Raw genomic sequence first — 72,089 nt, 5'->3', positions numbered from 1 at the left:
TGTGGCAGTCGACGTCGCGCACTCTACTTTATGTAGTGCACTCCCCTGGCTACTGTGGTTGGTGATACATGGTCCTAGCCATGGCAGCAGGCTAATTAATTCTCGGCGATAGTATTTTAATTTATTAGGATAGTCATACGCACCTTGCCTGGGCATCCTTGGTTTATCGACAAGATGTGCTCGCTTGACCGCGTTTCCCAGCCTCTTGACCTTCATGTCCATCAAACTGCTTTTGTCCCTTAGGCATATTTGGTCCTTTTCAAGTTCGCGAAGTCTAAGATTCCCTTGCCAAGTGGCTTCTTGAAGCCTTATACATTCTCCTTCGTGTAGATGTTTAAGTTCATCGTCCTGGGCTTCGCGTATGGTCACACCTATGGGTTCTATTACGTGTGGATTCAGCTTGTCATGCTCTTCAGAGATTATTGTCCCTACTTCATTGTTCCACCTTGGAATTATTTTCGTGGTAAGGGTTTTACACATGGTCCTATAGGCCCATCGAATCGCTGGTACGTGTAGGTCCCAGTCATTGCATTTCACTTGGTGAACCCTATTCAGTACTTCACACACCCTATTGAATGCTTCTCCGTGGATAACGTTTGGCGTGCTTTGCCTTTCCTGCCGTTGCATTGTGTTCCGATTTTATAGCCTGGGGGTGGTGTGCGCTCGGGCGATCTTCATATCATATGTCCATACCCCTTCATGTGCCTTTGGCCACGGTGTCCTATCCTATTTCAAACTCTGCATTTCTAGATATAGATTTTGTAGTTGCGCGTGGATTTGTTGGACTCCCAGACCAGGATCTTCTATAGGGGTCTCATGCAATCTCATTGCCATTAACAAGGCTTCGGCCTGGGTGGAAAGCTTTTGTTGTGACAACATTGTCCTTAGATGTGGTGTTAATGATGATACAAACCATTCACGGTGTTGTCCATCCATTAAAGTCATGTTGGCTTCACGAATCATACTCTTCAGTCTCTGTTCCAAATCCCAAGGGGTCTCACCCGGGAACATCACGATCTCCTTAAACCTGATAATTGATTGTGTCTCTGACTTTGGCCTGCTAAATTCCCTGTTCAGCGCAGCCTGGATTTTTGCAATTCCCACATTTGAATGGTCATTAGAATGCTTAATGTACCATGTTAATGCACGATCCTACAATGCACTTACCAGTGTAGCCTTCTTTATATTTTCATCCATGACTCCTTGGGCTTCCCATATCGCCCTTACCACAAACCAGATTTGGTCTAGATCTTCATTCCCTACTCCTCTGAATACCGGTAGTTTGATCGCACTCGCCATACTGAACTGTGGTGGTGGTGGAGGTGGGGTGGGTGGAGATGGAGGTGAAGAGGCTGAGATGGGTGATGGTGTAGGTGGGGTTGGTAAGCGTGGAATTCGCTGCCTTATCAGACTAACTGTGCTTCTCTGAGAAAATTTCATGAGCTCTTCCTCACTTTCCCGCAAGGGTGAAATTAAGGGACTAGTTTCTAATTCCTCACTACCTCTATTTTGGTATATCTTCCCACTTCGCGTAGTCCCAAACATTAATTTATTCGCAAAACCCACTTCTCACACAATAGCATCTTAATCCAAGTGTTCAAAGGTTTAATATACTTACTTTAGGGTCGTTTGATGAAGCGTCGTTTTGCTTCACTGTAGCTAACAGTCGTATCCACCATGAACTTAGTGATAAATCCTCCTATAATTTGATCGATCCAATGATCCACAGCCCGCGCGGTCTTATCTTCTGATGCTTTTAATCTGCACACTAGCTCTAGAGTCTGCACAATTGGGTTATCGAGCGTGCACCTTCCTTGACTGTCTGCTAGCTTTGCAATCCACTCATACAGCTCAGAAGGAAAGGATGCAAAGAAAATTTCATGGATTTCCGTATATAGGTAGCGATCCAACCACTGTTCCTTATATACTCGCGAATTCTTGTTTTCCTCTGCCGTGAACTCGTGAATATTCTTGTCCAACCACCCTTCAATCTGTTTCTTTGTTGGATTCCAATGGCACGACATCAGACATCCCTTATGCAGATCTCGGTCCCAGCAATAGAACCATTTTTTGGCTTGTAGGGGTCTGACTCAAGTTCAAAGGTGATTTAACCATACAAATCCCGGTACTACTAGCCCTTTCGGCAATAGTCTGTGGAGCATAGACTGAGGTCTCACCCCAAGTAGTATGGGAGGGTGCTAGAACTAGGTTTCTGCACCCTAGAGATGTTTGATGATTTTCGGTGGTCTGCGGTTTGACCTTATGGGCACATCGCTACGGGCACCTATCAGTACCTCGCAACTGGTGATGATGCCTTTATGCAGCGTTACTCAGGGCTCGATCTGCGTTAGTACCCAATCCTTTATTATTAACCCGATATTAGTTGATTACTTCGCTTTTCTACATGTGTTTAGTTATACTTAACAGTGTTCACCATTCATATCAGTGCGCGATAAATAAAACAATATAATTGCAAAAGATATCAACCATATACTAACTCAAAAATAGATACATAAGATGTGGAATCAAACTTCTTTTTATTATTCTTCTCCTTGGTTACAAACTCAACTCTGCCCTACGCACTCAGTTGCAGGGGTCCGCGCACTTAGCTTCGGACTCTACTAGGCCTCTGCACACTCAGCTGCAAAGCCTCTTCCTACTACTACGACCCAAAGCACTTAGACTCTTACTCTATGCTTGAACCCTTTTTTTTATCCATATATTTCTTGTTCTTTTTTACAACTTAGAGCCTCGCTCTATTTATACACTCCCATGGTCCACAGACCATGGGTAGGCCGACACTATCTTACAAAACTTAGGGCGGACAACCCTATGACTGAACATACATTTCGCTCTCCGCACTGGCAATTCGCAGAGTCTTACAACATTATTTGACCAAAACTTAGGCTTTGAGCCTCAAAGCATGCTATGGGGAGATTCCATGCCCAACAGGGGGGACGGTCATATTCAAATTCAAAATCACCTATAAATTGTGAATTTTGGTCCAACAAAGAACACTTTGTGCCCTTACAATTGTTGTTGAGATTTGTTGTTTGTCACCTATGAATCGATCGTATTAGGAGGATTTAGTTACGAGCCCTACATTTGATAAGTTGTCTGATTTAAATCATAAATTCATTCTCGAAAAGATGCTTGGACCAAGCTCTACAGAAACCGTGAGTATCGGTGGTGATGTTGCCTCTCAGGGAGATTCCCCAAAAGTTGTGAGTATGGAAGCTTTGACTCCTGTGCCTATAGTGCCGAGGTCACCTAGGTTGAAGCCTACCCCTACAAGAGAAACCCAGACAGCTAAACCAAAGAAGGATAAGCAGAAAAATTCGTACTAGTGTGCGAATCTCCGAGTAAGCATTTTGTAATGCAGAAACAAAAGAAGGACAAGAATCCTCAGAAGGTAGTTGACCTAGAGGCGGAAGAAGACCAAGGTACAGAGGATATAGATGTTGAGGGAGTGGAGCACATCATAAAGCTACCCGACTATATACCTTCGCGCAAGGGGAAGGTGAAGGTCACAAAGGACACAAATTCAAAGAATTTTTCCATTTCTATCCCCCTGGTACTTGAGTAGGTTCCCTTTGAAGGTCTGCGGCTTACGCATATCTCACTGTTGAATATGGAAGATTGGGACCTCACAGATCATGCTAGGTTCCCTCACTTAGAAACAGATAAATATATGAAGCGTGTATACTATGCGGAGTTGAAGGTTATTGCATTAGAGACGGTGGAATGGATCTACGGTGTGGAGAATTGGAGATTACTAAATGTTGTGGGTTCCCCATTATCACCGCACCCCTATCAATATGATTTGTGTGCGACAGCTGCTCACTTTGGTGCATAATGGGTGATTATGGCTAGGAAGGTGTATCCCCATCATTGACATGCTTATCCACCAAATCACACATATGACATATGAAGGTTTGAGTCTAGCCAAGGAGTTTGGCAGAAAGATGGGAGAAAAGGACTTGGAAGAAAGAATGAAGAATGAATTTTACCTTGTGAAGAAGGCACAAGGATATTCCATCCTATCAATAAACAACCCCACAGTGAAAATTTCCACGCAAATCTTAGCAGGGAACACTAGAAAAAAATGAGAGATTAGTGACTACGTGACTAAAAACGTTCGTCACGACAATTATTTCAAGTGAATTACTACTAGATTTGAGCAATTTTGAGTGATCGAACTAAAAGTGACTTACTTAAATGACTAATTTAGTTTAGGGATCAAATATATGACTATAATTAAGTGACTAACTTAAATGACTAATTTAGTCTAGGACTAAAATATATGACTAGAGAATAAGTAACAAAATTAAAAATGATTAGCATAAATTAAAAATGATTAATGCTTTACCTGCAAGGACACATTATCATATTTATACTTGTTCATGTTGGATTTGACATATCTAATTAACATATCTATTACATAGTAAACATTCTTAAGCTTCACATGAGTACATGAATGTATGAAACACCTTGATATTTAGGCTCTTTAATAATTGTGAAAAGGGTTTACAAATTTGCATCATGGTCAAATTTTGTTCTTGATACATTTATTTCTTACATTTTTTTAACACATTTAACATTTTAACCATGCCCTTACACAAATCAATGCATGGGAACATGAAATGACTTGGTTCATAAGGACAACAATTCACTATTTTTAAGATTTTCTTGACTGTTTACTTGCTTGCCTTTTTATAGATGTATGATCAGTTTCTAATTTGAAATGTCACATTTTAACACACATTAACAAGATAGTGATTGAAGTACGATAGTGCCACTATTGGTGCACTCTACACACAATTTACACAAAGCACGCAATTCTTAAATATTTGATGTTGACATGATAAGGAATTTCTTATTGGTCGGGGGAGATTTAAAACTTGCATTGATCTCTAGCCTTAATGGTAATTTTATAATAAATACATAGTGGTTAATGTGTTCACACTCTAATCATATTGCTCATGCTTCATTAGTTGTAATTACACAGTTTGAGTTACAAATACATCATTTGGGTAACAATTCTACACTTACAAACTACCCAACTATAAATGGTGATAAATTGATGATAAATGGATGACATTTGAATGTTACAAATGTGTAAGTGGTCCACATTCAACTTTGTTGTCTTCATTGTCTTTAGTATCAACGAAAAGTTTGAATATTTCCTTTATTTATCATTGCAAAAACATAACTCTTTGACGTCTCAAACATAATTAATACTATTGGTGTATGATCTCTTAATTATGGAATGGTCTCTTGATGATGATAACAAATTCTCAATCTCCAATGCTAATGAATATGATGAATGAATGATCTAATGCCTTACTTGTATAGACACAATTTATGATTCATTTTCTATTTTTATTGTGCCATTATATATATGCTTCACTAGCATCTCATGTTATATGGTTAATTGAGAAAGTTTTATTTTTCATTTTTCAAGTATAATTTCGTTGCATGAATAAGCATAGTTTTCTAATTAAAATCATTCAAAATTTGTTCATAATTCATGCTTCGTTTGATTATTCGCACACTTATCCCTAACCTTTTACTTTGAGAGTGAGTAGTGTCAAATCACTAGCCTTTGTTAAGGAACTTTCCTTCATTACTCAATGACCTAGCTTAGCTCGACAAGGATATCCTTCATTGTAGGCTAAAGAGTGAGAGAAAGCCACTGATGTGACATTGGGTGGCTTGCTTGAGAGTTGTCTTTTAGGCATTCTAGGTGGGGTTAATACTTTTTTTTATCTATGAGAGTGTTTGAGTGACGACACAATTTTAAAAATGCTTACAAGAAAATTAGTTTACCTTATTGCCATCACCTAAACTACCTCCGATAAAATCATGAGATTTTATTAACATCTGATTTTGATAAATAATTAATTCAATAAAATTAAAAAAATAAGATTATTATTATTATTGTTATTTTTTGAATATGGAAAAATAGAGTGAGCTTGTACTTACATGACAGTGATCGATTCTATCCACTACCACAATCACCTCCAAGTATACCCACATCACCTCACACGTGGGACACTAAGATAGTCTAAGTTTAAACCAATAACATTGTAAAAAATGCCTTAACAACCCATTCCATCATCAACTAATCCACACCATGGAGCAAATTAAAACTAACTTTTAATATTAAAAAATATAGCCATTTTATTTTATTTGAAAATCAATTTTAACACAATCACCTCCAAGTATACCCACATTACCTCACACGTGGTACACTAAGCTAATATAAGTTTAAACAATTAACGTTATAAAAAATGCCTTAACAACTCATTCCATCATCAACTAATCCACACCATGGAGCAAATTAAAACTAACTTTTAATATTAAAAAATATAGACATTTTATTTTATTTGAAAATCAATTTTAATATCTGATTTTAGGAAACTTGGTAAAATAAAATTTAATGTGAAAAGCGTAAGAAAATAAAATTTAGTGTGTGAAATGATATTAAAATAATTTACTATAATCCACTAGCCCATTATAAACTATTTAGGCTCATGTGCCCAAATCAGCTCAAATAAAATTATTTTGCAAGTGAAAGGAGTATAAATAAATATTTCACTAAATTGTTATAACAAGTCTGATGCTATGTATAAAAATTGGCATTTCAATTATGGAAAGCAATGAACAGGGGCTCATATGAAACAAATAAAGGCTTGCATGTTAGATCAATAACTGTCTCTAATTTACATAATTTTGCCAATCATCTTCTCAAGCTTGCCCAGATCTAGATCTAAATTGTTGAGATTCCAAGGTATTTTTCACTTTTTCTTTTTCCTTTTTAGCAATTCAATTTTATTGCTTTATTTTTGAGTTCTTCCTCTACTCTTATTTTCTCATCGAATTTTTTGTTCTTATTGAGAAGGTTTTTCCGCAATGGTATAACTGTGTGGACTGGCATTTAATTGATCACGAAGGGAAAAGAATGATTCAAATGTAGAGGCAATAAATTTGGGGTTTAGGGTGCTTTGGTGGTAAACCCTAGGTGTTATAGATTAGACCCTTCCATGATAATTGGCATTGTTTTACAATTTGGCACCGTTTCTGGGATGGTAGCATTGATCTAGGTCTGCTTGGTGAAGCTAGATTTTCGGTGAATCTACTCGGCATTGTCTTGTGCTATTTTCATTTAAGTTGTGTAACAATAATGGCACCCACTCCTCCCAACAGAGCATAGAGAAGCAGCCTCTTTTCTACTGGTTGGGTGCAGTTAGTGTCCTATCTTATTGGGATGGGGTTGGTGCCAGGTGGGGGAAAGACAAAGACAATGAATAGCAACTAAGGAAGATTGATGAAAATGTGAGGCACGAGATTATTAATCACAGATCTATATAGCATCCCAACATAGTTTTCTTCAAGGAGGTATTTCTAACTCCCACCTATCTAGCTATACTCATGGAATACGCAGCAGGTGGGGAGACCCAGTAGGTGGGGAGTTATTTGAGCGCATCTTCTAGGCTAGAGGATGAGGTTTGTTCCTCTTTCTGTGTGTATATGTCCAATCCCTAGGCAATAAGGAGTACGTTGAACATTAATGTGGAGAATGAGGAAGGTGGAGAAACTACAGTTGTAGCTTAGCTTGGATCTACAAAGCATAAGCTAAGGTTTAATATTTTGTAAGTCTAGATTCCAGGCATTTTTCTAAAACACCATTCTGTTTCAATCCACTTTATATGGATTTCTTTAATAAATTTCATTTTTTCTCCTTACATGATCTGAAGGTCGGGCATTTTTACAAATTACTAGAATTTTGGGCATTTTTACAAATTACAAGAAGTTCGGGCATTTTTACAAATTTTGAGTTTGTTTACACCTCAGATCTCGGATATATATGGATCTAAGCATTTCTTCGGTATAATTTATTTCTGAATATTATTTCTCATTTGATAAATCTTTTATATAGTGCTTTTGCAAATAAAATTTCCAACATCAAAAATGTTTTAGCCATCTAGAGCCAGATATCCAAATATCCATAAGATTAAACTTGTTCCATAACCTACCCGCACTAGCCTCTAGAACTTCCGAATCTCCCCAAATTATGGTTTTCAAATACAATAGTTTTTATTATTTTTAACAGCCTTCCCCATTATCAATTCTTATCGCCCTAGCCTCTGGAACTTCTGAATTTCCCCAGATCATGCTTTTCAAAGAAACTAGTTTTTATTATTTTTAACAGCCTTCCCCATTATCAGTTCTTATTCAGAATCTCTCGAACTTCCGAATCTGGTCTGTTATTTTCAAAGAAATTAGTTTTTATTATTTTTAAAAGCCTTCCGCATTATGAGTTCTTATTGAGAATCTCGGTATTCTTTGAGTGGTCATTTAATTTTTATCATGAACTCCTACATTTGGATTTATGTAGTTGGTCATTTTAATTTTATCCCAAATTCTCAGACATTTGGATATTCTTTGAGTGATAATTTTATTTTTATGTCGAACTCCTACACATTTGAACTTATGTAGATTGGTCATTTTATTTTTATCCCAAACTCCCAGACATTTGGACTTATGTAGATTATGCATTTTTAATAAACTTGTTTTTTTCGTTTCCAATTTTTTCTCATATTTTATTAAAATTCCACTTAGACTCCAAAACACCTATAACACCTCGAATTCAATAAATATTAAGAACATTTATGGGTAATGTATAAAGTTTTGGCCTAAAAAATAATGTATTTATGTAAACCTTTTAAATTTAAATATGTATTATTTATAATTGTTACTATTTATCTACTTATTATTATTTAGTTACTATTTATTATTTATTATTACTCTTTACTTTTTAAGTATTATGAGGTAGATCTCACATAAAAATGTAAATGTAAACGTAAACATTTAACATTTTTAATCTAATGTCGGTCCAATTTAGAAATCAATCTAATTATTATTATATATAAACACAATATAAATTTAAAATATAAAGAGGTTTATGAACACTCAAAAAATAGGTATGGTAAATAAATAAAAACCTCTTTTTATACTTACTCCAAAGGTATGGTAAATAAATATAAATAAATTAGAGTTATGGTAAAGAAATAAAACCTCTTTTTATATTTAGTCCATAAACCTCTTTATATTAGGAAGACTCAAAAAAGAGGTTTTATTTAGGTGAATCTTATGGGCCAAATAATATTTTAATACCATGGGCCAAATACCATATTTATAAAAGAGGTATGGTAAATAAATAAAACATATTTTTATATTTACTCCATAATTCACTTTATATTTACTGGATCTACTAAGCGTATAGAGTGAAAAATTATTTGTTCCCTTTACTTGGTAGATCCAAAGTAAAGATGGATCTATGTTGGTTTACTTATTACTATTTATGTTTACTTATTTTCTATCTTTAAATTTTAAAACATGTGGTATAAATTACATATTTATTTATTTATTATTTTTAAATTTTGAAATATGTTGTATAAATTACATACCTCACATTGATTACATCTTCAAATATTTATGCATGCTTTCATAAATTGTATCTTTCAATTAGATTATAGTTTTCATTTAAAGCCATAATATACATGCCCTCATTTGAGGCTAATGATGGATGATTGTAATGACAACTTTGAAGGTTATGATTTCAATTTAAAATTTGGTCATTATATAAGGATAATTATTTTTGTGATGAAAGATGTGAGGCTAATCATATTGATTATAGTCCATGGTATTAGGATCTTAAATTAGAAATTTACTGGGATATGATGAGAAATTCCTTAAAATTCATTATGCAATATGGAGCTTAATATTTGACTATAGGAGTTATGGTTAAAGTTTGATATCTATTTGACTTTATGACATCCAGTTGTCTATGATGATCAATGCAGGAAACATATACCAAGAATGAGAATGAGAAATTCTAGTTACCAAGAACATTGTTCTAGGCAAACAATGTTAGCCAAGAATGTGAAATCTCAATGTCATTGCCACATTCATTGGTTTGACCATGAATATCAAGTCGCATGCATACTTGCATAAGCTTTATTCTCACTGCGCTTAAGCTCTGGGATCAAGGGTCATGTCTAGTAAGAGGGCAGTAGATGTGCAATATTTCATTGAATAAGGAAATGCATGTACCAATGAGGAGCATATGTTGATACATGACATCCTTTCGATTGTTGTGGCCAAAGAAAATTCTATGGCAGGAAAAACTGCTCCATTATTCTTTTTTATCATCTCTTGTTTCTGAGTTAGCATGCTTCTATTGTACCATTTCATTGTGCCTATGCCATGTAAAGATCAAGTTGAGTTAATTTTACATTTGATAATTTCCAATATATTCAACAACTCAATATATTTGTTTTCCATGTGTAGGTTGGATGATGTGATGACACACTCAGAAATAGGGGCAATGTAAAAGAAACGCTCTCAAGAGCAAGAGGTGGAAAATAGCATTTGCTTATTTTAATTCAATGGTTGGAACTAGAGGCTACTTTGTTACCCGATCTTTCGAATGCATGTTGAAAGGGTCCGCGAGAAAGAAGTATGGAAATCTTCAAAAGGCTCTTAAATGATGCTTGGGTTGGTATTTGGTCCTCCTTTAAGTTCTTAAAAACAATCTTCTTATTGGTAACATACTTTATGTTCAATGGTATTAGTGTCCATATGCATTTCACTCTTAATTTATCAGTTTGTTTATTGAAACTGTATCTGATTTTCCATTTAAAGAGTGTAATATGTTTTTGAGCTTTACTAAAGACAAGGGGCATATTGCAGATAATCCTAAAAAAGTATACAAAATTCTTCTAAGCTCTGATACAAATATTGGGAGAGTTTGTGCCACTAAGGATTTTTTTCTACGTTGTTTAAGATCAATGCCATATATTGTTTCAATTATTTGTTAAGTGGCAAAATTAAAATTGATTTGAGCATAGGTTTTCCATCGATGTTTTTAATGTCGCGATTCTTTCACCTCATGGTTATTTTGGGCAAGCAAATGTTTTAGGAATACCTAACAATACATCGATTGATAGGTAAACAATGTTTTTATAATTGCAGTGTCCATTCCATGATATCCTCTCTTTATTGTTTTATTATATTTTAAGCATAACTTTTGATTTTTCTTTGTATTTTAACTATGAAATTGAAAATAATTGGTATCATGTCCATTTAAACAACAACCAAAGCTTGAAGATGAAACTAGTATTACACAATATTGATTGAAATTCTGTTAATTATTTTGTGTTGAAATATTTTCATGACTATTAAAAAAGTTTACTTTCATGTTGTTATTCGAGCAAATATTTTTTATATACTTGACCAAGTTCATGCGTTAGAGAATGAGGTGTTGTTGCAAATAAAACAACAAGGATTAGACATCACACCTTAGATTATTTGTTTTCAAAGGTTATATATAGCTTGAGATTATTAGAATGTAACTTAGTTAGCGTGATTATGCTTAAGCTTTCACTGAATGTTGAATACTAAGAATACTAAGTTACTAAGGTTCTATTTTCTATGGTGAAATTTTATTTTCTTTGTTTATACAGGTCATCTAACCACATAGTGGCCACTATCGCTCAAAAAAAGTGTTCGAGCTTCTTGCTTTTATGGGGGAAAATGACTTTAACATTGTTGATGTTGAGGTATATGTCATATAAATCCTTTATACTCTACTTTAGTTTATATTCTAGTGTTCATCGTATATCATGTATTACACTCTGCACTATATCTTCTTTTGTTTCCAGAAAAGGAACTCAATATTGATGGTCAGCAGCAAGATTTGAAGAAAGAGGAAAACAATAACACTAGGGTGAAAAATGAAAAAAGAGAGAGAAGAGAACCAATATAGTGATACGCTTAAAACCAATATCCCACATAAGACACACACATAGAGATTGATGGTAAAGTCTTCAAAGTTGGTGAATTCAGTTGCAATTCTTTGGCAACATAATGAAAATGTTTTGTAGTGGTGAAACAACATTTCATGTGTAAATTGTCATCTAGCGAATATTAAGTTGTAAACTAATTTTGTAATACTTGACATTTCATATAATATAATATATGCGTTGAAATTATTTATAGCTACACTTGATGTTGTTTAGTATTGTAATTAACATATGTAACTTTGCACTTTTATATTAGATGAATCAGTGCACATTGTATAACATATTTCTAATTTAGTCAAAAAATCATACTAAGTAATTTATGTTGATTAAGAATGAACAAATAAAATCAATCGAAAACTACTAAATTAGTAGTTTATATTGATTAATTATGAACACAAAAAAATTAATATACAACTAAATTAGTTGTTTACAATAATTATTAATGAAAATAAATGAAATGAATATAAACTATTAAATTAGCTATTTATATAATGAATATGAAATTACTAAAAAAAGATAAATGAATACTGCAAATGATAAATTTTTTATTACAAATGACAACTAAATTTTGCATATATACGACTATTAGTAGTTAATTTATAGTATCTTATAACACGATCAAAATTTAGTCATATTTATTTTGTCATTAATTGGTTTCAAACGATGACTAAAATATGCATACATATGACTATTAGTAGCTAATTTACAGTATCTTATAACACGACTAAGATTTTGGTCATATTTCTTTAGTCATTCATTGGTTTTTTGACCATATAGTAATATATTTTGTTGTATATTTGATCACTAATTGTGGAAATTAATGACTCAATCAATGACTAAATTAATGACCAAATTTATGACTAAATATAAAACTAGACGATGAAATTGAGACAACCAGTTAATGACTAAGCTAAAAATGACTAAAAGTTGGTTGCATTATAAGATACTTTAAATTAGCTACTACTAGTCACCAACTGAAAAATGGTCGTTTATATGCAAATTTTAGTCATTTTTTTAGTAACTAATTACCCATTTTGTACTAGTGGAAGGTAATGAGAAAGTGCCGCATGGATAAAGTTCCAACGCCCATAGTGTCCCCAGCTTCACAGTGAACGAAGGGCATGCAATTCAACTAGTCTAGGTATATATGTCAAGAGTTCTTAGAAAACTGTCGTGAGACCCAGGATGAAACCAAGTCATTTCATTATGCTTCGTTGTTGCAATCTATTGTGTTGGTTGCATGGGAACTGCCAGAGGATAGTAATTTTCCTCCGTTAGAAGAAGGATTACCAAAGGCAATGTAGTTTGCCTCCTTGTGGGCTACAAAGGACCCCGAGAGGATCATAGAGATAAAGATCTTTTGGGTCCTGATGGAAATGAGTCTCCGCATGTGTTATAGACATATTTGGGCACTGCAATCCCAATCACATATGTCCATAAACCAAGGGCTTCTAAGTCCCTAAAAGTGTTGTTTCATACCCTAACGGAGCAAGGTCAGCTGATTACATCATCTCCCAGAAGTTTTCCATGACAAACCACTCAGAACTAGTCAAAGCAGGACCATACAGACTGCCCAGTGCAAAGGGTGCAATGCATCTCACCTGCCGCATGAAAAAAGTGTGATGCATACTGAAAATCCATTCTGTAGGGTGCGATGAGCGAGAGCAGACAAATGGCACAAGCCGTTTTCTAAGTGAAGACCCTGAGAATCTTCTAGAAGTTGCTCATTTCACACTTGCCTCCCTGAATTCGCCCAAGGATGGGTAAGAGATCATGAAATCTCCAAGTGGAACCAAGAACTATTAGAGAAATGACACTAATCAAAATCCCAGAAGCTGACTAACCCCCCTGCAAATATCTATAAATGGATCCCTCATCCCAGAGATCCAAAGGTGGGAATTGGGTAATTTGCAAAGAGGTGCTACTGGTTTCTCTTTGAAGACATTGTTGGGTGATCTTGCTTTGTGTGAGGTGAAGAGGGCTTTCAAGCTGGGAGGATGGTGTTGGGTCAGACCAAGTTGTTGTAATCCTCTCTTCTACTACTTTTACTAATAAAGCTATTTGATTTTTCCTCCATATTCTTGTGTATCTCTGAATATTATGTTGATATATGCATTTGTATGGTCAATATATATCTGATCCTATATTGTTTACAGTGAAAGATCTCTATGCTTTGATGGTATTATGCTGCTGTGAATCTACAGGTGTTCTTTGAAGCGGGATAATTAAGGAAGCAGTGGCGAGATTCTATCAAAGGGGAAAGGAAACAAGTAAGGATCCAAGTGGAAGACTGAGGTTGGTACTCTATGCTTCTTTCTCATCTCTCTCTCGTAAAGGAAAAACAAGTGACTTTATTCTATTTGTTTCTAAGATAGCTACCCGTCTTAGTGGGACTAGCAGCTCTGAATAGACACTAGATTTCTCGTTAACAAAATGGAGACTCCGCTAGGGAGCGATTAGTTTGATTGCTTGTCTCTATTTGTTTGCTTCATAAACCACAGATGGAGCCTGAAGTTAAGCCAGCTAGCCTTCAAACTGCATTTGCTATGCAAGTGCAAAGTAGATCAATGTTGCTTCAGTCAATCTCCGGGTTTATTTATGAACTGGAAAATTGACTTGAAAACATCCCAAGTGCCCTATAGGTAGCTTGACTAACGTCATTAGATCAGCCCCTGTACTTTGTAGTTACTGACTATCATTTTCTCGGCCTAAATCCCTGAACTAGGTTGCAAACTGTGACCAAAAACCAAGTTAAAGTCTCATCCCTGGACCATCGCACCTTCTCTTCTTGGAAATCTAGATGCATCACACCTCCCGTGTGCAGTAGGTGGGATGCATCCCTGTTTCCCTATGTTACAGGTGCGATGATCATACAAGACTAGATTTGCCTCCAGATTTTGGTTTTTTCTTCACTCTCTTCAGCTTTATTCAGGAGTTTTACTGTCTGTGATCAGTAGACCACTATTGAAACCCCCTTTATTTGCATCATCCAACCTCCATTGTGCAAATATTTGTGAATGTTTTTATGTATTTTTCTCCATTCATAGTTCTCATTTACAAAATGGTAGCTTAATCAAACTGTCGTCTTTGGATTTGAAAGTATCGCAAGTGTCGTTTTCAGTCAAGGAAAAGAATCCTTCTCTTTTTGATAGTAGATTACACTGTTAATCTTGTATTTGATCTGAATTAGTAGTATTTCAAGTGCCGAAAGCAATTTTCAATTCAAAATTGTAAAGTTTCGTCTTGTCTCCTTTTTGTTTTTTGAAAAATCGTTAGTATTGTCGCTTTGAAAGAAGGAATAATTCAGATTTGTACTTAGCATTATTTTTGTCATTCACACATTAAGAAATCGAAAACAAATACATTCATGTGCATTTTCATTTAGACTACTTGTTGGTTTTGATTTAGGACAGTGCATCTAGTGTGTGCTCTCTGCTCTATGTTGAAAAGGTTTCATTTCTCTTTCCTCAGTAGCTAGGATTTTCATTGCAAAAAGAAGATTAAATGACTGTTTATCATCTTAGATTGCATTTTAGGAATTGTATATCTACATCACGTGGTGAACCTTAAAGGAAAACTTCTTAAGAAAGATCAACTATAAAATAAATTCAATGAACATAAAAACGCTTTGGAACCTAACACACAACATTTAGAAGTCTAGGCTAGAGACGTATTCTGGCGTCGTAAAGCCTGGTAACTGTCGCTTTCATTATAGGTTGGGTGATTCCTCCTCTTTGAGACGACAAGTGCTAGTACGGACTTGTGCTCCCACGTACCGTCGAGTATATATTGGGAGACCACAATAGACTATATCCTTTATCCTTAGGAAGCTGTGTTTGCCGCCCTATCAATCAAAATGCACTGAACACAACATTCGAGAAGATTGACTACCGTACTGTAAAAGGTATTCTACGGTTTTTCGATTGGTTTGGTAATCCCTCTGTCTAGATTTCTAGATTAGTCTCTTTCGTTCCTTTTTAGACTCCTTAAAGGAAAAGGTCCATCTGAGCACTTGTCACTTCAGGCTCACTAAAAATTGAAGGCGACTAGAGTCATCTTTAGCTTTTTCTCGACTCTTAAAAATTGAAAAATCAAGTTGTGTCAAAGCGTCTAAAATTTATTTTAATCGGAATAACATCATTGTTCCCTTGTTGGTCTTAGGTTGAGAAAATGGAGTCTACCAACCAAGGACTTCCCCTTGGGGAAATCCTAGTCGATTCTCCTCTTGGGGAGATGTTGGTGCACCTCATATGGCCACATTGTCTCTTCCGGGACTGACGATTAGCTTGCTGGTATGGCTTTTCTTGACCTCTGTCATTCAAAGCACCGTGATTCCTAAACAATCGAATCATCAACTAGATGATACCAGAGTTCCTCCCCAACCTTCTACTTCGTTTGTCTCTCCCTCTCCTTCTTCCTCTTCACTTGGTGACGATAGTAAAACTAAAAACCAAGTAACTGAGAAGAAGAAGAAGGGGAAGGAGAAGAATAAGATGGAGCCAATGGCAAAAGGAGGCAACCATGCATCGTCTAGCGAAAATCCACACACTGCACCGCCCAATCCTAAATCTCTATGTGTCATCCGCAAAGGAGACCACTATCACCGAGATTGTCCTTGCATCCCATGGATCTTAAGGGACTGGTCTCCCCGCTTGCACAATCCGGTGTCATCAACCTCTGACAATCATGTTGAAAGTACATCGTCAGCTATTGAAAGCAAAGTCACCAGACATAAAGGAAAATCTAAATTTCCCTACATACTGTGTGAAGGCGATCATGCCCTCCACCGTTTTCCCTTCCTGGATGAAGCTAAAAGAGTCTTGGATAATCGTCCTGCATCACTACAGTGACTCCCTCCTAGATATAAGAAACTCTTGCTGAATCCATTGCTAGTTGAAAATTCAACTGACACACCTTTGGTGTCGGTTGAAGCACCTATCATTGAATATAAACCCTCTGAGTCCACATCGGACCAAAGTCAACAGGTCGAGACAGCAGTCAACCCCATCTTGGATTTAGAAGATTTACCTTCAGATGATACAATCACCAAAGAGAATGAGAACAACACCATTCAAATTCTTTTTGTAAACACAGACTTTGATGAACATGGGGGCAATCTGCCCATTCCTTTACTGTAGGAAGGAAATTCGTTAGAGTTGTATCCGGCCATTTATTCGGTCCTACCTCCAAGCAACCTAGTCATTTTATTCGATTGGAATCTACTAGGCAAACCTCGTTTACCATCTAATGTACCATTTCAAATCATAGTGCAAACTTACAAAATGGTCATGGTTGGTACCATCATAGATGAAGGGGCTTATATGAGTATCCTTTCCTCAACTTCTTGGAAAGCGCTTGGTTTGCCATCGCTTTTGCCTAAGATGCGAAATTTGACAGGCTTCGACAAAGGAACCAATCGACCATTAGGGATCCTTCCAAGTTTACCTATAACTTTGAGAAGGAAAACCTTTTATCTGAACATAATGGTAGTCTAGGGACCCTTAGATTACAATCTACTCCTTGGGCGTGACTACATTTATAGCATGGGAGCCATTATCTCCTCACTCTTTTGAGTAATGTGTTTTCTGCATGAAGGCAGAGTGGTCTAGCTCGTAGACCAGCTTTCATTCCCCAATTCAAACATAGCTAATAATCAAATGCCATCCCTAACAGGTCTTTTTGCACAAGGAATGTCTCATCAATCTCCAGTCCGTCCACCTGATGAGTGCGAGTGATTCGGTGGTCGTGACTAAAACCCAGGGGGCATGCACCCTCGTCTGCTTCAGCAGGAAAACTTCAAGTATAGGGTAGGTTTCCACAGGGGATATATGATTGGTCTGACACATCCGTCCGTTTAGGAAAATGGGATTAGACCAGAATAAGATACCTCTATTAAAAGGTAGGCCTTTCTCGATAGAACAAATGTTTTGTCTGCAAATTGAAGGGTAACTTGGAAAAGGTAGGCCTTTCCTGATAGAACAAATGTTTTGTATGCAAATTGAGGGGTAACCTAGGAAACTCTACTTCGCTATACCTAGGGGCATGCAAACATTTTTGCGTGAAAGTGAAAAACGACCATTTATTTTCTTAGTTTGTAGGTTCTTAACCCTTTAAACTCGTAGGATTGGTAGTTCCTAGCTTACATAATAAAAGGAGTCGGAGCATAATACCGAATGGTGCAAGCTCCCTAAAAAATGAACCTATCGATGAGACATCCTTATTATACGACTAGCACGAGCAGTTTTACGGGAAGTTCAAGCTTGTTAAAAATTAAACCTAGCAATGAGCATATGTTCCACCAGAGTTTAAGCTCATTAAAAAATGAACCCACCTCTGATAAATAACCATTGTGAATGATTATCATCAGCTTTTGAGCCTTGGTCGTGTTCTTACCATCACCTCCACTTTGTTTTAGCCGATCATTCGCCTCCATTTGATTGTTTACCCCTTTTGAGGAACAACTGCGACGAGTGGTCCTATTAGCCACATTCTTTGCACTGTCGTGATTGGAAAGTTCCAAACCTCACCTAGAACTAGCTGCTATCTGAAAACATCAATCGTTCCTCAAAAAATGAGTCTCCTTTAAGCTCTTTTCATCTGACTCGTAAAATATGAAAAGATTGCCGAGCAATTGGCCTCTCCAGCTCATTAAAGTGATTGGAAGTGCTATCCCTCCTCTAGATTTTAATCTTTTTGGACTTGAGGGATTATTACACAAAAAGATTGAGCATTGTCTTGTTCGGCTCGTTAAAACTATCAAAAAGTCATCTGTTTCGCATTGTTTTATACTTTTTCGGACTTAAGGGATTATTTTATGAAAAAGGAATATTAGAGTTTTCTTTTCGTATCTTTTCAGACTCTCTAAAATTGAAAAGGACCGAGTTATCCTTGTCGTTAAACTCATTAAAACAATAGTGACAAACTTGCCCATTCAGACAAGAACAAGTTTTGCTATTGCTAGGCTCGTTAAAACATAGCGACGGGTTTGCCTGAAGGGCAAATTATAGAACAATCATATGTTATCCTCCTCAAGCTTGACAAAAATAAAGAGGTACTGGTCAGAAATGACTAGGGAAAATTGGGAAGAAAACTTGAAGAAACTTTATTGGTAGCAGGTCGCTCTTGAACATGACACTTTCACTCCATCACCATGATTGAGTCGGGTTGGGTTATTCCGTTCACCAGTCGTATCACCATTGGTCCACCGTACCATCCACTTTTGGGGTTAATGCTACCAATCCATTTCAGTGTCGCCGATATGTTCAAGAGAAGTCCCTCAGAGAATTCACCTACCCAGCTTGTGTCTCATCCACTACAATACCTTCACGCTTCATTCTTTCATGACCACCACACTGAACCTTGTATCATCAGATCGTTTCATCTCTACAAAATCATTTTCTCTGTTCCGTGTCGTAGATGTGGGATCCATTAATGCCCTCCTATGATGAGTCGCTTCTTGTCGACATCAGCTCATTATCCAAGAAGCTGACCTAGGGACAACCCTTCTAGTACTTTGAAGCTTGCATGCCTCAATGGCAAGTTTCTCACTTCCGGTGACAGGTTTACACTAATGGCCTTTGACCGAAAGATTTTGCATGGTGTTCGACATCGACTCATGTATTCGCACCACGTGAATTGTATTGCAGTACCTTCAGGGTCATCATCATTATCGGTGATTCCTCTCACGTCTGTTAACAGCTTACATCATTGGCTGGTAATCAGGTGATGTCCTTCCATGTTCAACATCAGAACATCTTTTCACATGGATTGACTTGTACTTTCGGGCGAAGATTGAACAAGTTTTGAAGACCCTAGATCTAGTTTCGTCCATCCGGGCTGCGATATAATCAGAAAAATAAAGACATCAAATGTACATCATTGTTGCACAGATAATCATCCAAACTAAGGGATGATGGATCTACCAGAATCATCAGTCTGCACACAGACGGTTGTCTGTCCTATGTACATGAAAATGAATTTATCAAGTTGAGCATGGGAATGCCCGCCTCAGCTAGATCACGAAAATATTATGAAGATAATGTATTGTATTGTATCTTATTACAGGTCACCTTCCAGTGCGAAAAAACTTGGATCCTCATTATAAAGCATTTCACCCGACATCAAAAGATTTACGACCTCATGCTTTAGGGGGCAACTGTTATAGACATATTTGGGCACTGTAACCCCAATCACATATTTCCATAAACCAAGGGCTTCTAACTCCCTAAAGGTGTTGTTTCATACCCTAAAGGATCAAGGTCAGCTGATTACATCATCTCCTAGAATTTTTCCATGAGAAACCACTCAGAACTGGTCAAAGCAGGACCATATAGACTGCCTAGTGTAAAGGGTGAGATGCATCTCACCTACCACATGTAAAAAGTGTGATGCATACTAAAAATCCCTTCTATAGGGTGCTATGAGTGAGAGCAGACAATTGGCACAAACAGTTTGCTAAGTGGAGACCCTGAAAATCTTCTAGAAGCTGCTCATTTGACACTTGCCTCCCTAAATTCGCCCAAGGATGAGTAAGAGGTCATGAAATCTCCAAGTGGAACCAAGAACTACTAGAGATATGACACTAATCAAAATCCCAGAATCTGACTCACCCCATTGCAAATATCTATAAATGGATCCCTCATCACAGAGATCCAAAGGTGGGAATTAGGTAATTTGCAAAGAGGTTCTGCTGATTTCTCTTTGAAGACATTGTTGGGTGATCTTGCTTTTTGTGAGGTGAAGATGGCTTTCAAGCTGGGAGGATGGTGCTGGGTCAGACCAAGTGGTTGTAATCCTCTCTTCTACTACTTTTACTAATAAAGCTATTTGAGTTTTCCTCCATATTCTTGAGTATCTCTGAATATTATGTTGATATATGCATTTATATGGTCAATATATATCTGATCCTATATTGTTTATAGTGAAAGATCTCTATGCTTTGATGGTATTATGTTGCTGTGAATCTACAGGTGTTCTTTGAAGTGGGATAAGTAAGGAAGCAGTGGTGAGATTTTGTCAAAGGGGAAAGGAAACAAGCAAGAAGCCAAGCGAAAGACTAAGGTTGGTACTCTCTGCTTCTTTCTCATCTCTCTCTTGTAAAGGAAAAACAAGTGACTTTAATATGTTTGTTTACATTCAAGCATGGAAGGATCCATAGCAGAAATGGAATGACTTGCCATATTTGGTGACAGAGACAGATATGCAAGAGGTGATTTCACAATGGTCGGCAGAGTGGCACGCCCCCTTAGACTTACATGCTGGAACAAGTAAGGTTGTGGGAAGTTCGGTAGCATATAATAGAAAGGAATAGGCTAAGCAGGTTGCATAGAATCTAGCCACACAGAGAAAGAAGGAAGATGTTGAGAAGGCTCGAATGGAGAAAGAGTGCGTTGCCAAGGAGTAGGCAGAACAAGAGCAACGCAAGGCAGAAAGAAGTGGAAAATCACCTTCGCCAGAGATCGAGGAAGAAGAACTGTCCCAACAAGGTGACAGAGGAGATGAGGGGCACAACACCCCCTTCATTTTGAAGAAGCACAGAAAGGGGCAGCAAGAAGGTCCCCGGAAAAAGCAAAAATTAGACAAGTCGCAGGGTGATCCCATGGTCTTGATGGAGGGCGATATTGATGAGATCGGGGATAAAATAAGGGACACAACGACTGAAGTGTTGCATCAGTTTGAGAAACAATATATGCAAATGTTGGGGAGCATCCAAAAGGATCTGCATGAGATGCAGATCCAGGAAAACAGGATACAGTTGGGCACTAGTCAAGCAAGTGCAGAACAAACAAGCCCAGAACTTAAGATGAGTCAAGCAACCAAGTTGGTAAGGACCCCCAACCTTAGAACAGTTGCATTACCAGAAGGTTCCTTTCGCGCAGAGACAACTGATGATCATGTCATCCTAAGCATAATCAAGAATATCAGGCTAAACATAGTAGCGCTCCCCAGTGAGATCATCCACGTACTGCATGAAGGAGTGAAATAAGAATTGAGAGCTCAGGAGCAGCGCGCTCTCAATCTCATCAACGAATACAGAGTGAACAACGAGCAGATGTTCACTAAGAAGATGCAAGCCTTAAAAGAAAAGGAGACGCTACAGGCATAGAGTTCCCGATTGATGTCTGCAGTCACAAAGGCATGCAGAACAGTGCTTGAGCTTCAAATCCCTGAAGATGCATAGCCAGAGGCGAAGATCATAAAATTATCTGTTGGTGTGTGCGAAGCCAAGGTAGAGGTTGACCGAGTTCAATTTGAATTCAATATGAAGATCACAGAGCTTTAGTTAAAATTGCAGCCCACGACTCCGCTTGAGGTCCAGGAGAAACACGGAGCCGCCATAAAAGAAGGAATGGCCGCCTTGGATGCCATAATCATTGACTGTTCGACATTATGTGAGAAAGCAATGGAGTTGGTGACGACTCTACAGGAATATCTAAACCTATAGACATTGAATACAGAGGCCAGGGAACTGCAAAGGTAATCTCACGAAGTCAGGGCAATGATGCATTCCATTGCACCACCACAACGTCTAGCCAAATTGTAGGAGGGGAAGCTGCTCTTCGCACAGGTAGAGGCGACGCAGAGGAAGGAGGCCTTGCTTAAGGCCAGGCTGCAACCTTGGTTAGAGGAGGCTTACCAAGTCATGACCAATATTCAAGAGAAGCTAACGAGCTTGCAGCAAATGCAATAGACAATGAGAAGGACCAATTATAGAGAATTTAGTTGAGGAGGTGAAGCAGGCAGCCACTCAGAGTGTTGCCGAAGTTACCGTGATCCAAGTAGAGCTGGGGGATCTTCGCAGCAAGATCACAATGCAATCCAAGTGACTCGAGGGTGAGTCATGATCTTTGTGTTGGGGGCCTGTTGGGATGGGGTCCCCTGGGTCAGTTTTGGGGTTAAAATAACCCAAGTTTTGAAGTATTTTTGTAAATGATGTAAAGTCTCCACGATTTGTGGATGTGGAGCACGTAGATGATTAGGAGTCAAAGTGGTTTTAGCCCCTTGTTTATGTAAATGTTGAGTTAGCTTTGAGATCCGCCTATGGTCTGCCGACTAGGGGATTGTATAAATAGGTGTGTCTTAGAGAGTTTAAGAGAGAAGATAATCTGAGATGTAATGGGTTAGTAGAAGAAAAGTGATAGCACAAATAAGTGGGTTACATAGGAGAGAAATGCTCTACAGCTGAGTGAACAGAGGCCTAAGTAGAGTCCGCAGCTGAGTGCGTGGACCCCTATAGCTGAGTGCACAGGGAAGTGTTAAGTCTGTATTCTGAACTGGAAATCAATAAAGAGTTGTTTCTGAAGAAATATTGTGTATATCTGTTTATCTCTGTGTACTTCTATTTGTGATATATGTTGTTAATGAATAATATGTTTATGGAATATTGAGCTAATCATGCACGATTCTCTTTAATAAGACTTAATAATTGTACGCAATACATGTTAAGTACTTTCGCGAAGACTATGATGAATTCTATTATGTTTACTAAGTAACTTAAGTAGACCTACACGAACTCTAATCTAAGGTTGTTTTCTAGTGCATGTAAGTGGATAAATTGACTGTTAAGGGTCCATAAAGACCAGTCATAAACCTTCGCGAAGGTCAAAGTTTGTTTAAACAGAGTTGTAGTGCCAAGCCCTAGGGGCTTATATATTTGCGCAAAGGTGGATCTAGGGTGCGAAAAGACATCACACTAATCTTTGGATGTAGAAACCTAGTTCCAACATCCCCCCATATTGCTTCGGGTGAGACTGTAGCCTGCGCTACGCAGGTTGTTCCGGAAAGGGCCAGTAGTGTAGGGTTTTGTTGGTTGGCGCAACTAACTTTGAACCTAGGTCAGGACCCCCTAAGCCAACACCATCACTAGGGGAATAAGAACTGACGCAATCTCCAAAAAAATCTCCTGCAATCCACCTAACCTCTAGTACTTGCCATTTAGTGTCTTCATTTCAACTACATGGGAGTGCTTGAATTACCCTAAGACGGTATGCTTCTCAGATTATTCACCCCAACGGGGATATTTTAAGTTCTAATTATTTATGTTTCAAAAATAAATATGTTTGTATTGATATTAAAATATAAAGTTACAAAAATTATCTATTTTAGCATCGAGTTTTGATTTGTAAATGACTTGAAATTATAATATTATTAGATGTAGAAAAGAAAATTGCTTATTTCTTTTGGAAAGATGACTAAGGTATTTATCCTTATAATAAAAGTGGGCGAAGTTGAGAGGTATTCCCAAGTCAAATTTTGTTTGTTGGCAATTCAAACTTGCTCCTTAAGGTTTGAACTCTCAACCAATTCAATGCCCAAGTACGTATGAGTCTCAAACTCTAGCATTTATGTTTACCTAGAGTTGTCACAATTTTCATAGTTTGATTTGTGAGCATGCCGAGAAAGTCGACAACTACCCTTTATAAGCTTTTATGCCAAACACGAAGCAAAAAAAACAAAAAATCTCAATCTGCTCGTTGAATCTCAAGATCACTTTCTAAATACAAATTAAATTCTCACTCTTTTACTTTACTAGGCTTTGTGACTATGGTTTCTGCACTCAAGGAAAAACTATTGTACTCAATTGATTGGAAAACAGTTCATCCTAAATATTCTAGGATGAAGACAAAGCTCCTTTCAAATATAGCTACACAAATTTTATATATATATATAAAAAATTCAGTGTTGTTTGAAATTTTTTAACCGTTTCATTTTGATAAAGATTTGCCATATCTATTATAAATTTAATATATTATTTATTTCTTATTTACCTTTTATTATAATGATATATCACAATTTAAAATGCATTATATAAAATGCTATTAATCTCATCACACATAATCTAATTATTACTATTTATTATTATTAGATTTCAATTTCAAAATATTTAACTAATATATAAATTATAATAAAATCCAACGCTTTTTTTATAAAAATTACTATTTATAGATAAATTATTTTTTCCATTTTTTATCTCATCTAAAATTTTAAGACAAATCTATATTAATCCTAATAAAATTGGAAACTTTTTATAAAATTTATATTTGCCTTTATATTTAATTATAAATTATAAATTAATTTATTATTTTATATAATTTTCACGTTATAATTACAAACAAGTATATTATTAACTTAGTTTATTATTAAATTTTCAAACCATTAGTATAGCATAAACAAATAACTATTTTGCTCAGAAAAGAATGGTTTTCCTTTAATGATTTTGAATAAATGTGTTTGAATTTTTTTGAAATCTAAGTTATAATTGTCATGTTTCATTATTTTAAGTATTTCAAAAATAGTTTTTGAAAATTTTAAATTATTTCTATTATTAAAAATCTTCTGAAAAATCATGATAAAAACAAAATTATTAGCCATACATTAGTTTTTTTTTACTTAATATTAATAAATCTAAATTAATAGAGATTATATTTTAACGACTCATTTGATACTGCATATGAAAAAATTGTTAAGGAAAAAAAAGACAACACAGATATAAATTATTTAACCCTGAAAACATAACACCATCACCCATATCCTCTACAAGTGAAGATGGGTGTGGAGCCATACTATAAATTATTTAACCCTGAAAACATAACACCATCACCCACATCCTCCACAAGTGGAAGTGGGTGTGAGACCATATTATAAATTATTTAACCCTGAAAACATAACATCATCACCCACATCCTCCACAAGTGGAGGTGGGTGTGGGGCCATGCTATAAATTATTTAACCCTGAAAACGTAACACCATCACCCACATCCTCCACAAATGGAGGTGGGTGTGGGGCCATGCTATAAATTATTTAACCCTGAAAACATCCTCCACAAGTGGAGGTGGGTGTGGGGCCATGCTATAAATTATTTAACCCTGAAAACGTAACACCATCACCCACATCCTCCACAAGTGGAGGTGGGTGTGGGGCCATACTACAAATCAGCAAAGATGTTTCACTTGAAATGACATTCAACAACAGAGCATGTCACACAATCATCCGTGACAACGAGGATTAAAAGTGGTACAGGGACTGTACGTTGTTTCAAGAATACGTGGCATCCAAAAGAATCTAGCTGTTATCGATCGACTCATTCTCTTCGTTAACGTCATCACCCGACAGGTACCTGTGCCCTCAAAATCTTATCTCCTCCTCACCTCACAGGAACGACAGATAACGGTGGTTCATATCTGTTTCTACCCTGCCCAGTGCCGTTACCTGAGCCACGCAATACCCGCCAGCCCTATTTTGACGGATGGCCTATCGTTTTGGAGCTCCCTCTCGTTGCTAAGTGGAAGCACCCATAAAAGTAAGATACTACTTGCATACGGGACCAGGACCAGGACCACACCTTGTTTGCATGCGGACTAATTATGGCGCATTATTTTTAAAACAGCAGAAACCTCAGAACTTTCGACAGAAACCCTAGGTGGAGGGTAGATTGTGCAAGTTGGGTTTCCTGTAACATGCGCAGCGCAGTCTCATTAATAGTAATTTTTTATTATTTTTAAATTATTTAGAATTTTATAGTTAGATTTTGGAAATTGGTTAAATAATTCAATTTATTTACACAATATCAATTTTAAAAAATTATTTACAATAGGGATATATATGAAATTTTGGATTTAAATTTTTAAAATATTTAAATTTTCTAAATTTCACAACTCAAATTTATAATTCTAAAATATATTTATTAATTTGAAAAAGGAAAAACATTTTTTGGTCCAGAAAAAACCAAAACAAATTCCATGTGATAATGAATTTAGCACTTGTTTATCTTTTATATCAGTTACGAAATTTCCAAAAATATACTCATTTATCAATTAAAACAAAAATGATACTTGCATTGTAGCATAGTGATTGCCTCTCTTAGTAGTTATGGATATGTTGATGTGATTAAGGAAATGCAATGTCCATTTTTTTCTCTTAGCAGTTATGGATATGTTGATGTGATTAAGGAAATGCAATGTCCATTTTCTAGTTATTAAAAAAGCTCCCGTATGCCAGATCTTCTATGATAGATAGTTTGTGTTTCTTGTTTTGCATAGCCATTCTCCCCCATTAAAAAATACTTATTACGAAAGGAAGTTTGTGTTATGAGAAAGGAAAGGAAGTTTGTGTTATGAGAAAGGAAGTTTGTGTTCATGACTCTTCTTTCCTTACACCTATTTTAGCTTGGCCTCGGAGTGTTTACACTTTACACTTTCAAAGCTCAATTACATACTTAGATCCATATAGATGTCCAACAAAAAGGGTTTGATGTAGTCTAAACATTAGCATTCAAAAACCCTTTAGAGTAGTGTACAAGGTGGGGAATGTGTGTGGAAGTATTGAAGTGGAAATGTGTAAAAAAAACATAATAAAAACATATTCTCATTTTCACACTTTTCCATTTCATTTTTTTTACAAAATTTGAATAAAAAAATAATAACCTATCATATATCCAACCAAATGTGTATTATCCCTTCCAAAAGAGCGTACATTTTAAAAATTGCGAACACTTCATGGATTATGTATTTAATAATGGAGTCCCATGTCTTCACTGACAACCCTCTGGAAATAAAAAATGGTCGCAACCGATTACTTCATATGGCGAGGCTCCCTTTGTTAAGCCTTCCGACGTACGTGCTTCCCATATGACTTCCACCACACAGAGCTGCTAAGATCTCAGAACACTGCAATGTCGAGATATTTGTGAAGGAAGATCAATGCAATGGTTTCTTGATTGGATCACGCAAAAGGTCGGTCGCTCAATCCTCCGCTCAATGTCGATTCCTTCGTTCGTCGATTAATTGCTAGCATTAAGCGTGGAAACAAAAACAATCATAAAACATTAACACCGCCTTAGATTAAAAATGGAGATTGTTTTTGTAAGTATAAATATTATCAATATATATATCTATTTTAAATATCATAGATCTTGATAAGATCAAATTTCCTAATATAATATATATTAAATATTATATAATAAATATTATATAATGTATAAATAATTGATATTAAAATATTTTTTATACTTCTCATAATATATTGTGGAATGAACTTCTCACTCAACAAAAATAAAAATCACGAAACCTTTATTACTTAACAAAATAAATTCCTTAATTCAAAATTGTGATTAACCCTACATCCTAAATTTAGAATTAATGAATCTGGGTGACCAACATCCATTTTGATAAAATTTAGAATTAATGAATCTGGGCGTGGAGATATTTTGGAGAACCAACATCCATTTTGATAAGAAGTCGAGTAAACTTCTCATTTAGATTGTATTTTGAAATGGGTTTATTTAACCATTTATAGCTGCATTAAAAACAATTAAAATGAAAAACAACATATTAAACATGAAAAAATATGCAATAAAATATGCAATACTGTAGTTTGCAACAGTATATTTTATTGTGCAACTATTCATATAAGATAGGTGAAGTATTTATACATTCTCTATTTTCAATAGTCTCCCTATGGGTGAGTGTTTCCTATGGAATGTTGGTGGAACACAAATATTTTAATCGCTGCTTCCAAAAGTTCCAATAGTTTCACGTCGAATATTAGGTGGAATAAAAATATTTTAGTCGCTACTTCCAAAAGTCACACTACAATTATTATGTTTTGCAGGGTGGGTTGGTGGTATCTGTTATTTTAACATAATGATGTAAGCAAATCCCTTTCCTCCAAAATTGAGGGGAGATACATCGGTGTAAACAATTGGTGCAGCCTGAGTTTGATGGGTCTCGTGTGTATACGAGGGCTTAGTGTGCATGTGGTTTCGAATTGAAAAATAATAGTGAGAGGTTGATCTGAAAGATTCTCGCGACAAATAAGTGGATGGTATCAAAATTATCAATAATAAAACATATTTTTATCATCTGGTTATAGATTACTTTGGTGGCTGTTTAGCTACCAAATACTTTTGTAAATTAAACTAATGAATAATTAACGGCATTCGTATATTCAAGAAAGTTTAAAATTTATTATATAATATAGTTATGAAAATAAAGTTAATGGGAAAGTTTGATTAAGTCATTTGAAATTAATAAATAGTATCTATGGATAAAAAAATCTTTTTATAGTATTATGTTTTTTTAAAATAATCTTAGATTATTTGGGTGGCTGGATAGCTACAAAATATTTTTGTAAATTAAAATAACGGATAATTAACGACGTTCATATATTTAGGAAACTTTTAAAATTAATATATAATATAATTATGAAAATAAAGTTAATTGAAAAATTAATATATAATATAATTATGAAAACAAAGTTAATTGAAAGTTTGATTATTTAATTTGAAATTAAAATTTTATATATATATATATATATATATATTACGTTTTTTAATAATTTTCCTATTTTCAGTTTTATGAGGATATAATTAGAAAGCAAAGTTAATGAAAGATTTAATTCGACAACTTGGAAATTAAGATGATGAATAATATTTTTATGTTTAGAAATAAATAATCATTTTTTAATGGAGAAGATAAAGTTAATGGTAAGATTTGACTGGACTAAACAATTTGGAATTTGCATATATTTGAAAAAAAAATAAAAAATAAAAAATAAAATAATGTTCTGAGGATGAACCACACTAGATGGTTTGAAATGCATTGGCAAAAATTCTCCTATATGATTTCTACTGAATTTTTTTTCTTAATGTGCAAGTAATTTGAAGTTGATTTTTTGGTATATTTAATTTAATTTTAATTTCAATTTTAATATAATGTTTATAAATTTAAATTCATTTTGAGAGTATTAAGAGGGGGTGGGGGTCTTCACCATTATGACCCTAGCAAGCTGTTATTTATTATATTTAGGGTTCAAACAATGTCTCAATAACTTTGTTGAAACTTATTTGCTATAGCAAGGTCTTTCTATCACAAATGAAGGACTAAAATCCTTAGTAGCATTAGGAAACCTTCTACTAAGATGTTTTCCATTTTTTTGGATTACAAGGCTTATTGGTAACTAATAATACCTTAAAAAAAAGTTGTGAAAAGTACTAGAATCAATGGTGCATTAAATTCCATTTATCAAAACGATGAATTGAAAATCTTATTAATGTCTTTTCTATCTTATTGAATGTACTATGTAATAAATGCATGTTTTGTATCTATTATCTATTTATAAGGGCCTAGTTACACCATTGGGAGATCAACAAGAATGATGCATTGCCAAACATCAATAACATTAAAGATATTGTTACTTCTAAGTTCAAAGAAAAAATGTGGTGTGAGAAAGATTTAGCGGCTAAAAGAAAATTAAGTTATTATAAAAAGGTCATCAACCCCACCCTAGAAGATCAAAAGTATCTCTCTATTTTAACTAGCTCAAAGAAGAAAATTAATATAGCAGAGATTAGAACGAATTCTTGTGATCTTCATAGTGAAACAGGTTGTTGGGCAGTTCCTAAAACACCATGGATGGAAAGGATCTGCCATATATGTGAGAATAGGAACATCAAGGATGAAAACCACTTCCTCTTAGAGTGCCCCACATACAACAACATTAGATCGTAGTTTCACAATCTTTGTTACAATACTGACCTTCCTAGCCTTTTACAATGTCAAAATATAGTGAGCTTGGGAGGCTTCTCTCCAAGCTTTTTGAGCATAGGAATAAAATCTTGAATCAAAATAGATAATTTGTTTCTTTAGGTCCGATAGACCAATGTTTGGTCTCAACGGACGTTAATCATCATCATCCTCATCATCAATTAATTTAAATATAACCAATTCTAGCTGATGAATATATGTTATTTAACTTAACATGAATCTTTAAGTTATTGTGATTTGTCAAAATTTGTCGTCTTACATGCTTGCATGTTCGTATTAGATTGTAATTTTACATGATAATATTACTATTAGTAATGACACTTATAAAATGTCTTTAGTTACAATATTGGTAAATTTATAAGAAATTATTTACATTTCTTTTCCTACAAGGAAAAATCATAATTTTCATTAGATGATGAAAATTACATGTTGTACATGCCTCAAAATCACATCCAAAAATACTATATATAGGGAGTTTCTGTTACAAATTTTTATACTAACCAGTATCATATAGTTTGCACCTATAAAAAATTGTATGAGTAAGTACAATATCATATAAGCTACATATACAAAAACTATGTGAGAAATAGAGTATCATGTGCATGATAACCTATGTCAAAAAAGGTATACTGTAAAAAGGAGGGAAAAAATTTCTATGATTTGATCATGTTGCCAATAGTAACCAAGAACTACCCACATTGTCCCTGAATAAATCTATATCAATATTATTCCTTTGTCTATTGTAGAGGTTCTATAAATGTCCTATGATAGTATACATAATGCTCATGGCCTATCTGCTCTAATATCTACCAAACTCCCCTCTCCTGTTGAGCCCCCTCCTTGGAAAGTTCATCTTAAATGGTATTTCTTTCCCGGTAAATATAAAGACATGATATATAGTCAAAAATTATTTTGATCAACAAGAACGCCTCCAAAATTGGCCTAAGTGTGTGAGTGTGACAAAATAAGTGTTGATTGAACCAATTCATGATTGTATGTTATTCTCTAAAAAACCATAACTATCAACATTTTTTTTTAGTAGCAAAAAGGAGAAGTAATTTTAGACTTAGAAGTTCAACAAAGTTATGTGTTCCATTGCCCAAATTGGCTTTTAATTTGAAGGAATGATTCTCATTTAGACACAGTATTCCCCCCCGTATCGGCTCCCTTCCTGAGGTGAACCATCTAAATAGGCCCACAACATAGATTTATCAATATGTTCCTCAACAATGTTGTAGATTCTTAAATTTTCTTCATGAGTCACAATAAAATCATAGATAGCAACTACTTGGACAACAATTTTGTCAGGAAAAAAAGGTTTATCTTTAAAGATAAGAATATTTCTTCCCAACCAAATTGCCCAACTGATGATTGGAGGAAAAAATCTCAGCTTCTTGGGATTTACCACATTCAACCAGGCATACCAAGTCAAGTTGTAGGATTAACCCTCCCATCAATTCCAACCTGATAGATAATTGCATACCAAATTCCAAACTTGTTCTAAGACTAGACATGTTACAAATAGGTGGTGAATCGACTCTTCTATTGCATTGCATAATATACACCAAGTCAACCCATAAAAGTTTTGTTTTTTAAGATTATCGCCTGTAGAAATTTTGTTTTACATTAAACACCATTGAAATAGTCGAGCCTTTGCTATGAATTTAAGGTTATAGAGTGACTTCCACCACCATTCAAGCTCCTCTAGCTCTTTTGCAAAATTTATATAAAGGTAGCCCTCCTTTGGAGAATATTCCCCAAAGGGGGAGTGATTCTAGTGGAGCTCATCCTACACCCTTGTATCCTGACATCAGTAAAGTTTAAAGCCAAGGACTAATTTTTCCATACCTTGTGCCATTCTTGAGGCAAATTAATATCCTGGGGGGTCATCCATCCTTGCACCCACGAAGGTGTACTCTCCAGATCAACTACCTGATTGAATGTTTTCTTTCCTTGAGTTACCAGGAAATTCACCAGATCTTGAGGAAGTTGATAGTCATCCCCTCAACCCACCCATGGATATTTCCCTATTCAGACCTTCTCATCATTCCCAACTCTCCATGCTAATCCACTCCCAATAATGTTGAAATAATTAACAATTGCCTTCCATACAATTTACACATTTAGCCTACTTTTGATTGGTGATCTGATCTCATCTAGTAGTGAAGTTGGGGAAATATACTTTTTGTAGACCACCTCTATCCATAAGGTGTTATAAGAAACAAACCACCAACCAAATTTTGCAGCTAGAGCTTGGCAAAAGCAGGAACATTTTTTTAAACCACAACCCCCCCATTTATTTGGGAGAGCAATCTTATCCCAACCTACCCATACAAAAGTCCTGCCTTCTGTTTTCCCTTTCCAGAGAAATATGCAACAACACTTTTTGATCATATTTAGAATCCCTTTTAGGATCTAGGATAGCGACATCTAAAGCACCAAAATTTCCTCCAAAACTGACTTTATAAGCACTAGCCTTCCTACTTGGGATAACCATTTGAAACTCCACCCTTTGAGGCACTTCTTAATTTTTTCCAATAGCCACATCTAGTCAATTGTCTTATAATTGTTCGGCTTCAAATGAAATCCAAGATACTTCAACCCTTCTTCAAAGTCCACCATTTTGCAAGGAAACAATGATTGGGCATATGCTATTTCATCCCTAGATCATTGTGAAGTTGATATGGTGGACTTGTGTAGACATTTTCCATGCTTGTATCCTTACAAAAGAGGGCCAAAGCATTTCTTATGGTGATCGTGTCTCTTCTAGAGCCATCACTGAACAATAGCACATCACCTACAAAGCATAAATGGGAGAGAGAAAGTTCACCTGCCAAAGTCACCCCTTTAGCTCACCCCTTCTCTTAACTTCTCTGATAATTCTACTCAATCCTTAAGTAACTAAGAGAAATAGAAGGGGGGGAAAGGGAGACCCTGTCAAAGCCCCCTCTCTGCATGAAAAATTTTTGTTGAGCCACATTGATTAACAAAACAAATGATACAGTATAAATACAAAACATTATCCAATTAATAAAATTTATATGATACCCAAGATGAGTTAAATACATTCGATACATAACCAACTCACCCAAGCATAGGCCTTATATAGGTCTATCTTATAGACCATCCCCTTAAGATTTTTGGACTTCAGACTGTGCAAGCTCTCTTGAGCCGTCCCTATCGCCTTGTGAATTTTTCAATCCTCAAAAAAATAAAATTGCTCCTTTGAGATGTATTATGAGAGTATAGGCTTCAAGAAGTTTGCTACGATCTTATCTATAATCTTGTAGAAGTAGTTGTAATGTGAGAACGATATATAGTCATACTATAGATTCTTGGCGAGTCCATTTTGGGGATTAGCGTTATAAAATTGTAGTTGAAGGCATCATACATTCAACCCAGCCTTCGACTCTCTTTAATTACCATTAGAAAATTCCTTCCAAGAATGTCATAAAATTCCAAGATGAACTCCACCGACCACCCATTCGGCCCAGGGATTTTATATTTTCTAAATCCATGAAGAACAATCTCAAGTTCCCATTCAGTGACCGACCCAATTAGTTCTTTGTTTATTTCATCATCAACGCATCTAGGAAATAGAGAAGATACTTGAATTACCTCTGTGAGGGATGCTTCTTGGGGAGCTAGGAACAGGGAACGAAAGAGACGAATTCCCAAGTTGACTAGATCCATGAAATTTGAAGCCCTCTCACCTTTTGGGATTTTTAGAGTCTAAATCATATTGATGGCCCTCATCTATTTTACAATTTTTTGAAAAAAACTGTGTATTCTCATCACCTATTTTAATCCAAACTGCTCTACTTTTAAGCCTCTAGTTTTCCTCTTTTTCTTCCAAGATCTGTTTTCTGACCAACTCTAATTGGATGATGTGTTGTTTAGATTCATTCGTCATGTTACATTGTAGCAAGAAAAGGCTTCATTTGACTTGTGCCTTAGTCAAATGGAGAAATTTAAATTTCCACTTTAACAAGAAGAATTGGAAGGAAATTAGCAGGAGTGACATGGCCAAATCACTCAGTTAAGTTAGTCAAATTGAGTTTGTGAGATAGAAGTAGTTTTTTGTGCTAGTTGATGGCTAAGATCTAACTATCAAGAGGTGTTATATTTAGTGAAAGTCGGTTATTTGAGTTCTAGTCTAGAATAGAGTCAGTATGAGTTCATTTGAGTAGTTGTAATGGTTGTAAACTCAGCTAGCTCTTAGTTAACTAGTCAATTTACTAAAAATAGCCAATTGATGTAGTCTGAGCATTAGCTTTCGAAAACCCTATGGAGAAGTGTACAGGGTGGGGAATGTGTGTGGAAGTGTTGAAGTTGAAATTTGTACCAAAAAAAACATAATAAAAAAAGATTCTCATTTTCACACTTTTCCATTTTATATTTTTTTACAAAATTTGAATAAAAAATAATAACCTATCATAAATCCAACCAAATGTGTATTATCCCTTCCAAAAGAGTGTATATTTTAAAAATTGCGAACACTTCATGGATTATATAGTTAATAATGGAGTCCCATGTCTTCACTGGCAACTCTCTAGAAATAAAAAATGGTTGTAACTGATTACTTCATATCGCAAGGCTCCCTTTTGTAAGCCTTCCGACGTACCTACTTCCCTTATGACTTCCACCACACAAAGCTGCTAAGAACTCAAAACACTGCATGGTAGAATTATAACGATTCTTTAATGCGGAATAAAACACTTAAATGAATCGAAAACTTTAATAATGTTAAATCTGAACTTTAATGCGGAATAAAATTTAATGCCCAAGAAAAATACCTCTGGATATTGATGCTTCTCACACTCCAAAAGCAAACTTTATGCTACGCTTCCAACAGTCCCCTCTTTTATTTTCTGCAACTCAAATATGAACTATGGAGATTTATGCTAATGCGAAGAACCTATAATTAAACCTCAGCCAAAACTTATGCAAGACTATCACCATCAAAGAACATGTGAGCATTCAAGAACAATAATGAAGGAACTACTCTCAAACCAGAGACTCTCACCCACCAATTTCAAGCACAGCAAGAAATCATAGCATAGTAGCATTGGAAATATTTAAATGCACATAACAATTCTTCATAATGATCAGCCATATGGTCACTCACGGGAGGATCAATGCTAAAGGACAAAGAAAATAGTAAACTAGGGTGAGTCAAAAAGACGCTGTAGCTTCCTGCCTCCAAATATTTTCCCTATGCTCTCGGCAGAGCCTCTCAACTTTTTGAGTTACCTCATGTTTTGCAACCTTTTGGCAACTTTACAATATTGTTGAGGATTTGCAAACGAAATGACTCCTTCCTGGCCTTCCAAGCTTTTCTCACTCTAACTTGATGGTGTAAAGCTGAAGGGGATTGAGTTAGTGAGCTTGGGGACTAAAAAGAAGTATATATAGCCAAGCTTCCATCAAGCTTTGTTGGCTATGTGTCAAGTGTTCCACAGATCATGGTAGAGAACTGCAGAGGGAGTAATGGACCACTCCAGGGGCTCCCAATAGGAATCAATTAATCTTCAGTTGATTTCCATAATTTTAGGAAATAATTGTAGTTAGTTTCCTGAACTTAAGGGAATGACTGCAGTTAGTTTTCAGAAATTACTGTAGTTGTTTCCAAAAATTACTACGGCTGTTATGGGAGCTAACATTCTCCCACTTGGTCCATACTTCCAATCTTAATGTCTCATCTTAAAACTCATCCATAATCTGTATTAAGTAACAGATACATGAATCATGGTGATAAGTCCTCTAATGACGAGTATTATCTTCCATGTATTTCTATGTATTTATTTCTATTATAATTTATGTGGCAACAATTTCTTAATGAATAAACCCTATGTTTATTCGTGGTCCTACACAGATGAATTTTCTCAAATCAAATTAAGGTGCACATAAATATGAGAAAAATGTCACAATAATTAATAATTTCATTAAAATAACATTGTCCATACAATGAGAAACTACATAATAGAACCAAGTCCCATATTCATTACATGATCCTTGAATTTAAACGGTGGCATGCCCTTAGTCAAAGGATTAGCGATCATTAACTCAGTGCTAACGTGATCAATGACCACTTTCTTTTCTTTAACACGTTCCCTTATAGCTAAATACTTAATGTCGATGTGTTTATTTTGACTCCCACTTTTGTTGTTTTTAGCATAAAAACAACAGTTGAACTGTTGCAATACATTCTTAATGGCTTAGAGATAGAATCCACAATTCTAATCACAAAAATGAAACTCTTAAGCCATAAACCATGTAAAGTAGCCTCAAAACAGGAGACGAACTCCGCTTCCATAGTGGGAGTGACAATCAAGGTCTAATTGGCACTCCTCCATGATACAGCTCCACCGACCATCATAAAAATGTATCTTGATTTTGATTTGCGTGAATCAACACATCCAAAAAATTCAGAATCCAAGTAGCCAATTACTTCCAAATTTTTCGTCCGTCTATACATAAGCATGTAGTTTTTGGTTCCTTGAAGGTACCTCATTACTTTCTTTGCAACTCTCCAGTGGTCTAAACATGGATCACTCTGATATTGCCCCAACATTCCCACAACAAATGCAATGCCAGGTCTTATGCAGACTTGAGCATACATTAGGCTTCCGACAACAGAAGCATATGGAATGTTCTTCATTTGTTCCCTTTCAAATTCGTTCTTCAGGCATTGGTTCAAATTGAACCTATCACCCTTCACAATGGGAGCCACACTTGGTGAAAAATCCTTCATCCAAAATCTCTATAAAATTTTATTAATATAGGTTTCCTGAGACAGACCCAAGATGCGTCGAAATCTGTCTCTATGGATCTTAATGCCAATGACATAAGATGTCTCACCCATATCCTTCATATTGAAATTTTTAGAGAGGAATTGTTTCACCTCATGCAAAAAACCCTTATCATTGGTTTCTAGCAAGATGTCATCCACATATAAAACAAGAAAACATATTTTACTCCCACTGACTTTCAGGTATATACATTGATCCATAATGTTTTCTACAAAACGGAATGAAGAAATTACATTGTGGAATTTCAAATACCATTGGCAGGATGCTTGTTTTAAACCGTATAAGGATTTCTTGAGCTTGCAAACCAATTGCTCACCATCACTAGAGGGGAATCCTTCAAGTTGTTTCATGTAAACCTCCTCCTCTAGATCTCCATTAATAAATGTCGTTTTCACATCCATTTGTTGCAACTCTAAGTCAAAATGGCTACTAATGCCATAATTACGTGCAAGGAATATTTCTTAGATTAAGGAGTGAAAGTCTCTGTGTAGTCGATTCCTTCTTTCTGAGTGAATCCCTTAGCAACAAGTCTTGCCTTGTATCTCTCAATGTTGCCCAATAAGTCTTTCTTTGTCTTAAAGACCCATTTACATCCAATGGCTTTTGCACCATTAGGCAACTCAACAAGATCCCAGACTTTGTTACTCTTTATAGAATTCATCTCTTCCTTCATGGCATTGTACCATAGTTCTGATTCTTTGCAACTCATGGCTTGTGAAAATGACTCAGGATCATTTTCGACTCCAATGTTGTAGTCAAATTCTTGCAGATACACAAAATAATCACCAGGAATTGTTGATCTCTTTTGTCTAGTAGATCTTCTTAATCTTGTATCATCATCTTCCCGAGAAGTATGTGGTTCAACTTGTTGTTCAAAAGTTCTTGGCAACTCTTGAACTACCTGATCTACTGGAATGTCGTCAGCAACTTGTGGAACTTCAACAATTAGTTGTTCAACACCAGCTTGTACTTAAGGGTTGTTGTGAATGATAACCAATCTATCACTTGAGGTGGAAGGTTGAGATTCTGAATGATCCTTCTCAGAAACTATGTTCCTAGTTTGATCGCTCCCACTAATCAAGTCATTTTCAAGAAACTTTGTGTTTCTTGATTCCACAATCCTAGTGCTATGAGATGGATAGTAAAATCTCTAACCTTTAGACCTTTCAGCATATCCAATGAAATACCCACTAATGGTCCTTGGGTCCAGCTTCTTCTCTTGTGGATTATATATTCTCACTTCAAATGGGCATCCCCAAACGTACATTTGTCACAAACTTGGTTTCCAACCTTTCCATAATTCAAATGGCGTTTTAGGAATAGCGTTGGTTGGAACTCAGTTTAATATATACACTGTCGCCTTAAGTGCTTCAGTCCACAAGAATTTTAGAAGATTGGAGATACTAATCATACTTTGTACCATGTCCAATAATGTTTGATTTCTTCTTTCTGCTACACCGTTCTGGTCGGGTGAACCAGGCATGGTGTACTAGGCAACAATCCCATGCTCTTGAAGAAATTTTGCGAATGGCCTAGGTGCTTATCCATCTTCTGTGTATCTACCATAGTATTCTCCACCTCTATCTGATCTCACGATCTTAATTTTCTTGCCGCATTGTTTCTCTACTTCAGCCTTAAAAATCTTAATGGCATCTAATGCTTTGTTATTTTTATGAAGCATGTAGAGATACATATATTGTGAGTAATCATCTATAAAAGAGATGAAGTATCTCTGACCATGTGAGTCCATGTCTAGACTACATATATCAGTATGCATGATCTCTAATATGTCCGAACTCCTATTAGTGCCTTTCTTTGACTTGTTGGTATGCTTTCCCCTTATGCAGTCCACACAAGTCTCAAAATCAGTAAAATATAGAGTATTAAGTACCCCTTCATTTACTAATCTTTTAATTCTTTCTATGGAGATATGACATAATCTCTGGTGCTATAATTTAGGGGAATATTCATTAATAACACATCTTTTAGTGCTGCGAACATGCATTGAATCATAAGTGACATTGTTTTGTAAATTAATGCAGTAAAGACCATTAGACAAAATACCATTCCCAACACAATCAGATTTATAAAAGAAACTGAAAGATATTTCTGAAAAGTTAAAGGAATATCCAAAATGTACAAGTCTTGAAACTGAAATCAAGTTTCTAGAAAAACTTGGAACATAAAAGGTCTTTTCTAATTCTAAAACAAAGCCACTACTTAAAGTTAAATAGCATGTTCTTATAGCTTCCACATGCGAGCCCATCTTGTTTCCTGATAAGATGCTTTGCTCACTTCCCACTAGCTTCCTTACGTTTTGCAAACCCTGCAAGGAATTCGAAATGTGAATTGTTGATCTAGAATCAATCCACCATGTGTTAATATTGACATTAACCATATTAGATTCATAACAAACAAACGAGATTGGATTACCTTTTTCTGCAAGCCATTTTTGAAATTTGGCGCATTCCTTCTTCATGTGTCCCTTCTTTTTACAGAAGAAACATTTGGAATCATTCTTGATAGCAGCTTGGGGAGGTACTTTACCTTTCCCTTTCCGATTGGCTTGAGATTTTCCCTTTCCTCGCGTTGCCAACATTCCACTTTCTCCCAGTTCGATCACCAGTCTCTCTTCCTCTTGAACACACATGGTCATGAGTTCATTAATTGACCATTTATCCTTATCTGTGTTGTATGAGATTTTCAAGGGTCCGTATTGGTGCGAAAGGGTGTTCAGGATGTAGTGCACCAAGAAAGACTCTGATATTTCGACCTCGAGTTTCTTCAAATGAGCCACAATGTCCTTCATTTGCATGATGTGCTCGCGCACAACTTTCACACTAGTGAGCCTCAAGGATGAGAACTTCATGATTAGGGTGCTTGCTAGTGCCTTGTCTGAAGTGACGAATCGATCATCAATGGCTTTTAGTAAGTATCAGACCTTTTAATGCTGATCAACGGAACCACGAATACTAGCTGAAATTTTAGTCTTAATGAACATCATGCTTAGGCGATTAGATCGCTCCCATGGTTCATAAAGCGTGATGTCCGCTGCAGTGTTGGTATTAGTGAGTGTCGGTGGTTCATCTTTCCTAATAGCATAGTCGATGTCCATCCACCCCAAATGAAGGAGAACTCTTTCCTTCCAGACCTTATAGTTATCTCCCTTAAGTTCGGGGATATCAGAACGAATTTCAGAGAAATTTGCAGGTTGTACAACTGCATAAAATTAAAGAATACATGCTTATGTTAAAATTGAGGCCTAAAAATAAAATTTGATGTTTTACCAATGTAAACCATGCTTAAAATTGAATCTAATGACATAAAAATTGCTTGTGGTCTAAATTTCCAATTCAAGTAGATTCAATTATTCTTTATGATAGAATTTATCAAATTATTCACTTAATTCATAATTCTAAAGGGTATATTATGATTATAATTTGATATAAATTCTATCTTAAATTTGAACTTTATGATAAAACTATTAATTCACAATTCCTATGGGTAAGTTATGAATATTTTGTTCTAATTAATTATATAAATATAATAAAAATTCTTGTGGGATAAAATTTATTATATTTAGTATAATTAATTACAATTAATGTCTAAATATTCTTTATGTGATCCTAATCAATCATAATATATAATATTATTTAATTAGAGATGCTGTGGCTATTCTCTAATCAATTAAAAATTATATAGATCACTCAGACATTATTTATTTTAAATTGCATAAACAAAACTATACACAGTGCTTCACATTTCATGCTATGTGAAATGGCATATACACAGTTTAATATGAAGCAATTAAAAATATGGAAAGCGGAAACACTCACCGCACTGACGAAGCACTTAAAATTTACTTATAAGATTATAAACAAATCTTTAACCAGAGTCAAAAACAATGTTTCGTGAAAGGAATAAGTCAAAATGACATCTTAAATAAACTCCATATCACTGTTTCTTGTAAAAACAAAAAGGCTTTAGCTGGAAGTAAAGTGTAAAGGTAAGCATGAATATAACCAGAACTGTAAGTGATAGAGTACGAGTAAAAACCGCCATAAATATCAGCGTTACTGTAAATGACGGCAATAACTCCTCGCAAAATAAAATAAAATTAAAGCACCGCTTCATGCAAATTAAATATGAGCACAGTTATAAATTTGCACACAATTACACCAAGGCAGAGATAAAAATAGCTCTGATAACAAATGGTAGAATTATAACGATTCTTTAATGCAGAATAAAACACTTAAATGAATCGAAAACTTTAATAATGTTAAATCTAAACTTCAATGCGGAATAAACTTTAATGCCCAAGAAAAATACCTCCGGCCATTGATGCTGCTCACACTCCAAAAGCAAACTTTATGCTATGCTTCCGGTAGTCCCTTCTTTTGTTTTTTGCAACTCAAATATGAACTATGGAGATTTATGCTGATGTAGAGAACCTATAACTGAACCTCAGCCAAAACTTATGCAGGACTATCACCATCAAAGAACATGTGAGCATTCAAGAACGATAATGAAGGCACTACACTCAAACTAGAGACTCTCACCCACTAGTTTCAAGCACAGCAAGAAATCATAGTGTGGTGGCATTGGAAATATTTAAATGCACATAACAATCCTTAATAATGGTCAGCCATATGGTCACTCACAGGAGGATCAATGCTAAAGGACAAAGAAAATAGTAAACTAGGGTGAGTCAAAAAGACGTTGCAGCTGCCTGCCTCCAAATATTTTCCCTATGCTCTTGGCAGAGCCTCTCAGCTTTTTGAGTTACCTCGTGCTTTGCAACCTTTTGACAACTTTGCAATACTGCTGAGGATTTGCACATGAAATGACTCCTTCCTGGCCTTCCAATCTCTGCTCACTCTAACTTGGTGGTGTAAAGCTGAAGGGGATTGAGTTAGTGAGCTTAGGGACCAAACAGAAGTATATATAGCCAAGCTTCCATCAAGCTTTTGTTGGCTATGTGTCAAGTGTTCCACAGATCATGGTAGAGAATTGCAGAGGGAGTAATGGACCACTCTAGGAGCTCCCAACAAGAAATCAATATATCTGCAGTTGCTTTCCGTAATTTTAGGAAATAACTGCAGTTGGTTTCCTGAACTTAAGGGAATGACTACAGTCAGTTTCCAGAAATTACTGCAGTTGTTTCCAAAAATTACTGTGGTTGTTATGGGAGCTAACACTGCAATGTCGAGATATTTGTGAAGGAAGATCAATGCAATGGTTTCTTGATCATGCAAAGGTCGGTCGCTCAATCATCCGCTCAATCTCGATTCCTTCCTTTGTTCGTCGACTAATTGCTAGTATTGAGCGTGGAAACAAAAACAATCATAGAATATTAACACCTCCTTAGATTAAAAATGGAGATTGTTTTTGTAAGAATGAATATTATCAATATAGATCTATTTTAAATATAGATCTTGGTAAGATCAAATTTCTTAATATATCTATATATAAATAATTGATATTAAAATATTTTTTTGTACTCTTCATAATATATTGTAGAATGAACCTCTCACTCAACAAAAATAAAAATCACAAAACCCATATTACTTAACAAAATAAACTCTTTAATTCAGAATTGTGATTAACCTTAGACCCTACCTCCTAAATTTAGAATTAATGAATCTGGGGGTGGAGATATTTTGGAGAACCAACATCCATTTTGTAAGAAGTCGAGTAAACTTCTCATTTAGATTGTATTTTGAAATGGGTTTATTTAACCATTTATACCTGCATTAAAAACCATTAAAATGAAAAACAACATATTAAACATGAAAACATATGCAATTCTGTAGTTTGCAACCGTATATTTTATTTTGCAACTATTCATATAAGATAGGTGAAGTGTAGTTTGCAACCGTATATTTTATTTTGCAACCATTCATATAAGATAGGTGAAGTATTTATACATTCTCTATTTCCAATAGTCTCCCCTTGGGTGAGTGTTTCCTATGGAATGTTGGTGGAACACAAATATTTTAATCGCTGCTTCCAAAAGTCCCAATAGTTTCACGTGGAGTGTTAGGTGGAATAAAAATATTTTAGTCGCTACTTCCAAAAGTCACACTACAACTATTATGTTCACAATAGAACCATTATGTAAGCAAATCCCTTTCCTCCAAAATTGAGGGGAGATACATGGGTGTAAACAATTGGTGCAGCCTGAGTTTGATGGGTCTCGTGTGTATACGAGGGCTTAGTGTGCATGTGGTTTCGAATTGAAAAATGATAGTGAGAGGTTGATCTGAAAGATTTGTCGCGACAAATAAGTGGATGGTATCAAAAATATCACTAATAAAATATATTTTTATCATCTGGTTATAGATTACTTTGGTGGCTGTTTAGTTACAAAATAATTTTGTAAATTAAGCTAATGAATAATTAACGGCATTCATATATTCAAGAAAGTTTAAAATTTATTATACAATATAGTTAAAGTTAATGGGAAACTTTGATTAAGTCATTTGAAATTAAAATAATAAATAATATCTATATATAAAAAATAATCTTTTGTAATTAAGAGACCCGAAGATATTTGAATGGAAGGCTGGAGCGCTTAGTTTTTTACTGCGAGGGGAGCTGCGGAAGGCTGGAGCGCTGATTTTTTACTGCAAGGGGAGTTGCAGCGAGGAGAGCAGACGCTGAATTTTTGCTGCGAGGGGAGCTGCGGAAGGCTGGAGCGCTGAGTTTTTGCTGCGAGGGGAGCTACGGAAGGCTGGAGCGCTGAGGGTTTACTGCGAGGGGAGTTGTGGTGAGGCTTCACCAGAAGCGATCGAGGGCTTCTCCACAGGCGGCATTCACAAAAGTTTTGGGTTTTTCTCCAGAGGTGAGCGTCGAGGGTTTAAATGTGAGCGCTGAGGTTTTGCTACGAGGAGAGCTGCGGTGAGGGGAGCTGCTGTGAGGCTTCACCTGAGGCGAGCGATAGTTTCACCGCAGGTAGCGAGGGTTTCTCCAGAGGTAAGCGGCGGCTCTGCGGGGTTTCTCCAGAGGCAAGCGGCGATCAGCATGAGGTGCGGGCTCTTCTGAGTCTAAGGGCGAGAGGCAAGCAGAGAGGGTTTCGTCTTGCAAGCTCGTTTCATCCTCTGGTCTTTTAGTTTTTTTCTGAGTGGGGGCGAGGTGGCTACCCTTGCCGCCTCTGCCCCCGGTGACGTCTCTGCTCCGGTGGGTCTTATTCTTCTCGGCAGCAGTTTGGATGGTTCTGTCCACGGCATATCCTTTGGAGCGTTGAGGGAATAGTAGCGCTCTACTCTGTTTCATGCCGCTTCTATGGATGTTTCCCAGCACGCAGATGTGGATGTTTGAGACAGAGTTTCTTCCTCTATTTCTCGTCTAATTCAGGCGGAGAGATTGAGGGGGCGGGGAAGGAGTGGCTACTTTTTGCTGCTCTCTTTCTCATTTCGTGCCTCTCCTTTCGTATTGGGTGGACAGATCTAGCGCTGGGTGCTCTCATTCTACAGTGGCTTGTCTGCTTGGTGTTTTGGTGCCTCTTCTGCACCTTATAGATGGGTTGCCTTGTAATCTGGGGCAATTATTGGCCTTTTGGGGCTCTATTTGGGATCTGTTAAGCAGATTTTCTGGGGTTTATTCCCTTATCTGATGCCCTGTCTGAGGGCTTTTCTGGATACTTCTTTTGGAGTATTTTTGTAGTGGCTCGATCCACGTTTCCTGCATATGCTTCTTGCATTTGCAATATGTAATTTTATTTTATGAATATATCACGCTTTTTCTTCCTGGAAAAAAATATAAAAAATAATCTTTTATAGTATTATGTTTTTTAAAAATAATCTTAGATTGTTTGGGTGGCTGGATAGCTACAAAATATTTTTTTTAATTAAAATAATGTACATTTAACCACTTTCATATATTCAGGAAACTTTTAAAATTATTATATAATATAATTATGAAAATAAAGTTAATTGAAATTTTGATTAAGTAATTTGAAATTAAAATTTTATATATATATAATTTTTTAATAATATTATGTTTTTTAAATAATTTTTTTATTTTCAGTTTTATGTAGGATATAATTAGAAAACAAAGTTAATGAAAGATTTAATTCCACAACTTGGAAATTAAGATGATGAATAATATTTTTATGTTCAGAAATAAATAATCATTTTTTAATGGAGAAGATAAAGTTAATGGTAAGATTTGACTTCACTAAACAATTTGGAATTTGCATATATTTGAAAAAAAATAAGAAATAAGAAATAAAATAATGTTCTGAGGATGAACCACACTAGATGGTTTGAAATGCGTTGGCAAAAATTCTCCTATGTGATTTCTACTGAATTTTTTTCTTAATGTGGAAGTAATTTGAGGTTGATTTTTTGGTATACTTAATTTAATTTTAATTTCAATTTTAATATAATATGTATAAATTTAAATTCATTTTGACAGTATTAAGAGGGGGTGGGGGTCTTCACCATTATGACCCTAGCAAAGTTGTTATTTATTATATTTAAGGTTCAAACAATGTCTCAATAACTTTGTTGAAACTTATTTGCTATAGCAAGGTCTTTCTATCACAAATGAAGGACTAGAATCCTTAGTAGCATTAGGAAACCTTCTACTAAGATGTTTCCCATTTTTTTGGATTACAAGGCTTATTGGTAACTAATAATACCTTAAAAAAAAAAGTTGTGAAAAGTACTAGAATCAATGGTGCATTAAATTCCATTTATCAAAATGATGAATTGAAAATCTTATTAATGTCTTTTCTATCTTATTGAATGTACTATGTAATAAATGCATGTTTTGTACCTATTATCTATTTATAAGGTCCTGGTTAAACCATTGGGAGATCAACGAGAATGATGCATTGCCAAACATTAATAACATTAAAGATATTGTTACTTTTAAGTTCAAAGAAAAATGTGGTGTGAGAAAGATTTAGTGGCTAAAAGAAAATTAAGTTATTATAAGAAGGTCATCAACCCCACCCTAGAAGATCAAAAGTATCTCTCTATTTTAACTAGCTCAAAGAAGAAAATTAATATAGCAGAGATTAGAACGAATTCTCATGAGCTTAATAGTGAAATAGGTTGTTGGGTAGTTCCTAAAACACCATGGATGGAAAGGATCTGCCATATATGTGAGAATAAGAACATTGAGGATGAAAACCACTTCCTCTTAGAGTGCCCTATTATCACCCCAAGAAACTCTCCTAGGTTATATCTCAGAGATGCTCGGGAACATTACAAACTCAACAAAAATGTTGGAAAATGGTGGATTAATGAGAGAAATGATACATATTCAAGCCAGATAACCACTTCTACTATGCTTAACCCCAGACATTGGTGAACACCCCCAGAATACAAGGCTTTAGACCACCAATTACTCACAGTTTGAGGAACAGGTGAAAATGGAGAATACTGATCACACCAGCAGATGCACAGGACCCTATGATGGCCAACTGCAACCAGTAAGGAGGTCTGCAAATCTATTTCCTAATGCACAGACAGGATGTCAGCTTTCTGGCATTAAAATAACATAAACCTGCATACAAATTCAATGATACAAGCTAGATTCTAACATAGAGGTGGGATGACAGCCCCTCTAATGCTAAACATCAAGAGCACATGAAAAATGCATAATAGGCACAACCTAGAATAAACAAGAAGAAGTGGAAAGTGAGCAATTGATAGCAAAAAGAAGCTTGCATTAGTTGAAAATGAAGACCAGAAGCTGCAGGTATCACAATAGTTACAGTCTCCAGAAGCTGAATTTTACATCAAAATAACATCTATCAACCCTCTTACATTCTGTTTCTGGGTATATATGGAGGTTGATTACAAAATTGCTCTGCATAACCTATGCGTGGAGGGGTCATAACTAACCACCAACCACATTTACTATCGGATATGGTCTTTGATACAATTTGATTGTTTTAATGGACAAAATGACCTTTCTGGTACTCTACTGTACTTTATGAGCAGGTGAAATGTCGTGTTTATTTGCTCAAGGCTGTCCTTCTCGTCCTTGGTTGTGTTGTTCTTTGAATGTGGTAGCTGAGGATTCAATGCACAAGGTACTGGATCATGGCTTCTTTCCTCCTTCGTGTGCACAGGATAGGTCAAAACAAGGAAACCGCATGCCAAACGGACGAGGGCCTGGGAACCAATGTTAGCCGTTGGATGACTCAGATGGATGGCGGGAGGAAACATAGGTTTAATTGATTACAAACCATTGAATCTGACCAATTGGGCGGTGGAGATAGGAGTATGCGGGCTATCAGAAGGCATATGCGCGGGAAGAACATGGACCATCGGATCATGCCTGGGCAGATTCGACGGCTGACGGGCAGCAGAGATGCAAGAGGGTTAGCGAGCGAGGAATGTACTGAATGGCGGTAAGCAGTTTCCCCACACCGCTCATGGGAAAAGGTGGTTTACGTGTGCGATGGCGCGATCCCGTAAAATTGTGACGCGTGGCAGATGGGACTGCAGGGAAACCACTTTCCCCACGGGTTATTGTTCATGCAGGTTTGCGTGGTGGGAGCAGCGTATGTCGTCGGATCATGAGGTGGAGGTTCCAATTGTGCGGAATGAATGCACGGGTCCACATTGATTTGACAGGATAGGGGTGGTATAAGCGTGTGGTTAAATACATACGTTGTTGTGGGTTTAGACCTTGCGCCCGGGATCTGTGGGAAAAGGGTTTATAAGGGGTTTATACGGATTATCAGGGTTTTATAGAGTTATAAAAAAAAAATGCCCAGGAGCTAAGTAAACAAGGGTTTTATGCCAAATCTGGGTGTAAAACAAGGTAGCGGGAGTTATAAGGAGAAAAGGGAAAGTGAAGGATAAAGCGTGAAAAAACTGCTACCAGCCTTATGCAACTAAACCAGCACTGCTCAACACCTATTTTAATCCATCAAATGTCTAAGAACATAGCAAAGCTAACATGCCCCACATACAACCACATTAGATCTTAGTTTCACAATCTTTGTTACAATACTGACCTTCCTAACCTTTTACAATGTCAAAATATAGTGAGCTCGGGAGGCTTCTCTCCAAGCTTTTTGAGCATAGGAATAAAATCTTAAATCAAAATAAATAATTTGTTTCTTTAGGTCTGATAGACCAATGTTTGGTCTCAGCGGATGTTAACCATCATCATCATCACCATCAATTAATTTAAATATAACCAATTCTAGCTGATGAAAATATGTTATTTAACTTAACATGAATCTTTAAGTTATTGTGATTTGTCAAAAAATTTAGTCTTAAATGCTTGCATGTTTGTATTAGATTGTAATTTTACACAATAATATTACTATTAGTAATGACACTTATCAAATGTCTTTAGTTACAATATTGGTAAATTTATAAGAAATTATTTACATTTCTTTTCCTACAAGGAAAAATCATAATTTTCATTAGATGATGAAAATTACATGTTGTACATGCCTCAAAATCACATCCAAAAATACTGTAGATAGGGAGTTTCTGTTACAAATTTTTATACTAACCAGTATCATATAGTTTGCACCTATAAAAAATTGTATGAGTAAGTCCAATATCATATAAGCTACATATACAAAAACTATGTGAGAAATAGAGTATCATGTGCATGATAACCTATGTCAAAAAATGTATACTATAAAAAGGAAGGAAAATTTTGCTATGATTTGATCATGTTGCCAATAGTAACCAAGAACTACCCACATTGTCCCCGAATAAATCTATATCAATATTAGTCCTTTGTCTATAGTATAGGTTCTATAAATGTCCTATGATAGTATACATAATGCTCATGGCCTATCTACTCTAATATCTGCCAAACTCCCCTCTCCTATTGAGCCCCCTCCTTGGAAAGTTCATCTGAAATGGTATTTCTTTCCCTGTAAATATAAAGATATTATATATAGTCAAAAAATATTTTGATCAACAAGAACTCCTCCAAAATTGGCCTAAGTTTGTGAATGTGACAAAAGGAGTGTTGATTGAACCAATTCATGATTGTATGTGATTCTCTAAAAAACCATAACTATCAACATTTTTTTTAGTAGCAAAAAGGAGAAGTAATTTTAGACTTAGAAGTTCAACAAAGTTATCTGTTCCATTGCCAAAATTAGCTTTTAGTTTGAAGGAATGATTCTCATTTAGATACAGTATTCCTCCACTCCGTATCAACTCCCTTTCTGAGGTGAACCATCTAAATAGGCCCACAACATAGATTTATCAATATGTTCCTCAACAATGTTGTAGATTCTTAAATTTTCTTCATGAATCACAATAAAATCATAGATAGCAACTACTTGGACAATAATTTCGTCAGGAAAAAAAGGTTTATCTTTAAAGATAAGAATATTTCTTCGCAACCAAATTGCCAACTGATGATTGGAGGAAAAAATCTCAGCTTCTTGGGATTTACCACATTCCACCAGGCATACCAAGTCAAGTTGTAGGATTAACCCTCCCATCAATTCCAACCTGATAGATAATTGCATACCAAATTCCAAACTTGTTCTAAGACTAGACATGTTACAAATAGGTGGTGAACTGACTCTTCTATTGCCTTACATAATATACACCAAGTCAACCATAAAAGTTTTGTTTTTTATGATTATCGCCCATAGAAACTTTGTTTTCCATTAAACACCATTGAAATAGTCAAGCCTTTGCTATTAATTTAACGTTCTAGAGTGACTTCCACCACCATTCATGCTCCTCTGGCTCTGTTGCAAAATTTATATAAAGGTAGCCCTCCTTTGGAGAATATTACCCAAAGGGGGAGTGAGTCTAGTGGAGCTCATCCTACACTCTTGCATCTTGACATCAGTAAAGTTTAAAGCCAAGGAGTAATTTTTCCATACCTTGTGCCATTCGTGAGGCAAATTAATATTCAGGGGGGTCATCCATCCTTGCGCCCACGAAGGTGTACTCTCTTTATCAACTCCCTGATTGAATGTTTTCTTTCCTCGAGTTACTTCACCAAATATTGAGGAAGTTGATAGTCATTCCCTCAACCCACCCATGGATGTTTCCCTATTCAGACCTTCTCGTCATTCCCAACTCTCCACACTAATCCACTTCCAATAATGTTGAAAGAATTAACAATTTCCTTCCATAAAATTTACACATGCAGCCTACTTTTGATTGGTGATTTGATCTCATCTAGCAGTGAAGTTGGGGCAATATACTTTTTGTAGACCACCTCTATCCATAAGGTGTTAGAAGAAACAAACAACCAACCAAATTTTGCAGCTAGAGCTTGGGAAAAGCAGGAACATCTTTTTAAACCACAACCCCCCCATTTATTTGGGAGAGCAATTTTATCCCAGCCTACCCATACAAAAGTCCTGCCTTCCTTTTCCCCCTTCCAGAGAAATATGCAACAACACTTTTTTATCATATTTAGAATCCCTTTTAGGATCTAGGATAGCGACATCCAAAGCACCAAATTTTCCATCAAAACTGACTTTATAAGCACTAGCCTTCCTACTTGGGATAACCATTTGAAACTCCACCCTTTGAGGTGCTTCTTATTTTTTTCCAATAGCCACATCTAGTCAATTATCTTATAATTGTTCGGCTTCAAATTAAATCCAAGATACTTCAACTCTTCTTCAAATTCCACCATTTGGCAAGGAAACAATGATTGGGCATATGCTATTTCATCCCTAGAGCATCACGAAGTTGATATGGTGGACTTGTGTAGACATTTTCCATGCATGTATCCTTACAAAAAAGGGCCAAAGAATTTCTTATGGTGATTGTGTCTCTTCTAGAGCCATCACCAAACAATAACACATCACCTACAAAGCATAAATGGGAGAGAGAAAGTTCACGTGCGAAAGTCACCCCTTTTAGCTCACCCCTTCTCTTAACTCCTTTGATAATTCTACTCAATCCTTAAGTAACTATGAGAAATAGAAGGGGGGACAAAGGGAGGCCCTGGCAAAGCCCCTCTCTGCATGAAAAAATTTTGTTGAGCCCCTGTTAACACCCAAGTTGTTCCCTATGACTCCCAAGGGAATACGGCCGGGGTAACCACTAACCAATCTTTGGATCACAGTTTCTAGCCAAACTGTAATCAGAGAGGGCTTTCTCTTTATGATTTGTCTATGTTATGATGGTGTTTTAGGCTAGGTATTATGCTCATGTTTTGGTTTATGTTTTGGTTGAAGGATTTCTTTCAGGGCTTAAGATGTAGTGTTTAGAGAGTAATATATCATTGGGCAATGGAGTCTGGAGTTGTGATTTGCTTTGAAATGCAGGATTGGTGGTGTTCAAACTACAAGGCCGATTGTGTATCTCAGACAAACAAATTTAACTTGAATGGTGAGGCATGTCAGCCAACAGAAAGCAATTAAGAATTCTCTATTAAGCTGGTGATGTGAAAGTGAAACACGTTGCACAGGAGCAAACTTGAATTCCTGAGACAAAGGTCACTGTGAAAGATGTATTCTGAAAGTGCAGCAATTAAGAATTACACTTATCAAGATTACAGCTGAAGAAAACATTCATTAACAACACAGATTGAACTCAGGGTATTTCTTGAATAAATCCTGAAAGTTATTCTTTTTCCTTGTTGCTAAATATTCAAAAATTGGAAACATATATGGATTTTAACAAATAAAAAATACATAACAGAGAGAGTTACAGAGACTTATTGTATTGTGTAATACACAGGAATCCAACAGTTTTCAACAGACACCATAACGCATTCAACACTTCAGAAATCCGAGAACTTCCATCACTTTCTTTATTAAACTTCTGAAAGGATTACAGCATAAGAACTTCTTCAGGAGAAATCAACAACAACCCTTGCAAACTCATGCGAAGGGGACTTTATAGGAATTCTTATACAAAATATCTCAGGCATTGAGTCATCTGAGAGAGAAATATCTTCATTACTTCGTACAGAAAGTAGAAAAGAAGTTATTACAGCTTTGAATGCAGCATAACTGCTCTTTAAGTCTGTCAGAGGATATTTTGACCCTTGGAGGTCAGTGAGTCGGTTGAACCGCTTTGCTTTAATGCTGGAAAATGTGCCTTTAAGTTTGCTGCGCTGTATTTTCTCGGCTCTGCCACCTGTGGTTTCCTACTTTTGCTTCGTTGGCCGAAATTTCTGCTGAGTTGGCTCAGCTTTAATCTTTAATGCATGCTGATTTTGTTAAACTGTGCTTTGCATAACAATTCATATTTTCAAAAACGAAATTTCGTGAATGGCTCACTGTTTATAAAATTTTCTGTATTGCATCTGTCCACCAGTCTTGTGTAGGGAGTTGATTCTTGAGAATTGCATCCATAGTCTCCTCTGCCTCTGTATACTTGTAAAAATTGGGAGCCACCTCAAACAGGTGATTGATCTCATTCATTATAAAAAATAGACTTTCTACCTTGTTGTAGATAGTCTGTCCTGTAGCTGGCCCTGTTTCTTCTGAGCTGCTGGGCTTCACATTGATTTCGCTTGTGGTAAATGCATTCACTCTTTTGGCATACTGCTCATGAATGAGCAGTCTCCCTGCGCTGTTCAGTAAGCTAGGGAGTCCTCTGTTTTGCAGCACCATGAATTTATCCATAAACCTTTTTACCTCGGTTTGCATGTCCTGGGTTCTTCTCTCCAATGTCTGCACCAAATTTCTCAATGTGAGAACCCTTTTGATCAACTGAATGGTCTCAGTTCTATTGGCAATTCCCATGTTTTCCTGCTGAGTACTTGTTCTATTATTCAGCACATTGATCATCCTGGTGGCAACTTCAGGCATGTTGCCTAGAGCAGCCCTTGACTTGTGAATTTCAGCTTGTGCTTTTGGGATGAGCTCTAGCTGCTCATGGATTGTCTCTATATACTGCCATTGGTCAGTAATAGACTGGCCAATGTTGGCTCATAGCATTGCCTTAAGCCCAGCTATAACTTTATCTAATTTGAGCTCATTTTCTAGCTCTTTTATCTTGTCTTTGAGGGCTTTCACCTCCCTGCCCTTCTCTGCCACAACTTGCTTGGATTTATCATATCTGTCATTCACCTTGGCCAATTCATCCCTGGTCTCATTCAGCTCTGCCATTTGAGCTTCCAGGGCTTGAATCTCATTTTTTAGCTTTTGCATGTCCAAGCTAGTGGCCTGCTCTGTTGGTGGAGGTGCTGAAGTAGATGGTGCAGCTTGATCAGTCTATTGAGGGGGAGGAACAATAGTTGGGGCAGCTTCATCAAGGTTTATGATTTGAGGAGGAGGCTGAGAGGTCTGCCCTTCTTCTCTCTGTTTCAGAGATGCTTGTAATGCTGCCTGTGCAGCCTCTGATTCTCCCAGCTGTTCTTTTGTTTGGATGAGTTGCTTGTAGAGAGATATGAGCAGATCTGTGGCATCTTTATCATGCCTTTGTTGGGCCACTTCATCTATCTGAGGGTGAATTGTGGCTGGGAGCTTGATTTTTCTCCTTAGAGCTACCATATCTGCATCCCTCAGCTTCAATATCTCTTGTATGCCCCTGATATCTTTGGGATCATGCCCAATCTCTATGATGATATCTTCTAGGGCCCTGATCCTGTTGTCCTTTGCTTGAGAGGAGGCCCTCTCCAACTCAAGCTGAGAAGCTGTATTATTTAGGCTATTCTCTAGCCTGTAGTTGTCCAAGATCTTGTCTGCCAATGAAGCATATACCATCTCACCTGTTTGTTTGTGTAGTTCAATCTTATCCATTGGGTGGATGTCCTTGGCCATGAATTCAAGATTAGTCCTCAAGTAATCTGAAGAGGACTGTGGCTGCAGAGTGGTTGGCGTGAAATGGATCATGATCATCTTGCCTTCACTTACATCAAAGGCAGACATTAGACGCTGTTGGCTGGAGGGAGCCATTTTCAATAAATGGTTGTACAGTTGTATTTTAATGGGGTCACTTCTCCTCTTTATGTCTATGAACTGCTGCTTAATGCTCAGTTCACCCTCTCTCTGCTGGCCGGAGGAGCTGACTTCCCCTCCCATTGTTCTCTCTTGTTCCTGCTGGAAGGAACTTGCAGATGCCTCCATACTGGGCATGCCCATACCCAAAGATTGCCCTATAGGCATCTCTTCCTCAGAGAATGGATTTATTCTCTGTCTCTTCTCCCCATGGCTTGCTGATGTGGTCAAGGGAGTCTCTCTATCCCTTTTTCTGCTCACATCCTCCCTTTGTGGAGTTTGGAGGACTGAGGTTTCATTGGCAGCTTCTTGCCTAGGAGGCACTCTGCTTTGAGCCTGCTGGTCACTGAGATTTTGGGCTTCAACTGCCCCTTCTTGCTGTGTGGGCTGCTCCTTTTCCTGCTGCCCTTCTCTTTGCTGTGTACCCTGTTGCTGTTGTTGTTCTGCCTACTGTTGTTGCTGTACCTCCTCCTGATTTGGCTGTTCTGATTGCATTTCTTTCTCCTTTCCTTTGGCAGAGGCTTGCTCAGTAGCTCTGGCCACTTGCTGATTTTCTGTGGAGGAAGATGCAGCTATTCCCCCTTGGATGTTTGGAAGAGTGAACACCTGTGCAGAAAGCTCCAAGTCAGCCATCTTTAGAAGATTTCTACGTGCTCTTTCATTCAGCTCTTCTTGTGTAATAGCTTCTTCTAGGGTTCCTCTCCTCCATTTAATTTGGTTTGCATGTTGTTCAATGTGAGGAATCTCGAGATGATCATAGCGAGATAGCTTACATTTAAGCCTCCTCAAAGAGATGAAGTGGTTGGGGTCATAAGGCTTCCAGAGGAAACCGGTCTTCAAACCAAGGTCTTGTAACATTCTATCTGCCTCTATCCAGCCTTCCTCCCTTATATTATAGACCAGGTGGCCAAGTTGGTTCCTGACTTTCAACTGTGCCTTTTTTCCCTTTCCTGAAAAGTGAAGCACATCAACATTGCCAAACTGCCTGAAGTATTCTAGGGCAAAGAGCCTCATGGGCACATATCTAGGCAGTCTGAATGGGGGTAACTCACAGCCATAAATTCTAATGACTCTGTGATGTTGGTAAAAATACCAATCCCCGATGCTGTATGCTTTTGACAAGTCAAGGAGTCTTTGCATCTCATCGGTCAATCTTGGAGGAGGTGAGCCCAGCAGCAGGGTCATGGCTGGATGGATGAAGAGATATATGAACTCATAGTAGGTGTATGGAGAATAGAAGCTGCAGTGGAAAGTAGAGGTCCAATACACTATTGATCTGAGGTTGCCCTGTGCATCCTCTCTTTTCATGGGAAAAGAGAAATTCTCATGTTGATAGTATAAGATTAAGTGGTAAATGTAGGAGGTATATTTGAACACCCTTTCCCTTGACAGGTTCATCAACTGCTCATGCATTTTCTCTGAAATGTAAGTGGCATAGTCATAGCAAACTGGATTTTTTCCAGGAGAGAACATGAGCATCAACAGCATCACAGTTTCATCGATATACTCAATTGAGTCATACCCCAGAATGGGACTGATCATATCTACAAGGTCCCTGCCCAATTGGTTGAGATAGACATGACTAATGGGAGGGTATATCACAGTATCAGAATTAACAAACAGCTGGTTGAGTTTGGTAATTTGGGCATCTGTCATTCTGGCTCCCTGCCTTATCAAATCAACCAGGGATAGAGGAACCAATTTCTTGTTTGTTTTGAATTGCAACATCTCTTTGATGGCCTCAGGGGTAATGTAGAATAGAACTGTGCCTGAAGGGTCAAGCACAGCCCTCTGGGTGGCATCATACTTATCAGCACATAAGTGAATCAGTTCAGGAAATTGATTCACCTGAGGGAGCTTGAAAATTGGGAGGAAGGAATCCCAAATGCCCAAGATGTCTATTCCAGTCTCATGTTTGATTTTTAATTCATTTAACAGATGAATATGGAACTTGCTCTGGCTTATCATTTCTTCTGAGATTTTATAATCTAAGTCTGCTAATGCCTGCCACTCTAATTGTCTGTGGGGAGCATTCAAAGGGGCAACATTAAGGGCTATGGGAGCCACTGGTGGGTCAATGATTTCTTGTAGGATTTATTGATGAAGTTGCTATGCAGAGCAACCCAAAAAGTTTTCTTTGAGGAAGGAATGTGAATTGTATGGCACAGAGTGAGTGAGACAACTGCAGCAATTGAAATACTACTTTGAAGTGTGAATAGGGCAACTATCTGTCCTAAATAACTTTCTCTCAGTCAAAAGGTATAAATCGAATTACCAGTTCGCGACTACGCGCACAGAGTGCGGTTTTTCTGTGGTTTCTTTGGAGAATGAGGCTTAGCTGGTGAATTTTGTCGTTCTAGGTGTAGATGGAGAGCAGGCACAGTAGAATTATCAGTGAATTGTATGCGTTTTCACAGATTTAAGATTTCTTGGCAATTTAAGTCCATACCAGGCTATAAGCACAGATTGGATTCTCTTGGAAATATGTGATCTTTGAATCATCAAAGCAGAGTATATTTGGACCTTTTCATAGCCAATCATGAAATATGAAACCTATTGGTATAGGTAGCTCTGGCAGACACGTTGGCGCAATGGCGGACAAAGATGCTGACGGGACTGCAGGGTGGCAATGACGTGGGTCTGACGTTTGTCGGGCGGATTGTCCAAAACCATACGCGGTTAGCGGTTTCATATCGCACCGCTATAGGTATGGAGGCAGAATGTGTCAGGCGTACCTCCGATGCATTGTGGGGGAGGCGCGTGGAGGGCGCCTGACGTTACCTTCTGACAGATATCGGAAGGTATCTGTCGGACGTCGGGGCCCATCCGATATGGATAAGGACCGTTGGATTTGGAGCGCTTGATCGGACGGCTATCGGGTTAATGAGATGATCGGCGGATATGACAAGGGGGCAGTATTATTTAATAATTATTTTCGGGATCAGCGCTAGGTGGAAAACATTAGGATAGGGTATTTCCAAATGTTTTTTCAATGTATTTCGGAAATGTACAACACGGGCGGAACATTGGTTTAAGCGGCAAAAGGCGGGTTTTTGGGTTATTTCACCATTTCGAAAGGGTTTATGGGTAGGAGGGGGTTTTATAAGGTTTTTCAATGCACAATAATGTGGCCCCGATACTTAGGATAAGTGAATAAAGTGGGTGTTTGGGTTATTTTGCAAATGAAGCGGGTATAGGTAAAACAAGGTCATTTATGAGATTTTCTTAGGCAAATGAAGCTTTGTAGGGGCCAAATGAACTCAGAAGAGGGGAGGGGGTTAAATTTAGGTTCATCAAAGTGACCAGATGCCATTTGATCCCTGATAGAGAACTTATTGGCTATAATGCCAAGGGGAGGGATATTTATACCAAATTTGGGGTTTATACACCATGGTGTTAATACTAGTAGGGGAAAGGTAACATAGGGGATTTACATAGTAGAGTTAGAGTTAGTATGGGGGAAAATGAGAATGAAGGGGAAAATCACTAAGTTTATTTGAAACTTACTTAGTTTAGGGAGTAGATCAAAATGAAAAGAATTTTACACAGGAAATGTGGCTTTTAAATGAACAAGAACCATCATAAAACCTTAGAAATTTCTCATCAATCTCCATGGATGAAGGGATGTTAGTAATAAGAGTGGAAGGGGAATTTGGGGAATTAGACATGCTCCTTTGCCTTGCTTTTCTTATTTAAACCAGCAAGATTCAATCTGGAATGAATACCACTTCTGCAACCCCATCTACTTACCCAGCTACTTTGCCTAGCATTTTTTATTTCTTCTTGGAGGGTGCACTTGGACTTGCAGACCCTTACTTGCCTTTTCTTTTATTTGGCTTTTTCTTTTGTTTTTTCTATCTACTTCTACCCTTATTTCTTCCAAGGTCCCAGATTAAGCTGTTGGGAGCCTTTTTTTTTTTCTCTACCTAAGCTACTTGTATGCCAAGATTAACAGTTTGGACAGACTCCTTTCTCTATTCTATAACTGAAAATTTAAAACATGACATGATCCAGATTAGACTGTTGGAACATCCATCAAAATTTAAGTCCATACCAGGCTATAAGCACAGATTGGATTCTCTTGGAAATATGTGATCTTTGAATCATCAAAGCAGAGCATATTTGGACCTTTTCATAGCCAATCATGAAATATGAAACCTATTGGTATAGGTAGCTAACAGTGGCTCCACATGGGGATGGTGTTTCATTTGAAAGACCAAGAACAGCAGGTCAGATTGCCTTGCTCCTTGATTTCTCTTGACAATCTTGAAGTTTGCTGCTTTGAAATGCCAAAATTGTGTGCTTCTCTTCTTGGTAGACCTCTGATTCTATTTACCTTTTACTGGCAGTTTTAAGAAAACTTTGAGAAATTTCATATTTACATGTTACTAGAAAGTAATATATACATTTGGGTATGTACAATGGAAGCTCATGCTCTACTTATGGGTGGTAGTCAAAATAGTGCTTCAGCATCCTACCATTCACAGGACCTTCATCCAAGTCAGTTTGAGTTAGACTTTTAAGGAAATAGGTATTGTTTCCTTGCACTGCTTGGACAGCAAATGGTCCTCTCCAAAGGGAATCAAATTTTCCATGTTTTCCCTTATCCTCTCTTCTTGAATCCCACTTCAGGACTTTGTCACCAATGTTGAAGTCTTCTGCCTTGGTCCTTCTGTCAAAGGCCTTCTTTAATTTCTCTTGTAAAACTTGGAATCTGCTGAAAACTTGGTCCCTGGTTTGCTGTAAACAAATTATTTGATTGATCCTTCTTTGCATATCATTTGGTTCTGCTTGGCTTTCTTGAAGAAGTTTCATTACAGGCACCCCTAGTAATGAAGGAAACTTGGCTTCTAGTCCATAAACCAACTCATATGGGCTGGTTCCAATTGATCTCTTGGTTGTTAGTTTATCTGCCCATAAGGCATTGACCAGCTTCTTGTGCCAATTCTTCTTTTTTTCTTCCAGTACCTTCTTTATGATGTTTACGAGGCTTTTGTTTGATGATTCAGCAAGGCCATTTCCTTGGGGATAGTATGTAGTAGAATGGCCCAAGGTGATGTGAAATTTATGGCAGAAGTTCACCATTTTCTTGGATCTGAAAGCAGCAGCATTGTCTGTTATTATTTTGTCAGGACAACCAAATCTAGCCAATATGTTGTTCTCCAAGAACTGAATGATCGTGGAATCATTTGCTTGTCTGCATGGAACAAATTCAATCCACTTGGTGAAGTAGTCTGTGGCTGTTAAGATCCATCTATGTTGGCCTGAAGATGAGGGATGAATTTCCCCAATGAAATCCAAGCCCCATTGTTGAAAAGGTCTCTCTGTTGCAATAGGCCTCAAGGGAAGTGGCAGCAACTGTCTCTTTCCCTCAAACACTTGACATTTATGACATGAGGTGGTGAATTTCTTGACATCAGAGAACATGGTGGGCCAGTAATACCCAGCCCTTAGTATTTTATCCACAGTGGACTTCCAGTACAAGTGTCCACCACAGTCACCTGCATGAAATTCCTTTATGACATTGTCAGTTTCATTCTCAATTAGGCAGTTTAGCAATATTCCTTCATGGTTTTTCCACAGTAAATTCCCATCCATAACACAAAATTTAGAAGCTTTCATTTTTAGGAACCTACATTTAGTTCTGGACAATCCTGGGGGAGCACACAGGTTTTGCAATACATAACATATATCAGAGTACCAAGGGGATTGTTCAAAGGCTACATTGATCTTTGGAGTCGCCAGCTCCGGTTCACTGTCCAGCTGGTTAATGTCTAAGGCTTGGAAATTTGCTTCTGTCATTAATTTGGCCAAGCCCTGCCCTTTTATTAGTTTTGTAGGTTTTATCTCAATGTCAAATTCCAAGATGCTGGCAATCCACTTTCCTCTTCTGCCCTCTAATTTTTCTTGAGTGAGTATGTCCTTCACAATAGGGCTTGGTACATAAGCTATTACATGCGAATAAAGGATGTAAATCCTAAAGTCTTTAATGGCTTTGACCAAAGCATAAGCTTGTTTTTCCATGATTTGATATTTTAAAGGTGCATCTCTAAGAGCTCTGCTAAAGAAAGCAATTGGCTTCTCATTTCCTTGGTCATCTTTCTGTAACAGGACAACAACAATTGTGTGCTGGGAAGCAAAAGAAAATATGATGAACTCCCTATCAAATTTAGGATTTGTTAGGACAGGGGTTTGAGTGAGGGCCAGTTTTATTCCTTCAAAGGCTTGGTTTGCTTCAACTGTCCATTTCACTTTTGAATCCTTTTTTAGCATGTTATTTAGTAATCTGATTAGTTCTGCTAAGTTTGGGATAAACCTTCTTAAGAAATTGATTTTTCCCAAAAATCCTTGTAACTCTTTGATATTTCTTGGGTGGGGCATTTGTAGGATAGCTTGTATCCTATCTGGGTCAATTCTAATGCCATCTTTAGAAATGATGTGGCCCAACAGCTTACCTTCCTCTAAACCAAACAGGGATTTCTTGGGATTCAAGGAAATTCCATATTTTCTGCATTTTAGGAAGATCTGTCTCAAATGTTTTAAATGTTCCTGGTTTGATTTTGAGAAAGGTGTAAATTCATCTAAGTAAATGACCAAAAAGTCATGAATCTCCTGGGTAAAAGCAATATCCATGGCTCTTTGAAAAGTTGCCCCTGCATTTTTTAACCCAAAAGGCATCTTTATATATTTAAAAGTTCCCCATGGGGTAGTGAATGTTGTTTTATCTTGATCATCAGGGTGCACCAGGATTTGATTGAAGCCTGAGAATCCATCCAGTAATGAGATCCTTGAGGCACCTACCACTCTTTGGAGAATGTGATCCATCTTGGGTAAGGGATAGTTGTCTTTGAGGGATACTTGGTTCAGATTCCTTAAGTCCACACACAGCCTAATTTCACCAGTCTTTTTTCTTGTAGGGACTAAGTTGGAGATCCATTCAGAGAATCTAATTGGTGCTATGATGCCTGCCTTGAACATTTTTTGTACCTCTTGTTCCATTGTTGGGAGAAGCATAGGATTGATTCTCCTCAATTTCTGTTTAAAGGGCTTTTGATCAGGTTTGAGAGGGATTGTATGCTGGATAACAGAGGTGTCATAGGACTTTAAGTCCTCATAACTCCATGCAAAGACATCCTGGAACTCTTTAAAGAGGTCAATGTACTTAGGCTTTTGGTCAGGAGGTAAGGAAGCAGACAATTTAATTATTTTGGGTTTGTCAATTGTACCTATGTTGCATTCTTCAATGGCTGCATTTAAGGGCTGCATTTTTGGTTTTCTGGGGATATCATTTGAATCAAAGATGTCCTCTAGTGGAGTTAGGCCTGTTGGTAGAAAATTGTCTTTCAGCTCTATGATTTCAGTTTCAGCATTGGCCACTTCCTCACAATTGATTGATTGAATTTGCTGAATGTTTTCCTTGTTGAAAATAGTTGGATTCAGCATTTGTTTTGCTGTTCTAGGTGATATTGGGTGAGTAATCTGTTGAAACTGTATTTGTGATGGACTTGCTCCATCAAGTATTTGTGATTGACTTGCTGTATCAAGTATTTGTGATTGACTTGCTGTATCAATGTCAATATTTAATCCTGCAAATTCTTGTTGTAGAGTTAGAAAATGATTTATTTGCTTGTCATCCTCAAATACTTGCCAATCATTAACATTGTTTGGAATGGAGGGTCTGTGTTTTACTTCAGCTGTAAAACGGTGATGGGGCTCAAAAGGCAGCTTGCAGGTACTTGCAAAGGTGGCTAAACTATGAGCATGTAGATTGTGGGTTCTAGGAATTTTAGTGATTTGGAATTCAGAGAAAAAGTTTAGTACCTCAACAACAGCAGACCTGTAAGTCCTTAGTCTTTTGTCATTGGTGACAAAATTTCCCTTCACTTGTTGAATAACTAAATCTGAATCACCCATGATTGAAACCCTGACAGCTTGTAAGAACTTTACTAACTTGAGGCCTAGTAAAAGAGCTTCATATTCTGCCATGTTATTAGTACATCTGAAGTTTAATCTATAGGCTCTACCTTCTGCATGGATATTTTCTTTGTTGTGTACCCAAACTCCAACTCCTGCCCCTAACTTGTTGACTGAGCCATCAAATTCAAGGAACCATAGAACATCCTGTTGGGAAGGAGATTTAATGATCTGTTCATGGGCTGGCAATGTGAGTAGCATTTGTGGTTTTTCATCTAGCTTGTCTTCTAGGACAGTTTCATCATTTGATTGTGTATGCTTGATATTTAGAACAGCAGCAGTATCTAGTATTTGTTTGACTGTTGTCTCATGGGTGATAATTCTTTCATTTGAGTCTTCCTCTTGTATGAGTATCTTGGTGTCAACCTTACCTTTTAAAGGAGTTGTGGTGCTATTGAAGAGAATGTATGAGTCTATGTCTGAATGGACAGCATATATGGGAAAGTTTTGAGGCTTTTCTTCACTGCTGACCATATATTTCATGAGTGTTTCTCTGTACAGTCTTTTTGGTTGCCCAAAAACAGAGATGGTGGCATATGACATGTCTAATTGTAGGGAACCTTGGAGTTTAGCTCCCCAAGATCTTGATAACAGCATCCCATACTTAGGTGGAATATCAGCAACTACCACATCCATTAGGATTGTCTTATTTGGGTATTGAACCAAAGACACACATAAATCTTTTATGAGACCTAGACACTTGACTTGGCTGGAGTCAAAGGAAAACAGGTCCTTGTATGGTCTTGTTATGTCTATATTTAATCTCTCCATGACTGCTTTTGGCATGAGATTGTGAGAGGCACCTGAGTCAAACATTGCATTATGTAATATTTTATCATGAATATGTAAACTGACATAGAAAGGTAATACCCCTGTGACTACCGTTTTTCCATCCACTTCTGGGCCGAATAGTAATTCTGGGGTGTCATCCAGCACATTGACATCATCTTTGTTGCTAGTGAGTTGAAGGGACCTTTTGATCTGTAGTTTATAGATGTCATGCTTGGCTAGTTCCGAGAGAGGAATAGCTATCTTTATTTTGCCAATTTCAGTTTCTAAGTCAAAGGGTTTTTTAGATTGGGTCTTGGGGTTATAGGTGACAGTCCTTTCCTTGTTCATTAAATCTTCTTCTTGATTTTTATCTTGACTTTGGGACTTATCCTTTTTACTCATCTCTTGAGGAGTAATAGTTGAATAAGGATGAGAAGGGGGAGTGACCATAGGCTATTGTATTAAGGACAGTGGTTCAGTGATCTCCTCAAAAATCACTTCTTCTGTATGTGAATTTATTTTGTCATTAGGTTCTGTGACTATGACTCTTTCAGGCTGCTGATTATCCTTTTTCTTTTCAGGCTGGTTAACATTCACAGTTCTGCTCCTCAGCTTGTATTGTTTATGGACTTCATAAACAGCAGTGTCATAGCCTTGTTTAAAGTCAAAGGATTCACCTGATTTAGTTTGGAACAGTTTGATTTCATCATCCTCATGATCTTCTTGTGTTAAGAAAACTTGACTTTCATCATCTAGACCCATTAAATTAATCTCAGGATCTTCATTGGGCTCTATTGATGTGGAAGTTTCTGCATAATTTTCTTGGAAAGGGGGTCTTATGTCTTGGTCAGCACTGGGCTTGCCAATACCTGGGTTTTGATTTCTCCTAAAATTTGGATTCCTAGGAGGGTTGTTTTGTGGTGGTTCCCATGCTGACTTTCTTTCAACCGATTCCACTCTATCACCTAATCTTTTCATTCCATTGAGTATTGCATCCAGCTTCTGATCAAAGGCAGAGGGTTCTTCTTTGAAAGCAGTCCTCTTTTCCAACCTTGCCCTGTTTCTTTTGGCAATCAGGTTGGCTTCCACTATGACAGCAACCCTTTGGGCCTCTGCCAGGGATTGAGGATCTCTTTCCTTCAACTGATAGGCCATGTCAGGGTCAAAACCATCAGGGAATTTGTACAAGGCTAAATCAGGAGGAGGTCTTAAATTTTGTGGAATCGCGTTATATACATTGTTAAATCTTGCACAATACTCCAAAACAGTCTCTTGGGGACCTCTTTTGATAGTGTCATATTCCCCAAGTATGTGCAGAGGATCTTTCTTCTTTTCCCATCTACTAGTAAAGGCTTGATACAGTTCATCAGGAGTTGTGATGGAGTTTGCATTCAGGGATCTAAACCAAGTTCTAACATCCCCAGTTAGGCTTTGAACAAACATCCTCATTCTGACACTGTCATCATCTATTTCATAGGTCTCAAAATGGTCTTGCATCCTCTTAGCATGCTGAACAGCTGTCAGAGGGCCATTGGAGTCAAAATATGAGATTTTGGTTTGGTAATCTTGGGGTAGAGCTGCAGCATTAGCTGGTATCTGCAAAGGTGCATATCTGTTAGCCATATTTACAGGATTTAGAGGATTAACAGGGGCAGCTGGGATAATAGGAACAGTGGGTACCACAGGGGTGACAAGTAGGGGTGAACCTAGAGTGTTGGTCAAGGGGATATGTGCAGTGGATGAAGATGTGAGAGGAGGACTTTGAGATGTGGATGGTGGACTAGGGGAATTAGGGGTAGACCGGAAAAGGACCTTGCATGGGGTAGAGATAAGGCTAGGATGATCTGAATCTGAGGTTAAATCAGCAGGCTACTCCTGCTTTTGCTGCCTCCTAATGTTTCTTGGGATGGTATTTGGATTATCAACAATGATGGGTGGATTAGGGTCAGGATTTGCCCTAGTGTGCCGTGGATTTTTCTTAGGAGCCAGTTTCTAACTGTTTTTTAGGATTTTACAGGAAGTTTTTATATCTGCAAGGACTAGATGAAGATTTTGGAATGGCTATATATATTTCAAAACTAAGATGAAGATTCCCTAAAAAGCTCCTCCCTAAAGCTGTTAATGTGATACAGAAACAGATTAAAGGCCTCTTGACTGATTTCAGGCTTGATAGTAGCTATGGAAGATATATAGTAATTGAAAAATCTCAAGCACTCCCCAGTGGAGTCGCCAATTATGTTAACACCTAGGTTGTTCCCTATGACTCCCAAGGGAATACGGCCGGGGTAACCACTAACCAATCTTTGGATCACAGTTTCTAGCCAAACTGTAATCAGAGAGGGCTCTCTCTTTATGATTTGTCTCTGTTATGATGGTGTTTTAGGCTAGGTATTATGCTCAGGTTTTGGTTTATGTTTTGGTTGAAGGATTTCTTTCAGGGCTTAAAATGTAGTGTTTAGAGAGTAATATATCATTGGGCAATGGAGTCTGGAGTTGTGAAATGCTTTGAAATGCAGGATTGGTGGTGTTCAAACTGCAGGGCCGGTTGTGTATCTCATACAAACAAATTTAACTTGAATGGTGAGGCATGTCAGCCAACAGAAAGCAATTAAGAATTCTCTATTAAGCTGGTGATGTGAAAGTGAAACACGTTGCACAGGAGCAAACTTGAATTCCTGAGACAAAGGTCACTATGAAAGATGTATTCTGAAAGTGCAGCAATTAAGAATTACACTTATCAAGATTACAGCTGAAGAAAACATTCATTAACAACATAGATTGAACTCAAGGTATTTCTTGAATAAATCCTGAAAGTTATTCTTTTTCCTTGTTGCTAAATATTCAGAAATTGGAAACATATATGGATTTTAACAAATCAAAAATACATAACAGAGAGAGTTACAAAGACTTATTGTATTGTGTAATACACAGGAATCCAGCAGTTTTCAACAGACACCAGAACGCATTCAACACTTCAGAAATCCGAGAAATTCCATCACTTTCTTTATTAAACTTCTGAAAGGATTACAGCATAAGAACTTCTTCAGGAGAAATCAACAACAACCCTTGCAAACTCATGCGAAGGGGACTTTATAGGAATGCTTATACAAAATATCTCAGGCATTGAGTCATCTGAGAGAGAAATATCTTCATTACTTCGTACAGAAAGTAGAAAAGAAGTTATTACAGCTTTGAATGCAGCATAACTGCTCTTTAAGTCTGTCAGAGGATATTTTGACCCTTGGAGGTCAGTGAGTCGGTTGAACTGCTTTGCTTTAATGCTGGAAAATGTGCCTTTAAGTTTGCTGCGCTGTATTTTCTCGGCTCTGCCACCTGTGGTTTCCTACTTTTGCTTCGTTGGCCGAAATTTCTGCTGAGTTGGCTCAGCTTTAATCTTTAATGCATGCTGATTTTGTTAAACTGTGCTTTGCATAACAATTCATATTTTCAAAAACAAAATTTGGTGAATGGCTCACTGTCTATAAAATTTTTTGTATTGCATCTGTCCACCAGTCTTGTGTAGGGAGTTGATGCCTGAGAATTGCATCCATAGTCTCCTCTGCCTCTGTATACTTGTAAAAATTGGGAGCCACCTCAAACAGGTGATTGATCTCATTCATTATAAAAAATAGACTTTCTACCTTGTTGTAGATAGTTTGTCCTGTAGCTGGCCCTGTTTCTTCTGAGCTGCTGGGCTTCGCATTGATTTCGCTTGTGGCAAATGCATTCACTCTTTTGGCATACTGCTCATGAATGAGCAGTCTCCCTGCGCTGTTCAGTAAGCTAGGGAGTCCTCTGTTTTGCAGCACCAGGAATTTATCCATAAACCTTTTTACCTCGGTCTGCATGTCCTGGGTTCTTCTCTCCAATGTCTGCACCAAATTTCTCAATGTGAGAACCCTTTTGATCAACTGAATGGTCTCAGTTCTATTGGCAATTCCCATGTTTGCCAGCTGAGTACTTGTTCTATTATTCAGCACATTGATCATCCTGGTGGCAACTTCAGGCATGTTGCCTAGAGCAGCCCTTGACTTGTGAATTTCAGCTTGTGCTTTTGGGATGAGCTCTAGCTGCTCATGGATTGTCTCTATATACTTCCATTGGTCAGTAATAGACTGGCCAATGTTGGCCCATAGCATTGCCTTAAGCCCAGCTATAACTTTATCTAATTTGAGCTCATTTTCTAGCTCTTTTATCCTGTCTTTGAGGGCTTTCACCTCCCTGCCCTTCTCTGCCACAGCTTGCTTGGATTTATCATATCTGTCATTCACCTTGGCCAATTTATCCCCGGTCTCATTCAGCTCTGCCATTTGAGCTTCCAGGGCTTGAATCTCATTTTTTAGCTTTTGCATGTCCAAGCTAGGGGCCTGCTCTGTTGGTGGAGGTGCTGAAGTAGATGGTGCAGCTTGATCAGTCTGTTGAGGGGGAGGAACAGTAGTTGGGGCAGCTTCATCAAGGTTTATGATTTGAGGAGGAGGCTGAGAGGTCTGCCCTTCTTCTCTCTGTTTCAGAGATGCTTGTAATGCTGCCTGTGCAGCCTCTGATTCTCCCAGCTGTTCTTGTGTTTGGATGAGCTGCTTGTAGAGAGATATGAGCAGATCTGTGGCATCTTTATCATGCCTTTGTTGGGCCACTTCATCTGTCTGAGGGTGAATTGTGGCTGGGAGCTTGATTTTTCTCCTTAGAGCTGCCATATCTGCATCCCTCAGCTTCAATATCTCTTGTATGCCCTTGATATCTTTGGGATCATGCCCAATCTCTATGATGATATCTTCTAAGGCCCCGATCCTGTTGTCCTTTGCTTGAGAGGAGGCCCTCTCCAACTCAAGCTGCGAAGTTGTATTATTTAGGCTATTCTCTAGCCTGTAGTTGTCCAAGGTCTTGTCTGCCAATGAAGCATAAACCATCTCACCTGTTTGTTTGTGTAGTTCAATCTTATCCATTGGGTGGATGTCCTTGGCCATGATTTCAAGATTAGTCCTCAAGTAATCTTAAGAGGACTGTGGCTGCAGAGTGGTTGGCGTGAAATGGCTCATGATCATCTTGCCTTCACTTACATCAAAGGCAGACATTAGACGCTGCTGGTTGGAGGGAGCCATTTTCAATAAATGGTTGTACAGTTGTATCTTAATGGGGTCACTTCTCCTCTTTATGTCTATGAACTGCTGCTTAATGCTCAGTTCACCCTCTCTCTGCTGGCCGGAGGAGCTGACTTCCCCTCCCATTGTTCTCTCTTGTTCCTGCTGGAAGGAACTTGCAGATGCCTCCATACTGGGCATGCCCATACCCAAAGATTGCCCTATAGGCATCTCTTCCTCAGAGAATGGATTTATTCTCTGTCTCTTCTCCCCATGGCTTGCTGATGTGGTCAAGGGAGTCTCTCTATCCCTTTTTCTGCTCACATCCTCCCTTTGTGGAGTTTGGAGGACTGAGGTTTCATTGGCAGCTTCTTGCCTAGGAGGCACTCTGCTTTGAGCCTGCTGGTCACTGAGATTTTGGGCTTCAACTGCCCCTTCTTGCTGTGTGGGCTGCTCCTTTTCCTGCTGCCCTTCTCTTTGTTGTGTACCCTGTTGCTGTTGTTGTTCTGCCTGCTGCTGTTGCTGTACCTCCTCCTGATGTGGCTGTTCTGATTGCATTTCTTTCTCCTTTCCTTTGGCAGAGGCTTGCTCAGTAGCTCTGGCCACTTGCTGATTTGCTGTGGAGGAAGATGCAGCTGTTCCCCCTTGGATGTTTGGAAGAGTGAACACCTGTGCAGAAAGCTCCAAGTCAGCCATCTTTAGAAGATTTCTACGTGCTCTTTCATTCAGCTCTTCTTGTGTAATAGCTTCTTCTAGGGTTCCTCTCCTCCATTTAATTTGGTTTGCATGTTGTTCAATGTGAGGAATCTTGAGATGATCATAGCGAGATAGCTTATATTTAAGCCTCCTCAAAGAGATGAAGTGGTTGGGGTCATAAGGCTTCCAGAGGAAACTGGTCTTCAAACCAAGGTCTTGTAACATTCTATCTGCCTCTATCCAGCCTTCCTCCCTTATATTATAGACCAGGTGGCCAAGTTGGTTCCTGACTTTCAACTGTGCCTTTTTTCCCTTTCCTGAAAAGTGAAGCACATCAACATTGCCAAACTGCCTGAAGTATTCTAGGGCAAAGAGCCTCATGGGCACATATCTGGGCAGTCTGAATGGGGGTAACTCACAGCCATAAATTCTAATGACTGTGTGATGTTGGTAAAAATACCAATCCCCGATGCTGTATGCTTTTGACAAGTGAAGGAGTCTTTGCATCTCATCGGTCAATCTTGGAGGAGGTGAGCCCAGCAGCAGGGTCATGGCTGGATGGATGAAGAGATCTATGAACTCACAGTAGGTGTATGGAGAATAGAAGCTGCAGTGGAAAGCAGAGGTCCAATACACTATTGATCTGAGGTTGCCCTGTGCATCCTCTCTTTTCATGGGAAAAGAGAATTTCTCATGTTGATAGTATAAGATTAAGTGGTAAATGTAGGAGGTATATTTGAACACCCTTTCCCTTGACAGGTTCATCAACTGCTCATGCATTTTCTCTGAAATGTAAGTGGCATAGTCATAGCAGACTGGATTTTTGCCAGGAGAGAACATGAGCATCAACAGCAGCACAGTTTCATCTATATACTCAATTGAGTCATACCCCAGAATGGGACTGATCATATCTACAAGGTCCCTGCCCAATTGGTTGAGATAGACATGACTAATGGGAGGGTATATCACAGTATCAGAATTAACAAACAGCTGGTTGAGTTTGGTAATTTGGGCATCTGTCATTCTGGCTCCCTGCCTTATCAAATCAACCAGGGATAGAGGAACCAATTTCTTGTTTGTTTTGAATTGCAACATCTCTTTGATGGCCTCAGGGGTAATGTAGAACAGAATTGTACCTGAAGGGTCAAGCACAACCCTCTGGGTGGCATCATACTAATCAGCACATAAGTGAATCAGGTCAGGAAATTGATTCACTTGAGGGAGCTTGAAAATTGGGAGGAAGGAATCCCAAATGCCCAAGATGTCTGTTCCAGTCTCATGTTTGATTTTTAATTCATTTAACAGGTGAATATGGAACTTGCTCTGGCTTAGCATTTCTTCTAAGATTTTATAATCTAAGTCTGCTAATGCCTGCCACTCTAATTGTCTGTGGGGAGCGTTCAAAGGGGCAACATTAAGGGCTATGGGAGCCACTGGTGGGTCCATGATTTCTTGTAGGATTTATTGATGGAGTTGCTATGCAGAGCAACCCAAAAAGTTTTCTCTGAGGAAGGAATGTGAATTGTATGGAACAGAGTGAGTGAGACAACTGCAGCAATTGAAATACTGCTTTGAAGTGTGAATAGGGCAACTATCTGTCCTAAATAACTTTCTCTCAGTCAAAAGGTATAAATCGAATTACCAGTTCGCGACTACGCGCACAGAGTGCGGTTTTTCTGTGGTTTCTTTGGAGAATGAGGCTTAGTTGGTGAATTTCGTCGTTCTAGGTGTAGATGGAGAGCAGGCACAGTAGAATTACTGGTGAATTGTATGCGTTTTCACAGGCTTTCTCGGCAATTTACAGACAAACCAGGTGAAGGAAGGATTATCAAAGATAAATACCTGGTTCTCAGAGAGCAATGAAGAGGAATGCGGGTGGGAATAGTGCGCCGGTGGTCTCCAGGTCGAGTTCTGCAGGTTGGTGCGCGGTTGGACGTGGAAATTGCATGCAGGAGCAACAGTCGTTTCTTGTAGAAAAGTGAAAAAAATGCGAAATTTTGGCTATAATATTGATTTTTGGAAATTTGGCGCGTTTTTATGATGACGTCAGCATGACGTCATAGGTGGGGTCAGGGCCGGATGACGTCAGCATGACGTCATCAGGTGACGTGGCGAGCTAGGATTGGTCCACAGGGATGATGCGGTGGCAGACACGTTGGCGCAATGGCGGACAAAGATGCTGACGCGACGGCAGGGTGGCAATGACGTGGGTCTGACGTTTGTCGGGCGGATTGTCCAAAACCATACGCGGTTAGCGGTTTCATATCGCACCGCTATAGGTACGGAGGCGGAATGTGTCAGGCGTACCTCCGATGCATTGTGGGGGAGGCGCGTGGCGGGCGCCTGACGTCACCTTCTGACAGATATCGGAAGGTATCTGTCGGACGTCGGGGCCCGTCCGATATGGATAAGGACCGTTGGATTTGGAGCGCTTGATCGGACGGCTATCGGGTTAATGAGATGATCGGCGGATATGACAAGGGGGCAGTATTATTTAATAATTATTTTCGGGATCAGCGCTAGGCGGAAAACATTAGGATAGGGTATTTCCAAATGTTTTTTCAATGTATTTCAGAAATGTACAACACGGGCGGAACATTGGTTTAAGCGGCAAAAGGCGGGTTTTTGGGTTATTTCACCATTTCGAAAGGGTTTATGGGTAGGAGGGGGTTTTATAAGGTTTTTCAATGCACAATAATGCGGCCCCGATACTTAGGATAAGCGAATAAAGTGGGTGTTTGGGTTATTTTGCAAATGAAGTGGGTATAGGTAAAACAAGGTCATTTATGAGATTTTCTTAGGCAAATGAAGCTTTGTAGGGGCCAAATGAACTCAGAAGAGGGGAGGGGGTTAAATTTAGGTTCATCAAAGTGACCAGATGCCATTTGATCCCTGATAGAGAACTTATTGGCTATAATGCCAAGGGGAGGGATATTTATACCAAATTTGGGGTTTATACACCATGGTGTTAATACTAGTAGGGGAAAGGTAACATAGGGGATTTACATAGTAGAGTTAGAATTAGTATGGGGGAAAATGAGAATGAAGGGGAAAATCACTAAGTTTATTTGAAACTTACTTAGTTTAGGGAGTATATCAAAATGAAAAGAATTTTACACAGGAAATGTGGCTTTTAAATGAACAAGAACCATCATAAAACCTTAGAAATTTCTCATCAATCTCCATGGATGAAGGGATGTTAGTAATAAGAGTGGAAGGGGAATTTGGGGAATTAGACATGCTCCTTTGCCTTGCTTTTCTTATTTAAACCAGCAAGATTCAATCTGGAATGAATACCACTTCTGCAACCCCATCTACTTACCCAGCTACTTTTCCTAGCATTTTTTTATTTCTTCTTGGAGGGTGCACTTGGACTTGCAGACCCTTACTTGCCTTTTCTTTTATTTGGATTTTTCTTTTGTTTTTTCTATCTACTTCTACCCTTATTTCTTCCAAGGTCCCAGATTAAGCTATTGGG

The sequence above is a fragment of the Pinus tabuliformis genome, chromosome 4_2 (genome assembly GCF_031772625.1).
Source record: "Pinus tabuliformis cultivar Carrire ecotype Pingquan chromosome 4_2, CPIR1, whole genome shotgun sequence".
In the NCBI taxonomy this organism is placed as follows: domain Eukaryota; kingdom Viridiplantae; phylum Streptophyta; class Pinopsida; order Pinales; family Pinaceae; genus Pinus; species Pinus tabuliformis.
The sequence above is the reverse complement of the archived record's forward strand: the minus strand, read 5'-3'. Positions refer to the sequence as shown.